This window comes from Ptychodera flava, chromosome 8 (genome assembly GCF_041260155.1).
Source record: "Ptychodera flava strain L36383 chromosome 8, AS_Pfla_20210202, whole genome shotgun sequence".
In the NCBI taxonomy this organism is placed as follows: Eukaryota; Metazoa; Hemichordata; class Enteropneusta; family Ptychoderidae; genus Ptychodera; species Ptychodera flava.
Window position 1 is genome coordinate 2,654,572 of NC_091935.1, and position 72,089 is coordinate 2,726,660.

General features: G+C 38.4%; 3 protein-coding genes across 3 annotated transcripts; all 3 read left to right on the plus strand.

Moving 5' to 3' along the window:
• Positions 1–3,828: 3,828 nt before the first annotated feature.
• On the plus strand, positions 3,829–30,340 carry LOC139138188 (vitellogenin-like). The gene is made up of 29 exons (XM_070706446.1): positions 3,829–3,901; positions 4,423–4,443; positions 5,624–5,775; positions 6,010–6,141; positions 6,819–6,944; positions 8,801–8,956; positions 9,125–9,270; positions 9,703–9,856; positions 12,604–12,764; positions 13,098–13,266; positions 13,843–13,968; positions 14,586–14,998; positions 15,788–15,882; positions 17,833–17,957; positions 18,803–18,961; positions 19,714–19,839; positions 20,294–20,471; positions 21,226–21,586; positions 22,038–22,223; positions 22,754–22,856; positions 23,282–23,429; positions 23,828–24,034; positions 25,178–25,373; positions 26,620–26,882; positions 27,229–27,415; positions 27,978–28,138; positions 28,760–28,933; positions 29,207–29,368; positions 29,945–30,340. Exons 1-29 carry the CDS (start codon positions 3,862–3,864, stop codon positions 30,100–30,102), a joined length of 4,785 nt encoding a protein of 1,594 aa, XP_070562547.1. The 5' UTR covers positions 3,829–3,861; the 3' UTR covers positions 30,103–30,340.
• Positions 30,341–45,524: 15,184 nt separating this feature from the next.
• LOC139139464 (uncharacterized) lies at positions 45,525–47,650 on the plus strand. The gene is made up of 3 exons (XM_070708378.1): positions 45,525–45,539; positions 47,137–47,292; positions 47,468–47,650. The coding sequence occupies exons 1-3, from the start codon at positions 45,525–45,527 to the stop codon at positions 47,648–47,650; spliced, it is 354 nt and encodes a 117-aa protein (XP_070564479.1).
• A 1,843-nt stretch (positions 47,651–49,493) lies between these two features.
• Positions 49,494–57,396, plus strand: LOC139139465 (vitellogenin-like). The gene is made up of 6 exons (XM_070708379.1): positions 49,494–49,537; positions 49,678–49,846; positions 50,373–50,498; positions 51,848–52,266; positions 56,915–57,009; positions 57,347–57,396. The coding sequence occupies exons 1-6, from the start codon at positions 49,494–49,496 to the stop codon at positions 57,394–57,396; spliced, it is 903 nt and encodes a 300-aa protein (XP_070564480.1).
• Positions 57,397–72,089: the final 14,693 nt, after the last annotated feature.

Genomic DNA, 72,089 nt, shown 5'->3' on the forward strand with positions numbered 1-72,089 from the left:
ATGAAATTCGAACAACTTTTTACTCCACACAAAATGTTTGAGTTATACATAATAATACATCAGGACGTTTGATTCTTGTCAACCTGAGTGTGCTATGGTTTTGACCAACGCAAGTGATTTACCCGAATGCTCATTATATGAACCAAACTAGCAATACCATGGGACTAAATACAGTATTGGACAACGGGGTTTGATTAGGCCTGGTAGTTGTTGGGTAATTTTGTTTGACCTAGCAATGTCTTGCTACGTCCTCTGTTTTAGTTTTAATTCAACTGTAGGCATGAGAGACTAACCAATTAATTGGGGATATGTAAAACCGTTTACAGGAGAGTGGAGTTTACATTGTTGGCCTTCGGGATCCACTTCACAGTACAATAAGATTGACATTGTTGACGTTTATGCCCACGTTACTATAGAGTGAAGTTAAGTGACAGACTTAAACTTTTGCCCAACCTTTCCTCAATGAAACTTTCGACCATTCTCTTACCAAAGCAAGAATAAAAATCAGGGGTCACTTGGCAGACTTTGGTACGTAACTAGAGAGACAAATCACCTAGATTTCTGAAAACCTAAGACAGTGACAACTTCTCTTTCATCAAGAGCTTGAAAGTGAGCCTAAAGCAAGTGGTAGATCAGAAGAGAATTGATAAAAAATTCCCTAAGGCGTGTTCTACCTTAAATATTGGCCTTTAGAGTCCACTAACCTCTGCATCAGTAAACCATCTTGATAAGGCATTTAATAGAATGCATCGACTTTTAATCTACATGTGCACATACACTTGCTGGAGCCAAGCCAGATCTAGACGCAGCAATCTGTTATACTCTATTGAATTTATTGAGTCCTAAATTGTTCCGATACACATACGCCTCTGCCATGCAGTTTAGCTGGTTTGTCTTCTAAATGTAAAGTGTTATTGCCAGATCAGCAAAGCCACTTTTGAAGAAAGCCACTCGACAATTCTCCGTCATAAGAATATAATGTTTCGTGCTGCAAACCACGAAAAGCAAAGTTTTAAACCTTTTAAAGTTTCCACAGGAAAACTTTAACCTCAAGGAAAGTTTAAACAGTTGCCCTACACAATCAAGAATATAATCAATGATCACTATGCGAAGTTTTGGATCGGAGAAACGAATGACTTAAATTTACTGATGTATGAACTTTATTCGATTTCCCCCAAAAGCCCAGAACATTCTATTCGCTCAACAGGCTTCAGAATGACTCCACACAAACGACGCATCAACAATACAGTGTACACTACTATAGAGCCCGAATATCTTTCCTCGAGGTGCAGAATGGCCCTGTTGTTAGAGCGTCGGCTCCTATCGCATGGGGTGCGTTGCCAAGCCTTGGCTTGGTATTAAGGCTGTGTCCATGGGCGCGTCTTGTTCTTTACCCAGGATCATGGCTAAGCTACAGGGGGTAAAGAATATACGGGTAATATGGACCGGTTCAAAGATGCCCAACATTATGTCAGGAAAACCTATACTGCTGCTGCTTGTAAATAGCTTGATAAATGAACTTCAATGAGAACCTTTTCTGCTGATTCGAGCACTATATTTTTTCCCGACTGTGTTGGAACCGTAGAATTATATATACTTAGTTTCGCAACTTGTGCAAATTGTGAATTTCTGTACTCTTACCTTCTTTTCCAATTTATCATGAATATTTCTGCCTCTGTAGGTCTGTATCTATCTTTGTCTATATCTGTTTCTGCATCTGTCTCTTTGTCTCTGTCTCCCTCTGTATCCCCGCCCTCTTTCTTCCTCCCTCCCTCCCTCTCTCTCCAGTGTAGATTCATAGAGTGAAAGTCAATCAAAGTCAATCAATGCTATGATATAACGATAAGTCAAGTACACATTATTATCTTTTGTCATGCATGACAAGATTAGATCGTAGCATAAAATATCTAAAAAATAATGACACTTGAACGTTGGAGGCAACAGGTAAATGTATTATATCGTGGAATAACATTACATATACTAGCAGTGGGGCATTACCAAACCGCTAGTAATCAAATCATCAAACAGACTGGCTAATATCTCATGTCATGGTCATTCACGGTAGTGCAGATCACATTGGCATACAGTCGATTACGATGTCAAATAATTTCATTAGACTTAAATGTGACATCGATTAGCTTGTATGAACGTTTATGTCCACATGTAAAACATGTCATTTTTGCCAGTCTCTCTTTATCTTCTTAGAATGGAACATTAATGCCCATAGATTTTTTCATATTTTTTTTCACAAAGAAAAAATGTACAGAAGATACAATTGATTCGTAAACCGGGTAGAAAATTCCAGAACAAGATGAAGGAAAAACAAACAGGGATATACTAAGGCCAGAATACCAATGCAATCGGGGGATTCAGAAGGTACGAGCGCGATTATGTCTTAAAATTTTCACATGAACTATAAAAACACTCAATGATACAGTTGGTATAGAGCTGCGGTGCACTGTTATCGATCCCTAAACGATTGCAAAATATGCATTATGGGAAGTCCGTTGATGAACATTTACATCGTACCAAGCGCACTTAAGAACAATACGCAATTTACTTGAAAGCGGTTCTTTTGATCTGAGTCAAAGGTTATCGCGTGATATGAAAAACCTCGAAAGGTGGCTGACGCCATCAATTTTTACACAATGCAAAACATTGTGCCAAGTTTGGAGTCCTACTTTTCTCATCTACAAGATTACGATGACGCCCTTATGTTGCACGAGTGGAGTGATAACTGACTCTCTCTCTCTCTCTCTCTCTCTCTCTCTCTCTCTCTCTCTCTCTCTCTCTCTCTCTCTCTCTCTCTCTCTCTCTCTCTCTCTCTCTCTCTCCTGTTCCAACACACTTTGCCCCTCTCCTCCGATAACGTGCCAGATCTCCCTTCTACTCTCTCACAAATTCGTTCTTTCATCTCCAGAAGTTCTCTCTACTTACGTCCATCAAGGGCAAAATACAGACGTAACGTAACGCAATTTTGTCTCCCTGCGAATGGGTTTGAAATTTAACGGCAATCACGCATCCATGTGGTGCGCACAAGCCAAAAGACTAGTTCAATCATACAGTGAAACGCGTGCCAGACCTTAAAAGGTGAACGCGATCGTCGGTATAATTTATTTTGATGCTAATGGCATGGTTGCCTGCATGCGAACATTGTAGAGAACACGGTTTTAACACATGGGATAGCCTGTACACATCGAGTCCAATATAGTTCAACGTCCTTTCGAGTGTCCTTTGCAAATATTTTTAAGATGAGTTATCAGTTCGTTCCAATGTTTGGGAGATCAAGTTGTAAATCATCGCAGCGTTTTGGATATCTACCAAGCCGCACAAAGAAAACATACAGAATTTTCAGATACATATGGCAGACTTGAAATAAGAGACTAATAATAAACTGATCTTATTTGACTTGAAATCGTCCGTATTGAATGCTAGTTTTAGCTAAACAATACAATACGCATCTTTGGTGGTGAGATAAGTTTAAGTATGATTTAACATACTTTGTAAGTCGTTTTTCATACCCTAGTCAGCAAAGATTCACGGGTAGATTTCAAAGAGATAAGTGTCGATTAAAATATGCTGAAGGAGCTTTTTTCCAGGGTAAAAAATACAAACGAAGTTATGAATAGAGTTTTCCTTAACTACCAAGAAGTGTTGGCTATATGCCCGACGTGGACCTTATAAGTAAGATTGATTTCACGCTTTCCGTTTGCTCAGAACTGGTTGGTCAAAATAATTGGTAAGTGTCCAAAACACGGTGACTTTTGGCATGTTATTGTTCACCAAAATCTTATAAAAGGGCCCGAATCGTCATCGCAGACTAATACAGTTTTAAGAAACTGTACATTAAAGTCTCCTGTCATGAGGATTCTCCTGTTCCTCGCCTTCGTGGCGATTGCGAGTGAGTACGATCCCTGTGTTATTGATTGATTTCATCAGTATCATATGTATTGACTTTGATGTGGAAAGTTTTCTATTCTAGTGACTAGTTTTACTTTTTTCGGTGATTTTTGCTTCTTCACAAAACAACCTTTATGTCTCTTCTATAGCACAGTTCATCTCACTCAAATAGATCGACGAGAATATGTTTGCTTTTAAGTCGCAAAAAGCAAGTTTAAAAAGACACTTTGTATCATGTATAGACTTCTGTTGAAATGTGCGGTATACGATTAACCATCAGCGTTCGTTTTGGACTGTTACAATACGTGATATGACATATATGGATGATAATTGCCAGTCGTTGAATGAATATGTACATTTTTTAATGTTTTGCATCGTCCGATATTTAGGACATTATGTGCTTCATTTAAGTATATTGTTACTAACATTATGAATTCATCATAAAAATCCTCATAAATAACTGGACTTTTCCCCATTTTCTTTCTTCGCCTCTATCCCGGCCGTTGGTGTTGTCATCGATAGATTGCGCAACAGCCGGACCATGTAAGTACACAGTAATTCAAGGAAAGAATATTAACTGTTTTCGTTGAGCCACATTTATCAGAGATGTTGCAGAAACACTCTGGTTTCCATATTCGGTCTATAAGGACGACTGAGTATGTATCAGAGCGAAAATAGTTTCCATATATATAATGTGTATTGTACAAGAAATTGAAGACTTCGATAGTTTTCCACTAAGAGGATAGCGCTAGTGCAGATTTAAATGGAGTTGTATAATCTGTAGACCAGAATACAAATGCAGGCACACACCGAAATTGTGGAATATCTTGTTTCCTCATGAGGGTTATATTTTGAATTGTTTGAATATTGCCATTTCAATGAAATTTAGCGCAGATCAATGGCAAATAAGTTTATCTAAAGACCCAGCAAAGTCAAATTGTAAGTTAGTTTCATCTTCAGGCAAACGTGATTGAACGATTTAAACCAAAGAAATTGCATAGGTGAAAATTTACGTTTTGGGGACGGGCGGGTGTGTGTGTGTGTGTGTGTGTGGAGGGGGGGGGTAATGGTAATGCAGCTTCATCCATTAGAGAATAGGAATTGTATTCCTTTACCGGCAAGACTTCAAAAATATTGCCCGAGAAACGCTTGGAATCACATAAGCTGAGCAGAAAGGACAAGGTGTCACAACCTTTTAATCTTTGAACTCTCCGTCCGTCACGCAACCGACGGGACCTGATATGTTTGTTCATTCTACTTATGTAGAATGCACCTCGCGGACAGTTATTCGGACCCTCAAAGTTTTCCAATATTTTTCTGATCTACCACTTGTATGCGCTCATTTTGCAGCTCTTGGAGTAAGTAAAAAGTGTCACTGTCTTATTTTATGAACAATTGAAAATTTATTTTTTTTCCATAGAATTCATACCGGGATGGCGGCCATTATGAATTTTCATTTAGCGGTATATTTGGTAATTTGTTTCTCTCATACCAAAATTTGCACGGTGACCCTTGATTTTATTCATGATTTTGATTGATAATGGTTGAAAGTTTGTTTATGAAAATTTTAGGAAAAGTCTGAGTCATTCACCTTCGAGGTGCCCACACCCTTAAATCGGTATCTTGTTCATTTATTACATATATCACTCTCGAGTCGCACACTACAAAGCCGCAGACACCAAATAAAATGTCATGGCGTATTTTCCCATTTTCTGTGTCTCAGATCTGAAGCACCGGGTGGGCACGAAGTACCGTTATGAGTACGAAGGCTATGTGCTCAGTGGTGCCCCACGCACGAGCAGTCTTTACTCTGGCCTGAAGATCCAAGCCAAACCCGAATTCAGCATCTTGGACGATGGACACATCATGATGAAGGTGAGAGCAAAGTTACAGTTTTTGCCTACGCTCTAAATATCCATCCTTCTTTTCTGTGCGGAAGCATGCAAAAAAGCATCCTGCCACTTTTCACTGACGCAAGTTAAAAACAAATTTAAGTGAATTTTATCAAGGCAATCTCGCCTTCCCTTGGCAGTATAATGCAGGTATGCTCAAGATGAAAATTTGAGAAATTTACAGAAACATTTCTTTGATGTTTTTTGATTTGCACAGGTTCGTAGTCCAAAGATTATGACGTTCAACGGTACCTGGCCGGTTCAAGATTTCAAAGATGCTCCACACCTGGAGAGAACACTTGGACCACTCATCGAGACACCGGTGAAATTTGAATACAGCGAAGGTTTGGTAAGTGTCATTGTGCGCACGCGCACAACTCATACTGCATAAAAACCCAATAGTACTTACTGTATTAGCATGGATTATTGCCTGTATTATAGCTGAAGAGTGCATATACAGATAAATACAGTCAAGAATCCATTTCTTATATTCAGCAAGCCCGTATTCATGTGGATTCGTGTGAATTCACGAGTATTGTTCTAAGTTACAGGCAACTGATTAATGTGAATTTATCTGTATTATTGCGTCTATATTGTTCATTCCACTTCGCTGGTAAAATTTAATTTATACATGAATGAAGTTAATCGATATGAACGTTAGGAAAAATTACTTGTCAGGAAAAAGAAGCCTGGCACGACAGTCTACAGACGGTGATGTGGCAAACAAGAATTCTATGGTATTTACGCTCATAAATGAAACGACAAATCAAAATAACAACCCACTAACTTACATCGCAGAAAGAATAGTTTTGACAAAACCGAGAGAAATGAATAGGAAACGGAACAGAATACATGAACTCCATTTCACAAAATCAAAAAACTGAAATTAAATGCCTTAAAATATTCTTTGCTTTTAATCGCCTTTGATGTTATAACAGCTATTGGACATTGATTTTTTTCACCATGATCTGTTGTTGAATTGTATCCCTTTAATTTACATATTTTCCACTTGCACCGTTCCTTTAGGTCGGTGAAATTAAGGCACCTGCTTCTCTGCCGGATAATGTTGTCAACATCCATCGAGGTATAATTAACTTCTTGCAACTCACCACTGACGTGGTAGCGAAAGACTATTACTTCAAACTCCAACAGGTAAGTCGTGAAATACACAAGGCTGGCATGCGCGGAAGCGCAGTTAAATAGTTCAAGAATTCATCCAAAAACGACAAAAGGATTTAAAATTAAAAATGATCCTTCATTAAAAAGTTCCACTAAAGCTAAGTAGCTGCATTTCGGTATGAAGAATGTGTGTGGATACGATATCCAATGAGTTGGACTCCTTTCAAATCGGAATTTTCAGCATGACACCCAAAACGTCTTGACAATGCAGTGGAATTTAATGGCACGATAACATTTACGATCATGTGTCCATTTCGAGGAAACTCAATTAAACTGTTGTGCCTTAACGATCAGAACACTGCAGACTCAGTGCTATTTCTTGATTAGCTAAATTCATGACATTTCTTTCACTACATTGACCAACTCAGTGACCCGGCTACATTGTGTTTTTATAAAACTCGCAAAGGATGACTTAAAACTCCACAAAGAAAAAGCAAAGAGTGATAATGATAATGATGATGATGTTGATACTAACAGCCGCAAAGACCAAAATTTGAGGACAGATAAAATACAGAGTGATGACAAAGATTAAAAACAGTTCAAAATATGAAGCAGAGCACTTGTCGATCATTAGCAGTATAATTTAAGATAATGAAGGTAGTTGTCTACGTGATGAGATATCCACTAAATAGAAAATTTGTTACGAATTCTCGCTGCTCATGGCACAAAAGTATTTCTAAACCTATTTTTGCAGCACCTAATTGAGTGATATCTGGTATCAGACCTCATTTTAGTGAAATTGCTATTCAGTGGATGCATTTTGTCAAAAATATAATCGTTAATTTGTTTTTTATGGATATCATGCACGAGTCGTCAAAAGAAAACCATTATATGAAAAAATAATATTTCATAACTTTATTAATATGTAAGCCACACTAACCAAAGTGCCATTTGCACATAGTACCTGTCTACCAAACCTGACTTGGATCCGTTCAAGCGTTTTTGAGTTATTGTGTGAACAGACAGATAGACAGACAGACAGACAGACACACAGACAGACATCGTACGACATTAGTTCGCGTGTGTGAACACCTGAGCTAAAAATGGTGCGTCTTGAATATTCCTAACAGTTTTGATGACACGATTTATCTGATTTTGATTAGAAGAGGTAATGCTACAGCCTCAACAGGAAATACAATAACAAAGAAAGACTGAACCGTTGATCAGTAAAACTATGAAAATATTCCCTGATACATCAAATCTATGCACCTTGCACCATAGATACATTCTTTGTTGACATTTACGGTTTAACATATTGATATGACAACCCAAGAAACCATGTTTGTCAGAAGCATCCTCAAATATTTATAAATGTTTACTCTTTCATTCCCCTCACCTTTATTGAACGGAGATAAATGGATTTTGTTTTTCCTGAGATCAGTCATTGCTTTTATTAACTTTACATTCAAAAACAAGTTTTTACCATCACACCATTTGAATCAATCTGTTCACTTCTTGCTCGTAAATTGTGTCCTGATCTGCTGTTGTGAGTCCAGTTAAAGCCTTGTCGCCAGCAGCAAAGTTGTAAAGCTTACCATTACTGTTCGAGTACAATGGGATGTATAAATAGTAAATAAAGAAGGGAATATCCACGAGCCTTAAGGAGGGTCGGTATTTGTTAATCGAATATGCGATCGCATGGAATTTACCTTGAAAAGCTACGGTCTCCTATACAAAAAATGTGCAACCCGACGAATTGGTTGTCTATTGAAAGAATGTCATTACTTAACATTTGACGAATTTTCCCCTATCCACTCTTTACCATGTACCAAATTTCCATGTTTTCCTAACGAAGTAACATTAAAGCATTTCAATTCTCTGTGTTTCAGATGGATATCGTCGGCATCTGTGAGACGGCCTACACGGCCTTTGACATCTCGCCTGGCGTTGTCAGAGCCGTGAAAACCAAAAACTACGAGAACTGCATCGAACGTCCAGCGATTTATCAAAACATCTTCCGTGCTAACCAGTACCATACCGATCAGGTAAGCAAGTTACTTTATTGTTTTATCGTCAGAACACGCTGCATGTTAATAAACACCGTCTGTTAAATTCAAATGTACCCGAAACCTATAAATACGATTTACGTCACCGAATGACTTGCGTCGGTTAAAGTGAAATAATATGAACAACATGCTTCATAATCTTTATAGGTCCCAGCCTTGCATTCAGGCGCCGTTTTCACTTACAACTTGACCGAGAAAGGCGATACCATGATTATCCGCGATGCATACTCCCAGGAACATAACGTTTTCAGTCCCTATGCCGAACAGGAGGGCGCTGTTGAATCTATCATCAGGTATACGTCAACAATTTCACTAAAATCCTGGTATATTAAAATCCCGTCCCCTATTGCATCATTCAAAAGTTTAACTTTGTGAGGGACAAACACATACACATTTCGTTTGAAGTTAAACCACTCTTGCGATTCAGTACTGAGTTTAATTGGCCATAGTGGATATGGTAAGAGGAGATTAAGTTATCCGTATAACAAGTAGATTCGTTCGTGACTTTGAAAATACTGAATGCAAAATCGTTTACGTTTAATGGAAGTGGCTCGATCAACATCACAAAGTTATATCTTGAAATGTGCCTCTGTGACCTAGGGTGTACCCTTAGGCGTATGATTTATCCATGACGACTGAAAAGCTTGAGTTGGAGTAGTTACGTTTAGCAAAATAATTTTCAAACGGATGGTAGCCGGACGACATTGTTTAACTTGTAATTGCAGACAAAGACTACAACTTGTTGACCAAACCGCAAAAGCTGACTCATGGGAACCAACATCGGGCAACATCATCGACAGAGGAAGCCTTATGTACAAATTCCCAGAAGACAGCACTGGACAACGCAATGAACATCCTCACGGCATAAGTATTGCAGAGGTAAGGGAGCGTTAGTTATCATGGCCGGGGTGGACCGGTAAATTCCCTGTGTGTCAGTCAGAATAAGTTAATCCCTACCCATTGCACCGAAAAATTGATGATCCCCTTTTAAGATGACAAAAAAGTCATGGACCGCCATTGCTTGAGTAATGCTGCAAACAAACACAAACACCTCTGGAGGGGGGGGGGGAGGCCAATAGAATGAAAAAAAAAAGATTCTCATAATTTTATGAAGTGACCCCCTAAGAAACCCAAAATGAGTTCAAATATCCCCTTCTGACTAGCTATAATTTTGAAATCCCCCTCAAAGGGATTGGACAAAGTACAGGTGGGTCGCACTTTTGAAGGATAAATGAAATTTCACGGATGCCTTTTTTGGGAGGGTCACCAATTTTTGCACAACTCTAAGAAAGCAAAATTTGGCTGATATAGTGCTTCGTCTTATCAAACAATAATACATGGGCGTCTATTGGGCAAACTATTAACATTTTCCCATTTGAAAAATAATCTATATTTGTACATTTATTTATGTTTGATGATTTATGTAGATGTACTTTGCTCGCAGTGACAGTTAAAAGTGCGTGTGTGCACAAACATTTAATATATAGATTTAATTGATAATGATGATGCACTATTCATGGTAGCCTATGAGAAAACCATGTAATTTTTTTCAATACAAAACTAGCAATATCTATGCATTTATAGATGTTTGACAATTAACATAAATGTACTTGATTTTAATAGTGTGGTTACAAGTCGATCGATGTGTGTGCAAGAAAATTGATTTTGGATTTTCACCGAAATGTAGATTCAGTATACATGTTAGTAGTCTATAAGGAAACTATGAATAATTTTTCCAATACAAAACTAGCTAAATCTGAGTATTTACAGACGTTTTATAATTCATTTCCATGTACTTGATTAGACTAGGGTGGTTACAAGTGGATGTGTGTGCAAGATATTTGATTTTGCAATTTCACTGAAATCTTTATCAGTATACAGTGGAGTCGATGAGAAATCTATTAATAGTCGCGCCAGCGGCTTACTGACTACGCATGCGCATATTTATAATATACAGTTGTAATAGCATATTGCATCTTAAAATATTCCTTCTGTATGACGATTTTTGTATCCCGGTGTCTTTCTTCGTGGGTGTCATTGAGATATGGACGACTTGCAGCAATGTCGCGCGTGATGTTGACATATTCGTCGTATACTTTATGAATGAAGCCTGTTCGCATAAACATTCTGATATTTATGCGCAAGGCGTAATAAAGTAAAGCCTCAAAATTTAAGGTGTTTCGTTCTATTAGTAAAAATTCCCTAAAATTATGGGCATGGGTATATGATAAATCGGTTATTAACCAATATCGCCTGTTCCTTGCGTCGTATCAGCATTCGACTTAGTCTCGTGTCTGACGCAGCACAAATGACACTCATGCTGATACGACACAGGAACAGGCGATATTGGGTACTGACCTCTAATTATAAGCCAGTAAGTGTTATTATCCACCTTGTCGCTGATACAAAATATCGTTAATATCATGCATAAAAAATGGAAAAAGGGAGAAAACTGTCGTGCATATGAACGGGGGGGGGGGCAAACGTAAAGAATGCTGGGATTGAATTTTAGAAAAGCGCCTCCTGTGTCAATATCTAGATTTGAAAATTGCCAGTTTTTTGGGGGAACGCTATAGTTTTCAGCTTGCAAGTGGAAGGTGGGCAGTGCGGTTACCATTGCAATGATAATGATGGCATAATATCGAAGGCTGTTAGTAGGCTGTTATCATGGTAAAAATTGCAAATTTTTGTCCAACATTTTTACACAAATCTATACCTGCACTGCTGCAGGGTTTGACGTCGTGTACGTACGTGACGAACTGCTTTCATCAGACGGAAACTGGGCATAGTTGTCATACAAACGTATATGAAGTAACAATTAATTCTATTTTATCACATCAATACAAATAACATTGCCAATCTTAACCTTTGGCGCGACACCAAGAGCTGAGCCCTATATAATATTAATTGTTTACAATACTAATTTGACTAATTCTGACCTTTTATAGGTGTTTAACAATTAATACGAATGAACTTCATTTAAATAGGGTGTTTGAAAGTTAAGAATATGACATAAATAAAGATATTGGAATTTCACCTAAAAGTATTATTTCATTTTTCATGATAGGATACAGGTAACTGTTCAATATTTTCCCTGACAAATTTGCTATATCCCCAATTTGTAAGAAATAAGAATTGTTCATTGCCCTCGTTTGGCTCAATTTACAAGAAAACAAGCCTCAGAGTTACTAAGGCAAGATGTCCATGCGAAAGATAATTATACTTTTATTCAGACTCACAATTAAATGACTTCAGAGAATGAACTCATGCGGCGAATCATTTTCATTTCCCAGAGTATTTTGAACACAGAAACTGCTTTTTGACGGGACGGATACTTATGAAAATTAAGTGACCCCTCTCTGCTGTTTGAAAAATACATGGCTTCCCCTTGCAGTTTTAAAATTTCAAATTTCAAATTTTACCGGCCAAGCCCCGGCCGGAATAACTGAACGCTCCCTAAAATGTCTTAAAGCTTTTCTTTCGTTGATTTGGCTTAGCTTTTCAAACATACTTTACTTACTTTATACGTCTATTAGTAAGTGTAAATTATGAAACCATTATATATTAATCCTACCTGTCCTTACCTCTCTGTCCATCTGTTTCTCCCTCTCCGTATCATATAACAGATCAGCGCTGTCATGGAAACCATCATGGGTGAGATGACCTTCGACTACATCACCTCTTCAGTTGCCGGTCACTGGATACAGATGACCAAATACTTGCGCCAAGCAAACTATGAAGTCTTGATGAAAGTCTGGGAAAATTACTCAGACAAGCCATCTTCCAGGTGCGTTTCCTTTAGTAACTCAATTACTTTGACGATTCTTTATGATAAGGGCAAAGAGATACAAGGCCAAGAAAATTTAAATAAATTCAGAAAATGAGTTTTAGAGTTTTAGCAGCTGTTTTAGAGCTGGAATTGTTGACATACATATTTGACAAAAGTCCGATCTGTATTATCAGCATATTTCTTTACTGCTGATAGGTATTTTGTTTTTAGACTTTTGATATTTCGACGTTCGATCGTTTTACAATTACTTTAGGTATGTATGCAAGTTAACAAATAATTTTTATGATGGAAAAGTCCGTGAATTGCTTTTTGTATTTTTTCTGCTGACAGGAAATTCCTCATTGATACCCTACCTATAGTTGGTACAGAAGCGGCCATTGACGCCCTCCACGACATCATCAAGGCAGAACCAGCAATCATCAGGGAGCACACATCATGCATTTTCACCGGTCTCGCCTTCCCTATCGCACCAACAAAAGAGTACGTTAAGAAAGCCAAAGTAAGTCACAGCATTGGACTGAAATTATGTCACCGGTAAATTGTTGTAAATTGTTGTGAAAAAAGTCTGAAGAAAGACAAGGTTTGACAGAGAGATAACTCAAATATACCGAATATATGGGTCATAAAATGACATTTCCGTGACCTTTTGTAATACTTTCAGCCAGGGTCAAAGTAGTTACATAACACAATTTCATAACACTGTGTCAAGGCAAAGAAGATATTATAATTACCCTGTCAGTTCACGTTCTGTGTTGTACAATGCATAAGAATAAGGCAAAGAGAGCTTCTGACCATAGTTTTGACAGTAAATATTCCATTGCAATAAGTAAGTAAATATAGACTCGATATCAGAGACACATGGTATGGAAGTACTTTTGATATACTAATGCCATGTGAAGTGAGTTGCTACCGAAAAGGTATTTAATATTCTCCCGAAAACATTTGTTAAATAAATTATCATTATTTGTACCGTTCTGGCTCTCTGATGATATATTTCATTTCACACGCAACACACATTGTGGTGAGGCAGTGATCAACGCAATATGTTAACCTGTGTCATTCCGTTGACCGCCAGATTTTGATAGAAGACCCTATCGTGCAAAATTACTATCCAGCAAGGAGAGCTGCACTTTTGGCCTACGGTGGAATCGTTCACAACTATTGTCACAACAAAACAAAGTGCATCCCAGAGCTGTACGACGTAAGTACCGTTTAAAGATAGTTGCGCTTTTACTTCGGTCATGTCATGTAATGAAATGAGCTCGCTAAGTCCAATAAAAACATTGATATATTAAAACTCATATTTTTCAAAGAGTATTTCCATCGCCTAAATAGCCACTGAGAATTCTTTTTATTTTGGATGTGCTAAATAAATTGTCAAATAGCTTAGATATATAGATTGCCGGCTATGTTTTGCCGGGGAGAGTAATTGTCTCGGCACTGAAGAACTGTAGTTGCCAAACTTGAAGTCACTGGGAATCAAACGTTGAAAAGGCGATTTCTTAAGCTGTTCTTGTTCTTCGCTGATCTCGATACCAGTCAGTTACCTCTTTAACGTTTGCAATCCGCATATCTTATTTTAATAAGATTGTTGGCGATATGAGATGAAGGAGATCTCTCAATATTTCTCTTCACATTATAAAAGTAAACGATAACAATTGTACTGGTGAGGAATTCTGTGCAGATCATAGATTTTTTTCTAAAACCATTTAGCGCTAGGAGGTAAATGATTCAAATGCAATGGAGGTTTTGTACCTTGTAGCAATCGCAATTCAATTTGATGTGAAGTTTGCATATTTGTCCGTATTCTTCAAACAGTTTCTTATCGCCAAGTACAATAATGCTCCCAACGACACCGAAAAAGAAATCGTATTAAAGGCCATGGGCAACGCTGGAATGGTTGTCGCTCCGTTTATTCGCAAACTCTTCAAAGAACCAGAGAAGATGAGTATAAGGATTCAGGTGGCTGCACTTCAGGCCCTGAGGAGGCTGGCCCTGACCGATCCCGTCCGGGCGCGTGCCATCTTGTTGCCGATCTATCTGGACCCGTCCTACGACCCAGAAGTGCGTATCACAACCTGCAAACTCTTGTTCGACACGAAGCCCTCCGTGGCAACGTTGACCATACTTGCTCAGCAGTTGAACACTGAACCCAGTAACCAAGTTGTATCCTTCGTTTACAGTCACCTGATTGCCTTGGCCAACAGCACAGCGCCTGCCAATTTACCACTGTAAGTGGAGAAACCACGTAAACATCTTATGATCTCATACACTCCTGTATAGTTGCTGTTCATCAATCTGCCTCTTAAAATGATCATCCTACGAATCTTATAAAAATTATATATAATATATCCTGGGACCATGTTATAACCATGTTATTCTAAAGCATTGCGATAAATTGTGAATCAAAGGCATGACTTGGCATTGTTCAGTTCACTAGGACAGGCAAGTTTTCACTGCTATATGGCCATGCATTGAACAGTCGAGACAACCTCTTCTTCTGTGTGCATAGAACCAACATTTCTCGCAGTATTGCGTTTTAATTGTCTAATGTATTCAGCAATCTGTGTGAATAAAAGAACAGTGATGATCAGTTGCAACCACATAGTCGTAAAATCAATGTCATCTGGAATTTTTTACATATTGTTATTGAAATTCGTGTTTTTCGATGACTTACTTTAGAATATCTCTTAAACAAATCATAATTCTCTTCAAATATTGAAAAGATCCGGTATGTTCTCGAAGTTTAAATATTTCATATTAAATGCCTCAGACTATATGGTGCATCCTTTTCGAACCTTTTGTTGAAATGAGATCAGTCAATGAAACAAAACTTTTATAATAAACACCTTTTGTAATGGAAAGCGAAGAATACGATTGTTATCTTGCATACTTAGAGGGAGGCAACAGTACCCACTGTTATCTTAACATCCCCTTACTTGTTACTGAATGTCACTCAAAATTTGCTGAGATAATATTTGTGAGATGACGTTTTTTCGCTACTTGTTTCTTTATTTCAGCGCCCGTGCCGCCAAGATGGCTCTACATTTCGCCCGTCTTAGATCTGGACTCACGTTACGCTACTCCAAAGCCTACCATGTGTCTGCATACTACGGTAAGCTTTGCATCTTTTTGGTGTGGAAACTCCCTCACAAAATGAAACTGGAGACATATGATAATTCGTTCACCCTGTATCAAACCAGTTTATTGGTCTAGTTATTGTAACATGTTTAAATTCTCAATCATTGGCGTGCCAGCACAACCCATGTACATGTATGGGCGATGGGCATAGATGTTGTTGAAAAATACGAATTCATAAAGAGGCAGCATGAGCATTAATAGTAACGCGCCAGCGACTTACTGACTGGTTCATAATATACTATGCAAGCAACCAGAAGTGTTCCCAACTAAATTCATGGGCGCCGCCATGTTTTTTGGGGCGACTTGCAGCGATTTCGAAGCTGTAATCCTATTGGTTGGCTGAATCTTACCAATATAATTAAAACAATACAAATAAACTCCCTAAGTTGCTGTGAATAGTGACAATCGACCAATCAGATATAACCTTGCAAACACGCTGCGAGTCAGCCGTGTTTTTTGAGAGCTTTTAAAGAAACAAATAGGAAACGTGCAACGTACTATGTGTTCACACGTCATTTATAAAATATATAACTGCCATTAGCTAATAAATATTATTCTCCATATCGTGGTTCAGGATATCGGTATCATTACTCTTTAAAGATAGAAAAAGAGAAAAACCGTCCTTTGTATAAATGAGGACAAAGACTGGGAATGCTGGGAATAAATATTAGAGCCCCCTCTTTGTCATAAATTGCCAGTTTTTAGTTGGGACGCCGGTTTTCAGCTTGGAACTGGAAGCTTGGCAGTACAGTTGCTATTGCAACGAAAAACATGGCACAATACGTCCCTTATCAAACACATTGGGTTGTTAGTTTTGTAAAAATTGCCAATTTATGTCCAACTTTGTGACAGATAAAAACAAAATCTATACCTGCCTGCTAGCGTGTGTGAACTGTTTTCATCAGACTCTGAGGGTAAAATGGGTGTTTGATTTATTGTTTACGCAATGCGTAATGGTTCTTCTAATTTTTACAGCAAACAACAATTAATTATATTTTATTCTTTCTTATCACTTATCGTGAACCGATACTATTATTGACCATGTAAGCGTCGATTGTGCATCGTCAGACGGAAACAAAATTTCTAATCTTACCTCTCAGGAGCGCGACTCAAAGGGCTTAGCGCTATATAATATTATAGAAATAAGGGGCGACGCGCTGACCATTAACGAGCCCGTTAATTTGGCTTTCCTCGAGCCCGCGCCCACAAATAAACGTTAATGGTCAGAGCGGAGTCTGTTATTTCCATTATATTATCAGTGAACCCAAGAAAATCGTCAATATTTCCGAAAATTTCAGGAGCGAACGACAACTGGGCCCCAGAAACTGAGCTATACGCAACGCACTGTCACGCGCTGTAAAAAATTGGCAAATCCGGAGATGTTTTCAGAAAAAAGTATCTCAACTTGACCTACAAGTGCTCCATTTTATTTTGTGATTGATTATGATTTATGTTTGAGCTGTAAAGTTACGATACTTTGTTGTTAGTCTTATTATTCGTATTCACGGGCATGTAACCAAACCATTACTGTGTATTTGTGGTCAGTCACGTAGTTCAGCTCGACCAATCAAAATGCGACGGACAGGGCATGGTAATATAATTAAGTATAATGGATCAACGCTGAGCTGTAGCACATTTCAACAGTATCCTAGGGGGTATATTTGTATATATTCACAAAGTAAGGCAACCTCAAACAAGCACTGACTTGTCCCATAAGGAGAAAGTGGTCCAGTATTCCGCTGTTTCGATGTTCTTCAGAAAGTAGTTTATGATCTTCAACTTTTTCAAGGAAAGAGATGCTGCAAGAAATGCAAATGTTAAGATTTTTAGCGAATGTGTGAAGTACTGATAAAAGCTACCTATTGTCTACATCTCCCAAAAAGTTATTACATGTTAACAAAATTTTTAAAATTTATGTTTTCAGACAACTTAAGAATGGGTGGTTATATGCATTTTGACATGATCAAAAACACAGACAGTTTTGTTCCGAAACAAGTCAACAGCAAAATTAACTTGAACATCCATGGATATTCATTCGACATGATTGACGTAAGTGACTATTTTATTGTGTAAAACATTTAGAGAAAGCTGAATTTTCGTGAAAGTATCGCTTTCCCAAATTTTGGTCATTGAATCTTCCCTGTTGTAAGTAAGCTCACACAGGTATTGGGGCAAGTCTACTTTTTAGCGTTTGATGTAAAGCATACAAAGAACAAAACGCACGTATTACAATCCGCCGTTCTTGATGACTTCTAATGAAGTCGTAACAAAATCGAAAGTGGGAGGACGAGAGAGAGAGAGAGAGAGAGAGAGAGAGAGAGAGAGAGAGAGAGAGAGAGAGAGAGAGAGAAGAGAGAGAGAGAGAGAGAGAGAGAGAGAGAGAGAGAGAGAGGTGGGCATCCGGGCACGAACTGTTCACCGTTTACTCTCCTCCTACTCCCGGAATTTTATCGAATTTACCCACTAAACAATATCATGTAAACTGCATAACTTTTATAATGAAGACCTCACCAGTCCTCGTTCTCAAAAAACCGCAAACGTTGTATTGGCAGTTTGTACTCTTTCTTCCATGTGTCTGTACATTCTCTCATTTTGATTACTTTTCCATTGCCCTCTCTACTACCGTTTCTCTCTACTCGTGTTCGTCGAAAAATCTCAATATAAAAGTTTGACGTCACAACAAAGAGTAGTAGTATGAGAAGAGCGCACACAGCATTGAGGAAGCTTCCTCATGGCTATGTTAGAAATTTGAGTGATGCCCACTCATGTCTGTACTCTCACATCAACATCAAACTGGGTAGGTTTATCGGTGCATATTTTAGGACACACATGTGAATATGTAGGTCGCTTCTCTAAAACATTCCGTTTTTTTGTGTTATCTCCTCCCTCTTTAGATCGGTATTCGTGGTGAGGGCCTGCAGAAACTGATCGAACATATCACCGAACCGCAGAGTATGTTGCGAAGATACACGACCCTCAGCGATTTGATTCAGAAGAGACGCACTCAAAGGCGCGAGGAAGAACCTAGCTACACTGAATCCTATGAGCGCAAGGTGAAGCGTAACATAGATTTTTATCATCACACCCTGAATTTACAAACACATCCCTTTCACTATAGGGAAAAAGTGCGTGACTAGAGCAAGAAACTGACGCTTTCTCGCAATCAGTGAGAATCTGTTCTTATTCTCACCACTGTCGGTGAGAAAATTTTAATCTCCAATATTGGTGAGAAATGCACTCCTTGGCGAGAATCAAGTGTGAGAACAAATTCTCACCGGTGAGAATGGAAATTCTCACTAAGTACAGCGAGAATTGAAATTCATTGGCGAGAATCATCAAGACTCGCCGTTCATTGGCGAGAATCTCACCAATCTCCAGTGGAGATTAAAATTTTCTCACCGTCAGTGGTGAGAATAAGAACAGATTCTCACCGATTGCGAGAAAGCGTCAATTTCTCGCTTTAGTCACGCACTTTTTCCCTATAGTGTTTGGTCCTTCCAACTGATTAACTTAGCCTGTTCCTGAAGCGGTATTGATAACCTCGATAACTGGTAAAGGAGGTTTCCTTTGGAGCCCGGCCCGGGAACCTGGTTACAACAGTTCTTTCAAAATGGAAGACGTTATTGGCTTGGGAATCTAGCTAGAACATCGATCTATTGGGACTCTTTGTCGGGTGGTTTATATCTATAGGGACTGATTTTCAGGAGGTTTAACGTGAGGAAATAATGAATGAATGGGTGGATTTCAACTTTTGACAACTTGACAGCTTTTATGTTTAAAGGAACCATTCACATTTTCATTGTAGCTTTACAAGTACAAACCAATCGAGGAGGAAGATTCCGACTACCTCGGTACCATCTACATCAGAATTTTCGACACCGAATTGTATGTCTTCGATGTTAACAAAACAATGGTGACAGACATTGTGAAGGTCAGTAAATCTCCTAAACGATTCACAGCAATGTTCACAGTGTGACTGCAGCTGTATTAAGGTATAGTGCGAGCCTCGAAGGTGAAGACTTAAACTTTTGCTCAAACGTTTTTCAAATGTCATTTTCAACCATTCTCTTAAAAATCAAGAATGAAAATCGGTTTTTGGTACTAGAGAAATAAATTACCTAACATTTGAAATTCACATGGGCCGCTATTCCTCTTTCAACTCTATGGGAAATTCTTTTATATTTTCACTGCGTCATACGATGAAAATCTTTACACACCCCAAGAAATTCAAGATGAAGCCGCAATTAGCGGTAGATTACAAAAGAATTTAAAAAAACTATAATTATAGAGTCCGAATATCTTTCCCCAAGGTGAATTCAAGAAAAGGTAAACGATGTATCGTCTCTCAAATGTATATTTTGTCTTTTGAAATCCTTTCACTGAAGAGCGGCTCGTTTGGTCTCGATTTGGAGACGATTGAAAGGAAACTAAGCGAAGGGCTGAGTTACAAGTGGTTGAAGGTCATGCCTATGTTCGAGAGTGTTACTGCCATACCAACTATCATTGGTCTCCCAGTGAATCTTAACATTACGTCATCTTGGGTCGGTACTCTGAAGATAGACAGTAAGATGACTTTTCATATGTATACTTACCCTCTTCGCCGCCTTAACACGATGAGCAAATTTTTTCAAAGCATTTTATATATCACTCGGCATAAGCCTATTTTCTCTGAAGATTTGCATGGTTACCCAAAGGTTTTGGCTACTTTGCGAAAACTATAAAGATGTTCTAGACAACCTGAGAATATAGTTTTATTGCTTTGCCGCAAAAAAGAAATTTAGATTTTGTATTTTGAACGTATAATACATTTAGATCGATAGTCGCTCAATAGTTTCATAAAATGATTTTCGCAGGCGCTCTGATGATTAGTTCCTTACCATAAAATAAATTAATGGTTTGACTTGTTTGTAATCATTGCCATTTTGATAAGGAATCTCTTTTGTCCAGTAGCTTGTCTAGGGCCAGAGGCTGCAACGTTGAATTAGTTTTTCACAATTTCTGTTTGTATGTCAATTGCAAGTTCTTGTTCCACTCCCCAAATCATGTCAAAACACCTTATCATTTAGCCTTTCAACACAGCGTCTTTACGACGTGTAAAATGCACTGTTTTTGTTTACATTTCAATTCTTGATTTCACTGGTCAAAAATAAAAATGTAGTTTGTACGTGTACAAATGCGTGGACAAGCTGAATAACATGCATCTCAATATTTTTGGGAGTACAACATGAAACTGTAGATAACATTACAGCAAACAAAATCATCAAAAGTTACCGTAACTGGTCCTTTAAAAGCCACGCATTGTATTCCCTCCTGTCAGCAAACGTAAGGCTTATTCGCAACCCTGATGAGTCGTTTGAAACGAGTGGAGAGGGACACGTCAGAGCTGGCCAGACGTCAGGTGCATACAACTACAACAAATCTCCAGAAAGCAAGGAATCTGGTTCCAAGACAGAAGCCGAGAGCAGCGAAGAGAGTTGGTGGTCGAGGGAAGTTGAAAAATTCAGGCACAGTAAGGAGGTACAATACGAGACCGACCGAAGATATCGCAGTAGTGAAGAGCAAAGCGGGAAGTCTTACAGATCTGAATCCGAATCAAAGGAAAGAAGGATGAGAAGAATGCGTGCCTATTCCTCTGAGCCACTGCGTGGAGTTAAGGCAGAGGCCAAAGTGATCTTAAAGTAGGCAAACAAACGACTTCTACCATTTCGTAAATCCTAAGTCATGTTGCTTAAGTGACTTTGACCAATTTTTTACACCATGTTCGGCTGCGAACATAGTTAAAAGCGTTGTTTAGGTCTAGTTACAATGGTCTGTATTAGAAATATATTAAGGACATAAATATTTGTCTAATAAAGTATCTTTTTATTAGAAATATATTAAGGACATAAATATTTGTCTAATAAAGCATCTTTTTACGAGCAGTTAATGACAAATTTTATTTGTGTAAAAGTTATTGAAACCTCTGCCTCACTGTTCATCACAATCTATACGAGAATAACTCACATCGCTCTTTTATAAACGCAGTTTATTTCTTTTTAAACAAAAATGGTTCAAAGTCAAAATACAGAGGCTTACAAGATGTTCCACAGACATAGCAACGTCTTGGGTCTCTTTCTTTTTTCCAAACAGCAATGCAATGATGGTGCACGTTGCTATGGGTGTTGACGCCATTTTAATCCAGACTGGTGTTGGAATTGCCGTCAAACAACGTAGTATACTCCCGATAGCCGGTGAAGTTGGCGTTGATTTAACACAACGTCAATACTATTTGACAGCCAAGCCCGTGTCCAAACCTTTCGAGGCATTCATTTTGAGGTAGGCACTGTTTTTATTTATTTCCATCCTAGTGTTTTGACATTAAAATGAGATACCTGTAAACCGTGGGCTAGACAGTTATCTATACGAACTAGCCCCTTTTCAAAATATTCTATATACGTTTTTGTGCAGAGAGAGAGAGAGAGAGAGGAGAGAGAGAGAGAGAGAGAGAAAGAGAGAGAATCATTATTAAGTCTAGACATTTTCTTAGTCTTCATAGACATTTTCTTAGTCTTCATGACGTGCATGAAAGCCTTCTTATACGAATATGACTTTTTAAAATTTCCATAAGAACCACTGTTGGAGCGGTCTTTCACAAGTCTTTGGTACTTTTCGGAGACATTCTTATCTGGGAGAATGCAAAGTAACTATCAACGAGAGTTTAAGGTGTCGGATCCAAACTCGTCAATGCACCCTACTTCGAGGAGGGTACAAAGGAGAGAGGCACCCGTAGTTGAATGCATTATGAATCAGATGTGAAACAAAGATTGTTGCTCCAATACTTAACAGTCTACTTTATCTGATTATAGCGCTGATCTCTTCACTTTCTCCAAATCTCCTCGTGAGTTGAACGGAAACACTACAATCATTTCTCCTCCGAGAACTCCAATGACAGACAGTCCTTTCGTCAAGGTAAGCTCGTAATGTTTTGGGCTGATGATTCTTCTACATGTTTAAAGAAAACAAATTGGTGTGCGTTGATTCAAATAATATTTTTAAACCAATCAGCCGCCGGCAAACCATGTGACAAAAAGAAGGCGTAAGTTTTTTTCAATAGTTTGCATTCATTGAATAAAATATTATTGAGAATCAGAGCTTGATTTGGCCTGTCATCCTGAAAGTTAGGTCATCGTAATTGATTGTGATTCAGTGAGTGACAGGCAATGCTTGGAACTGAAAGATCTTCTATATGTGAAGGCACCATCACTTTCGACAATCAACACGAAGTCATTAAATTTTGGTCTGTATGAAGTTCTGTTCTTAAATGTGTATGCATGAATTATTTTAGACAAACCGCTTCCCTTTCTAAATGGTTTACCTACTTTCGTCTCTTGCAGAAGACACAAATGTGTGTGCCTTTCCTGGAGGAAATTGTTGGTGCTGAAATCTGCTGTAACATGGAATATGTGCCACGGGCTGGCTTTGCGAACTCTCCGTACTTACCACTGAATGGACCAATCAGGATTGCGGCTTCCTGGATCCCAGGTAATTTCGTAGTCGACTTTCAGCTTAAAAAGTTACTCACAAACGTATTCCTTGCCAAAGAATCAGTCGAACTATGCTGAGTGAGCTTTAGACACTGATAAAAGTGAGTAAATAAATAATTAACTGTGAAGGATACCTAAATACTTGAAATGCTGTCAAAATTGAAGAGGAAAACAAACTAAAGCATACCAAGTATTTCATGTCGAACTAGTAAAGTTTAAAATCCATCAGCTATCAATATATTCCAAACGCCCGACGAGTCTTAGTACATGGAATAATAAAGGAATAAAAAAGGATGAAATTAAATGTTTAAATTCATTCAAGTTGATGTGTACAACCGAATGAATTAAAATTCATAGTCTAATCAACTAATTTGATTTTGTCCAATTTTCCAACAGAGGCGGTTCCTCCACAGAAAGTAAAGATCTCTCTGACCAACAGAGAACCATTCTCATGGGAATCTATCAAACGTGGAAAACTGGATTCAATTTTAGAAATTCAAACCATCGGTGGTCAGCGCCAATCTGACGTCGAGGTCACCCTCACTTACAACGACCAAGCTGGAAAGAAGGTCATTGAACTTTCAGCTGACGTAAAGCAGGAAGGTATGTTTATGTCGTCATCATGTTAACAGCGCTTTTGAAGCATTTAGTTACATTTTCACTGAAGACAAGTATGTGTCATGTGGGCTCCCTTCTTTGGTGCCGAGCACAAGAAGAAGTACTCAAACGAGATACCCGCCATAGAAATATATTGCACAGTGAGGCAAGTTGAGATACTGGCTATTTTCGTTGCAAATGCAATATCGATAAACTGAAATCGAAGCTGTCGCTGGTTGCTGTGGACATAACGAAATGAACGGCAACATGGCGTAGAAAACAATACGTGCTAAGGGTTCTCAAGTTATTGCTACCACACACAATATTTATAAACGTAATATCATGCGAAAAGTAATATTATCCAGGTTTCAAGTTCAAAATTTCTCCGGCCATTGATTCATATCATGCAAAGAATTGTATGATATAGTTTTCGACCTTTCATGTCCTTTATTTAGCTTTACAATACGAAAAAGCGTATAGGTAATTGCCCGATGTAAAAGTCACTTTGAAAGAGAGGCAAGGTGTTAGAGATAAGCTTACCGTAATTGATATCTTCTTTAAGTTAGTACACGCCACAAAACTGAAAGTTTTAAACCTTTGCTCAAATTTACCCTAAGAAACTAAAACGGACGATTTTCACAAAAGAAACCAGATGTTTAAAATGTCACTTACTCCAACAAGCCTCAAAATGAGTCCATCGCAAACAAGATTGCATCACATTTTACCTCACTCATCAAAAGCTAGGATGAGAGCAAGAACATATGCGTAATTCGTATTAAGGTAGAGTTATTTGCCTCAAAAGTGAAAGACTTAAACTTCGGCTTGATGAAACTTTCAATCATTCCCTTACAAATCAAGGAAAAAATTCAAGGGGCGCTATAGAAACATATTACCTAACATTTGCCGATATATGAAATATAAAATGACCGCCATCCTGTGTTAACTCTATGGGATTAATGAAATTTTCGATTGTCGAAAAATTATGACAGTCAAAATATTGTTCACTCCAAGAGCTTTAAAACGAGCCACTATGAGTGGTAAATCAGAAAAGGACTGTAAAAAAATGACAGTCAAAATATTTGTCGACGAGGCGTATTCTACCGTAAGGTACGTAAAAACAGTGACACAGTTACTCATTTAACTTTGCAGAGAGACAGAAGATGCGTCTTACGTACACTTCCCAGGATGTCTACAGGCAGGCCGAGCTGCTGGTTGCCATGGGACGTAACTACGAAGAATACACCATGAAGAACACGTATCTGGTCGAGAAAACACCTCAGATCAAACTCAACATTAAATCAACTATCAACTCTATCCCAGAGAGACTGGTGCCAGCCCTTGAAATGTAAGCATCACGTCAACTCTATGCGCATCTTGACATTTTAAAGGGACAAAGTCGCCTATTTTTAACGAATTTTGTTTAATACAAGATACTACTTATACTGTTTGACATGTTTAAAGACATTGAATGAATGGGTGACCATGCATATATTCGACCCAGTTTTAGACACATTTAATGAAACAAGCGCAAAAATGAAGTAATGGTCATGACCATTAATTCATTTTCGCGATGGTTTCATGTATCGTGTCTAAAACTGGGTTTGAATATATGCATGGTCACCCATTCATTCAGTATCTTTCAACATGTCAAACAATATTAGAAGTATCTCGTATCAAACAAAATTCATGAAAAATGAGCGACTTTGTCTCTTTAACGTTGAAAATTTCGTTAGCCAAGATTGGCGGCATACCAAATAGCACTTTCAGAGTTTTTATTTTTTTCTCAGTTATTGAAATCCCAAACTAAAATAAAGTATATACTTTCTGAAACTACTGAGATTGGGAAATCTGACCGTGCACAGTATATAGTCATTATTTGCATAATAGTCTCGTGACAAGCGTTTTGCTGAACCTTCCAAAAATTGAATTTTCCTCCCTTTAGTGAACATGGTGCAAGATACCCGGTTTAAATTTGTGTATTGACAAGCTTTGGCAATACCCTTCAAATCCGTGTTTGGGACTTCTTTCATATGCCTGTTTTATGCACTGTTTAAGGTGTTAGACTAAGGTGCTTTTCAAGGAATTGTAATTGTCGTACCATATAATTTGACTGGAGACTCGAAGAATAAATCGCAGACAGGGGTTTAAAGGGTATTGCTACCGCTTGCCAATGCATAAATTTCAACCGGAAATCTTGCAGCATGTTCGCTATAGGGAGGAAAAAAAGCGATGTTTGGAAGGTTTAGCAAAGGCTTGTCACGTGACTATTATGCAAATAATGACTGTGTACTGTGCACGGTCAGATCTCCAATATCATTGCTTGCAGAAAATATCTACTTTATTGGGTTTGGGACTTCTATAAGAATGAGAAAAGAATAAAAATCTGAAAGTGTCTATTTAATATGTCGTTACCTTCAAAGGACGGTAGCTGTGGCTCTTGTGATTGACGTTCAAATCAAAAGCAGTGAAAAATCATCAAAAATTAAAGTTTACTGATCCTTTAATTACAAATTTTGGGGGACAACAAACATTCTACTCCTGACTTTTCGTCGATGACTCAATAAATTAGTGTATTTTCGTCATTTTCACAGGATCAAAATGTACCTTGAGACCTACGTGTATCTGTATGACATTGCCGAGGTATCTATGGAGAGTAATGCTGCAAGGACACTCGAAACTAACTTAATCTTGAGAAGCCCAGATATTCTTGACGTTCAAGTCAAGTTACCAGGAGTGACGATGATTAGACGAAGAATGCGTTTGCCAGTTCCAATCACGGAAGTCCCTGGCCCTCAAACTCACATCATGAGAAACGTTGTTGACACCATGAAGAATGTTATCCAAAGTCAATACGGTGAGACTGAAATACTCAACACCAATAAGATTTCACGTTAGCACGTAACTACATGTGTTATGGTTTTGTATAATAGAACAGATCTATACATTTTCTGGGCGGCACGTTGTCGCAAACAGAACGTGCACTCTCATTGATCACTTCAATGTGGAATAGTTTTTCCCTTGCTGTAACGTCGATATAAACGCCCAAGATATGCAAAATCTAGTACTCGAAATAGTATTTTATCTTCTCCAAGCAACAATTTGTACACATTTTCACATACTTCCAGCGATCATATCTTCGTGACAAAAATAGCCTTGCTAAACTAACAAAATTTTATTTTTGTTTTTCTTTGCTCACATAGCGACTTGCAAGGTACTAAACAACCAATATGTGACGTATGACAACGTCGCGTACCATTATCAACCACCTGGTGACTGCTACCACGTTTTGACAAAAGATGGCGCCGAGCGCGGGAAATTCATGGTTCTTATGAGCAGATACGAAAAAGACCCAACAAGGAAAATCATCAAAATCCACGTCGGAAACAAGTAAGTCTATTGTCATGTATATACACCAGCTTACAAGTTGTTTTGGACGTACTCACACTGGCAAGGCTAACTTTCTTGGTGTGCTTAGCGCGCAACTTTGTAGAAACTGAAATTAAGCATAATGATCGTTGCGGATTTTGTGAAAGCGATATAAAACAATAAACATAAGTTCCATTAAAAACACTAATCAATAGTGCAATAGTGCAATTTACGAGATTTCGGATGACTGTGATGGTTCCAAGTACGTATCGAAAGTCAGAGCCACAGCCGGTAGGTATGGCGGAAAAGCTTTCTATCACTCATCAATTGGCAGCCCAAATTGGCATCCAACTAAAGCAAATAGGACAACAAATGCAAAACTATAACGAGGTCTCGCAAAAATGGAAAAAGATCAGAAGCCCAAACATTACAACGAGGTATGGCTTCACTTTCTACCAGTCAGACCAAGCTTTGTAGTTTCATATTTGCTACAGCTATAACAAAACGGCGCATATGCCTGACTGTACAAAAGAACGTAAATCGTTTAAAAATACAATCGCCTGCTCACATTATTGCTCCCCAGAAACGTGAAACTGCTGCCTGATATGACCGTCGAGGTGAACGATAGGAAGGTCAACGTACATGAAAATCAGAAATATGAGAGTGAACGCGAGTTCTCGATCTATAAATATCCACAAAACATCACATTTGAGGCCTATATCGGCCTGCACATCGTCTATACTGGTAGGTATTGTTTCATATATTTGTCCCTCATCCTGCAATATTAGATACATCCAAGCCAAAACACTTACATATTCTAGGATAGCCTACGAAACCTCCGTCATTAGTTGTCAGAAATGTCAAAAACAGCCAGACTGGAAAATACTGGAACCAGAATATGCTGTAGTACAATACAATATCGGGAACGTTTTCATTTGTATGTCATTCGAGGACCCCTTAACGGTAGGCCCTGATTGATGCAATGAGGATGCAGCTCATTGTAATTCTTCAGGTGTGATCTGAATCACCTTATAATTGTTAACTTCAGGGACAGTCCAGTCTAAATTGAATCAACATATATAATATATAACATATATATATATATATATATATATATATATATATATATATATATATATATATATAACATATATATATATATATACAGACGAACAGACATTATATACATATATATATATATATATATATATATATATATATATATATATATATATGTATATAATGTCTGTTCGTCTGTCTGTGTACATATACATACCTGTATCTGTTTGTGTCTTTGTCTTTGACTGTGTCTGTGTGTCTGTCTGTTTACATGTAATTAGAGAAAATGTTTGTTTTTTGTTTCAGGTGAGAACATTTTCATCAGTGTCCAACCAATCTACCACGCCAGAACAGTTGGTCTTTGTGGCAACGATGATGATGAACAAATTGATGAATTCGTTTTACCTGACCATTCAGTCGTCTCTGATCCCACCGTTTTTGCCCACTCTTGGATTATCAAAGGAGAAAGTTGTTCTGATGGTGAGTGGTAGCGGTAGTCTGGTGCAGTGTGTGGAATATTTGCATGTAATGTGTCAAGATGAACTTCTCTCAAGATCAGCGAGCTACGAACGGTTCGCCTCTACATTGTTCGAGTATAATTAAGGAAAACATTGTTTTCCAAACACTTTGTTTGGACATTGCTTTACTAGAGTTGTTACTATTGACACTTTCCTCACATTCTCGTATGAATTGACTGATTTTGTTGCCTTGACTTGTTTTAATGCAAAATCTCGTTTTCTTATCATTCTGTAGTCAAAGCTTGTAAGTTGGCACCTAAATACAAAATTATCAGCGAATACGTAAACGATGAATATCAGAAATGTTTCAGCACCGTACCAGTGAGTCACTGCCTGAGGGGATGCGAACCAAGAGAGACCAACACAGTGACGGTTGGATTCCACTGTGTGCCTGCTGGTAAGCGCTACAAAGTCTTGGTTCTCATTTCGCACACATAAACTGCAGTGGGACTTTTTCGGCAGCCTTCTGGGAAGGCATCAACAGGGAGGTTTTTTCTTGAAAGTTTCAGTGTACGCAGTGTACACGGAGAAACATTTTTTTTAATCTTACGAGAAAGAAATGCAATAAAACACTGTTCATACAGATAAGAATATCATTTACTATCAAGTTTCCTGGTCTTTCGGAAAACATGACTGCAAATCACAATATTTCCTGTCCTATATGGTACGAAACCATACTTTGATCGAACGCTTTGCTTCAGCCAATCAACTCACCGCATTCTGTGTCGAATCGCAAATGTAATTTCTTTGAGCAAATATATGACTATTTGCGTCAAAGTGTTGAAGTTTGAATGGTAAAGATCACACAAAATACCAGGATGTAAAGTTATCAAGGAACGATGGAATGGCGAACTACCGATGATTGAAATGTATGCTTTAAATCTATGCTGTCATTCAGTTACAACATAAATCATGATGTGAGTGAAATTAAATGTTTCGATTAAGAAACCATGGTGTTCTGTTTTCTCAACAGAGTACTCAAGCGTCAGTGACACTGAGCAAATGATCATGTCCGGCCAAACCGAACATCTGAACCTGGCAAGCAAGAGTATTGACATCTACAGAATGGTGGAGGCTGACGTTGCATGTGACTGCGATCGCTGTCCCAATCTGCCAAGGCCATACTACTAGTGACGTCACCAAAGCTGTGTGACCTTTGCCACCGACGTAGCTTGATTAATGTGATAGGTGTGGTGTTCTTACGGTTTTCGTCATTTAAACCACCCAAGTCACCAAAGTCACATTTATTGCAGTAATAAATCGAAAATTCTTTAATTTTTTCAAAACCTTCAACACCATTTAATTTGTATTAGACATTACTGTTTTACTTTATCCATTTTGGAGTTTGATTAAAAAGGCATTCATGGCATGAGTAGTCACAACTGTTTTATTTGTGTACGTTTAATAGCTTGGGTTCAGATTTTCACATATTCGTGATTTAAATTTGATATTTTGTCGTTCATCACCACGTTTGAAGCTATAACTTTCGTGTCCAAGCCAAAAGAACACACAAAAGGGAATCCATTGAATGCTTTGGTAGCTTTATCTTCAGACGAGGTTTTGACTGTCAGTTTGAAGATAGTAGTGGTGGTAGTAGTAGTAGTAGTAATAGTTTTTCATCTATCTTTATTTCACACAGGTCCCTACATACTAAAACTGTAAAATGAAATTTTTACATTGCCAGGAACCAAAGGAAATATAAGATACAAATAAAAGGAAATCAATTCAAAGTGACGGGCGGCATTGTACAGAAAACGTCATAAATGATAAAATTAAATATCAACAAGAAAGACATATCTTAAACCCATCACTTAATAATTCAAAAAGGTGACAAAACCTACCGATAGACAAAAACAGGGAAGTTTTTTAAATGTGAAAATTGAGTTGACCATCATGAGTGTCACAAAGAATATCATCAAAAGCCAAAATAATATTAAAAGAATGTAAATTTTCATGTATACGATGATACTCAAATTCAAGTCTCAATCTGCAGAAAATCTTGGTTTTAAAAATGTCCAAAGGATCAACACAACCTTGGTACCTAAACACATTTCCTCTTGCTAAATGAATAGACAACTTAGTCACTGTAGAAATGTAAACAATCAGAGACATTGCACGTCTATGAATAAATACAGAGTTTGTAACAGGAGGATTAATGAAAGACCGTGCAATGTTTATAGTTTGCCCAGGTAAAACTAAACGAGTCGTTATGGTGGAAATAACATCTAGAAGCGGTTGAATGTTTGGACACTCAAGGAAATTATGTATGGTGAATCGCAGAGAGAACAGTTGGCATCTGAACGAAAACCTGCACGGAACAGAAAAGAACTAGTTTGATAGGCTCCGTGTATAATGCGCCACTGTAAATCCCCTTCTTTCTTTATGATAGGATCACAATAACATGAAGGAAAGTTTGGTTTGATGGAATGAGGAATGCTCAAAATGTCCCTCCAGATAGTCTGTCTGGTAAATATACATGATGATGAACCATTATCAAGAACTTGTAAATTGCACCTTTCTCTATTTTACACAAAATTTTAATGTGCTCTGTTGCAGCTGAAAAGAATACACAGTATCGGGCGCATTGTTTGGATTCTTGTTTCAAAAATGATTTTCAATGTCGGATTTTAAACGAAAAGGAATAGCCTTGCAAATATATTGTAAAGAAAAAGAAATACTACACTGTGTATGAATTGCAACTCTATCACACAAATCTGAAGAAGTTAACCGACGACTTCCCACAGTATTGAAAAGATCACCTATAGTTGTAACTTTAACATTGACAAAGGCTGGTACAGTAAAAGGAGACTTATAAATGGGATGCATAATGAGTGGATTTTGAAAAAGAGGCTCTTTTAGAATGTCAGGAACACTCAGTGGGATTCCTTTAAGAATTTTCTCCACAGAATTCCAACGATGCAGGAATAACAGCATCACAAAAATCAATGCCAGTCGTGAGAAGTAACTGTTTGTCATAATTGAGACCACCAACTCTTCTAAAATACAAATCTGTGAAATAATACGACTGATGATGAACATCCTGATACAAATACTTTTGAATATAACTAAGACGTAAAGAAATACAACGAGCTTTAAGATGAATAAGGCCTTGGCCACCTTGAATGAGAGGTAAGTACAGTGTTTCCGAAGGAATCCAACGACGTCCTTGCTAGAAAAATATCAGAAAAAGGGTTTGAAGGTAAGAAATTGTTTGATCATCGGGAGTTGTACAAGGCAATCTATGAAGAAATTTTGATGCTAACAGGTGATTAATAACCAAAGCAAGACGTCTGTAAGACATGCCAGGAGCAAATGACGACCAATACTTCACCTTGTTTTCGGTGATGTTCACTGATTCAGACCAATTTTTCTGACAATAATTATTTGAATTACCAACATACACACCCAGCAGTTTTAACCCTGTTGAGTTCCATTTGATATTTAACGGCATGTCAATACGATTTCGCCAACAACCAGACCAGAGACCTTCATATTTCTTAAGGTTAACTTTTGCATTAGACGCATTTTCATATAACTCAAGAGTGGACTTTAAGTTACCAAATCTTCATTTCTGGTAATGAAAACTTCAACATCATCGGCATACGCAGAAAGGCAGGTATTAGAACTAGGAACTTCTGGTATTATCAATCCCCTTATGTTAATGTTATTCCTAATTTTATCTAAAAGTGGTTCTAGGGCAATCACATAAAGTTGACCAGAGAAAGTGAGTAACCTTGACGAATCCCACGAATAATGGAAATTGGAGCAGTAATGGAACTACTTATTTTTAACACTGACTGGATATCTGTACAGAGTGCTTTAGTGTAATTAATAAAACGGGGGCCGAAACCAAAAGAGCTCAGAGCTTTAAAACAGTAATCATGACTGACACGGTCAAAAGCCTTTTCCTGGTCTTGAGCAACGATACCCAAAGGTGATTTCGTGTCATTGGCAAAGAAAATACTGTCCTTTAATAAATGCACGTTATCAAATATGTGGCGCTTTGGACTAGAGCAGGTCTGATCAACATGAATTATTTTGGAAAGAACATTGCGTAAACAATTTGAGAGAGCTTTCGTGACAATTTTATAATCACTACATAACAAGCTAATGGGTCTCCAGTTCTTGACTAAAGTGTTGTCTCCAACAAGAAACAGGAAGCTGGTCATTACAGAAACACTCAATGAACACTTTATGAAGGTCTTAACCAATAACAGGCCAGAATGTTTTGTAAAAATCATTAGGCAAACCATCCATCCCTGGAGTACGGTCAGTTGAAAGTTGTTTAACAGAAAAGGACATTTCATTACGAGTAATTTTACTTTTACCATCAAGATAATCACTATCTTTCTCATTTAATTACACCAAATTGTCGAGAATTGCAGATTAGGCATCAACGTCAAAATTTTCAGCAGAATAAAGATCCTTGTAGGAATTGTAAAAAATATCACGAATTTCATCAGGATTTTCCGTTATTGAGCCGTCAGCACGTTTCATAGGAATAATGGGCTTTGACCTTCTCCTCTGTCGTTCAAGGGAAAAGAAGAAACTGTTCTAAACATCACTGTGGGTAAGTAATTGGTGACGAGATCGTACAGCTGCACCTCTGCTTTCCAGGTCTACCAATTGAGCTAGGGAACTTTTCTTTTGTTGCTATTCATCAAAGAGACTTTCATCTTCATGTCAACTTTTCTCAAGTTCTTGAATATCCTTTTCTAATCGTTATTTATCCCATTTCAGGTTGAACTGGTTCGAAGCACAATACTGCTGAGTTAAAAGTTTGATTTTCCCTTTTCCAATCTCCCACCATGTCAGCAAATCACAATATTGATTCTGTCGCTGTCTCCAGTCTAACCAAAAATGCATAATATTTCTTTATACATTTCGTGCCTTAAAATGCTTGTATTGAGACACCATATAGGTTGCGATGTTTGACTTCTTTCTGAGTTACTCTTAACTGTACCATTGAATAATAAGAAAACATGAACGCAGAATGATGAATTGAAGCACCCTTGATGGGTGACTTCATCTTCTTGTTGATGTAAATCCTGTCAAGACGAGCCTTTTTATCATTTTTGTACCAGGTGTAATTACGACTGTCCCCATGATAGTGACGCCAACTGTCAACAAGCCTGTACTTGTGAATTAAATTATTAAAATAGCGAACTGCACACATGTCAGATTCCTTACAATTGATTCAGTTCAATTCTTCATTCAGAGTACAATTAAAGTCTCCACCAAGTATAACTACACTGTCAATATCTAAACTTGATAGCAGATCATTCAGCTTGGTAAAACATGCTATGATAACCGATCAATGAAAGTTGTATGTCCATACACATTAATAATGTTGACTAGGCTGCCATTAACCTTTGCTAGCGTGTGCAGTAAATGTCCAGGAATTGGTTCTGATGTACAAATGATATCAATTGTAGAGGAGGGCGAAAACAACATAGCAACACCTGCACTGTTTGTTGAACCATGCGACAAAATACAACGTCCTCTCCTAATTAAAGGCCATACTTTTTCATCACTGGGTATGTTGTGAGTTTCTTGTGAAAAGGTAACAGGAAGCCGGGTTGGTATGCTTGAGAAAATCGAAAACTTGAAAGGCGTTACACAGAGCCATGCCCATAGATAGAATTGTGAGAAGAAGCTTCCACATTACGAAAGTTAATTAAAGTGAATACTCAGTAGCAGTTGACCTACCGGTAGTTCTGACATAGTTTTTGATTTTTCGAGCCAGTTTGTAGATGCGAGCTCTCGTTGCACTGTTCACAGGCTGTGAAGAGCGATATCCCAGCAACATTTTCGCAAGCTCTTTCAAAATTGGATAAAAGTCAAAACAATCCTGAATAAATTTCTTTGAATGCTTTGTATTTTCCAAGACATCTGCAATCGATTGAGTCGATACATCATGGCAAAACGAAGAATCTGAAATGTCCGACAGCACAGATTCATTGTCATTAGTTTCTCTTTGCGATGAATCTTCCAAACTGTTTTTTATTGACTGGCTTGCTATGTGTTAAGAAGAAAGCAGTGAGAATGAAATGCTCTTAGAATCACTTGCAGACATATCCATGTCCATCGATGCATTGGTCTTGTCTGCAATGTCTTGAGAATCAGGAACAAAATCAGAAAGAAGACGGTTCACGTTGAACAATGTCAGTTTCGTTATCACAAACTATACTTTTCTGTTCATCATTACCATGGCCATCACTGTTCTGTTGCGAGCTACAGTGTGTATCAATAACCTTTATATCAGAAAAGTCTGCAACATTATGACTATCGACATTATCAGCCATCGTTGTGTTTTCATTTTCACGTCGCTCGAACTAAGCATTCACACTGCTTTATGTCTGCGTCGCCGAGAAATAGCGCCTCCATCGGACGTTGTAAATGTCTACTGCTCAGTTCTCCGTGTTCGCACACTTTCTATCTAATGTTCCTGTTGGCACTATTTCCGGAACACGCACGTGTTTACAACCCAGAAGGCAGCGATCTCAATACATTTTGTCAATCCAAGGAGGAACGGAGTGTTTTCGTGTAATACCATTCGATATGGTGGTCTCGAAACCATAGCGGACACTGATCACGTAGGAATCAATATTTAATGCGTGTAGAAATGTCATTGTTCATTATGTGCTATACGGAAGTGTTTAACATGGTGTGAAATAAAACGGCATCACCAATAAATTGTATTTTCATTTCAGTAATATTTTGTTGCTTTTCAAAATATCAGTAATAACCTGTTTTACAATTATATGCTTGTATTCGGACGTGTTGCTCAGTTCACGTGCCACGATATTGTTTAAGCTTAAATTGTAGACTTCTAAATTGCCCTATGACGGCGTACTACGAAAGAAAAATTACATCCGTACATCTAGTACAGACTTTTTGATCGCTAACCTAGATGGTTCTGCTAGGCTAGGCAAGGCTCAACTATAGGCCTGGGTTTTGGATTTGCCCTGCATAGATGATAATTACGCCTGGCAGTAGTTGAAACTTCTCGATTTAGACAGTATGTCTTGTTCCAGTATTTTCAATGGTTCAACGCAAACCACTGTAAGTCACCAATGTCTTTGTACAGATATAGGAAGAGTGAGATACAATTAATTAACCATGTAGTGCGATTACAGGTACCTTAATTCAAAGGTAAAGATGAAATGTCCCTTTGCTTATAAAACGCATTTTCAACGAACCTTGCAAGTTATCTTACAGGCCCAGTAAAAAGGTAGTGAAGTTTTTCTTCATTTGAGTTATCCTGGACAGCTTGAGAATAGGACCAAGATACTGTTGTCGTAAATCAAAATATAACCAAACGATTGACCTGAACGTCATTTAAAGGCATGCGTTGGCACCAGATTGTCTCATCAGAAAATTTACCCACCAGATTACAATTTCAATGGAAAACAAAAGGCTATCACACCTCCATAATCCTCTTACAGACTAGAACAAAGGCGATCCCAGGGATCGCGAGCAATGGCTTTAAGCTGCCCGTACCTATCAGTTTCCATTGTCAGGGGGTCTAATAAAAGTCAACACAAGAACTCTTTTGTAACTGATAACACCAGCTTATCTAGACGTTTGCTGTCAAAAGAGTCAACAGGAAACAAGTTAGTTGACGCTACACGCAAATCTAGTTGGAAACAAGTTTAATGTTTGCAAGCAAAAACTGCGAAATAAAAGTGAGAATCGTGAAAAATTACACACGAATCATCTATGGCACTCGGACCTGAATACTGACATTGCACTAGTTACTTTATAAAGAGGCATCACATGAAAAACTACAGCTGTTTTCTCTAATGGGTTTAGCTTTAGCGCCAACTGGACTTCTATCTTGCAGATTGTGGTCAATTCCCAGATGTGATCTTGACGTCTGTGTTGCCTTTCACAAAATTCCGTGTGATCACATTTAAGAGGTAACAGGCTAAATTCGAGCTAAAATGGTCCCTTTGTTCTGGAGTAGAAGACTATTGAACATAATTTCGAAGTAATTAGAGTTTTTATACAGGTACTAATATGTCCAGCAAAACGCTAAACCAATCCAAATGACTTTTGCAAACATTATTCATATTAATAAAGTTGAGCCTCATGTCCACTAGTTCTGAATCAGAAGATTTTCGGAGATGGAAAGTATTTGCTCTGCAGTGTTCGAGGAAAAGTCATTTGAAGATTTTCATAAAATCCAATATGGCTGTCAGGTTATGTGAAATCGAAATTTAAATGTATACTCATTGACCCTAAAAGCCCTGCAATTTTTAGAAGTTTATGTTGATCAGCTTTTGTGTTCTAGATCGACTAAATGTGGCGGAAGAAAATTGGGAAGAAGATTAAAGCTTCAAACAGCAATATTGGGGCCTTAGCGTGACGATAAATTGCAAACACCAGTTTTAGGCGAATTTGTAATAGATAAGATTTCTTTTGTCCCAAACTGCACCTTATGAAAGCAGAACAAGTTGTCCAGCCCTATTTGTAACCTTAAACTAGGTATAAACTTGATTACTGAGTCGTACTTGTTCTGAAGGTGATAAGGTCAGGTAGGTACCTTATCTGTTGATAACATGAGCTTTGTCTCTTTCGAACAAAGTCCAAGTGTACTCAACGTGCGATTGGCTCGCAAAGGGGTAGAAATTACACAGCAAAATGAAGTATCAACAAACAGAGATTCCAAAGCCAGAAAGCGATACAATAGCATAAAATAAGACAGGAGGAGATATGAATGTTATCCGATTTGAAAATTCTAGGTATTCTTTCACATAAAGTTCCGACGAATATCTTAAACTGTTCACACTAAACATGTAAACACATATAGAATACTGTTCGGATACGGTTTTTGGTAGAGCAGCGGTGTGTTGTTCCATAGCAAACAGTTGTAAAAATGGACCATTGGAAGGTCACTTGATTAACTCACCCATATATTACAACATTTATGTCATCCACAGTGCATACTTTACTAACAATGTGCAATTTAGTTGACAGCTGTTCTACTGATTTGAGTCACAGATTATCGGGTGATATAGAAAGGTTGCTGATGTGACCGACTTTACACATTGCAAATCATTGTGCCTGACGTCGAATTTTAAAGTTTTCAGCTTTATTAGACAATCATAGTAAATCACAATGAGCTGACTGGTCTCTCTCATCGCAAACTCTCTCTTGTTAATACTACTAAATATTTCTCTAACGTCTGCCACCACATTTATTCCCTCTATCATAATACGGATTCCCTCCTATCGACTCATTCCACAAATCCCATTTTCATCTTGACTCGTCAAGAACTAGTGTCAACGTATGTCTTTGAAGGGTAATATACAGAGATTATACCAAGCGCATTTCGTATCCTTATGTTCTTTTTATAGTATTGTATACATTAAGGTGCAAGTGCGGGGATTGAAAGTCGGAAGAAGTCATTTTGCCTCCCTGTGAATGGATCTGAATTTGAAAGGTAATCAAGCATTCATGTGCAGACAAACAAAAAAAGATGGTCTGGATTACACAGAGAAACGTGTGCCAGACCTTCAAAGGTGTACGCGATCCACGGTGTAATTTAGTTCGATGCTGATGGCATTGCTATCAACATCTTCTCCGAACGTAAATGTTGTTCTCAATCAAGGGAACATTATCCCAACACAGGATACTAGCATAAATCTAGTAAAACCATTTGAACGGCTTTAGCGTGTCCTTGAAAGTTATCTCAATTTGAGTTATCAGTTCCCATTTTTGCGTGCTCAAGTTGTAAATCATTGCAACGTTTTGCATGTCTACCAAGCCGCAAAACCAAAGTTTTTATAGATTTGTTGAGATTCAAATGACAGACGTGGAGTAAAGGACATACGACCTGATCGCACTTAACTAGAAATTGTACATCTTGTCTGTGACATTCCTTTCGCAAACTCATGTTCTACAACCCCCTGGAATAGCTGAGAGCAATTAAAATGCACGGCTCTGGTGAGCAAACCAATGTACAACGATTAGACATATATTGAATGCTAGTTTGAGTTACACAATACGCATCTTTGGTGGTGAGGAAAGTCTTAGTATAATTTTACACATTTTAATAACAAGTCATTTTTCATACTCGGGTCAACAAAGATTCACGGGTAGATTTCAAAGAGATATGCACTGATAATAATTTGCTGAGGCATTTATTTTTTCAGGTTAAATATAGCAAAACGAAGTCATGAATATAGTTTTCCTTAACTACCAAGAAGTGGTGGCTATATATCCGACGTGGACTGTATAAGTAAGATTGATCTTACTCATTGCGTTTGCTCAGAACTGGTTGGTCAAAGATAAAACATGGTGACCCTTGACACATTATTGTTCACCAAAATCCTATAAATGGCCCAATTCGTCGTCGCATGCTGATAAAGTTTTTGGCAAACTGTACATAAATGTCTCCTATCATAAGGACTCTCCTGTTCCTCTCCTTCTTGGCGATTACGTGTGAGTATGATCCCTGTGTTATTGATTGATTGAATACGTCCCTTGTCTGCTGACTTTGATGTGGAAAGTTTCTATTTCGGGTGTCGGTTTTGCGTTTTTCTTCACAAAAGATGTGCTGTCCGCGCCGTAGCATAGTTTATCTCACGGTAATTACATCAACGAGAACATTTTGGTTTTTAAGTCGCAAATACGAAGGTATATACACCTGGTACAATGTTTAGACTTCTGTTGAAATGTGCGGTATACGATTAACCATCAGCGTTCGTTGTGGATTGTTACAGTACTTGATATGATATGCATGGATGATAGTTGCCAGTAGTTGAATATTTACATTTTAATGTTTTGCATCGTCCACCAATTTAGGACGTTTCTCTGCTTCATTAAAGTATATTTGTTACTAACATCAACAATTCCTCATAACAATCCTCTTAAATAACTGGACTTTCCCCGTTGTCTTTCTTCGCCTCTATCCTGTACGTTGGTGTTGTCATCGATAGATTGCGCTTTTTCCGGACCATGTAAGTACTATATAGTAATTCAAGGAGAGAAAGAAAACTTTTTCGTTGAGCCACGTTTATCAGTGATGCTGCTGAAACACTTTGGTTTCCATATTGGGTTTATGAAGACGACTGCGCATGTTTAAGAGCAAAAATAGTTTTTATAAGTACATAGCCTGTATTTTACATGAAATTGAAACCTGCGATGGTTTTATATTGAGATGATACCGAAGATTTAAAAGGAGTTGTGAATCGGGCGCACTCCAAAACCGTCGAATTTCTTGTTTGTTCGCGAGGTTTAAAGTGCGAATTGTTTCAACACTTACTTCACTTATTGTCATTTTGATGAAATTTAACGCAGATCAATGGCAAAGGTATTTATCAAATGACCCAGCAAAGTCTTATTGTAAATCAGTTTTATTTTCAGACAAACGTGGCTGAACGATTGAAACCAAAGAAATCACACTGTTGAAAAGTGGTTGATTTATGATAATTGTAATACGTTGTTTGGGCTGGAGCAGGGAATGCATCTTCATCAGTAGAGACAATGTACTAAATTACTTTTCTGGCAAGACTTCAAAATGTTGCCCGAGAAACGCCTTGAATCACACAGACTGAGCAGAAAGGACAAACTACCCTTGAACTCTCTTGGTAATTCATCAGACAGGATATTTTTGTTCATTTTGAGCAAAAAATACAGCTTACAATATAGGATGCGTTTGGGCGGGTAGAATGCTCCTCAGAGACAGAATTTCAAACTTTTCAAAAGCTTTTCTGATCTACCACTTGTGTGGGTTCATTTTGAAGCTCTTGGACAAGGTAAAATTGAAATTTTCTTATTTTTTTTAACTTATTCATATAGAGTTAACACAGAGATGACGGCCATTTTGAATTGAATTTATCTTAAAATATTGGGTAATTTGTTTATCTGGTACCACACTGTGCATGGTAATCCCTAATTTTTGTTCACGATTTTGAAAGATTATGGTTAAAGTTTCCTCATTAAAGTTTCAGGAAAAGTTCAGGTCTTTTACTTTTGAGGTGCATGCTATCTTAAATCGGTGAATGGTGCAGTTATCACACAAATCACTCGGGAGTCGCTCACTAAAAAGCCGCAGTCAGAAAATCAAATGTCACAGTGTGTTTTCAACTTTTCCTGTGTCCCAGATCTGGTGTACCGGGTTGGCAATAAGTACCGTTATGAGTATGAAGGTTATGTGCTCACTGGTGCCCCACGCACGAGCAGTTTTTACTCTGGCCTGAAGATCCAAGCCAAACCCGAATTCAGCATTTTGGACGATGGACACATCATGATGAAGGTTAGAGCAAAGTTATAGTTTTTGCCTACGCTCTAAATATGCATAATACCTTTCAATAGCGCACGTTCGTAAAAAAGCATCATGACGCTTTTCGATGACGAAAGATTAATATTTGAAGCGAACTTTATTACATAATCTACAGAAAAAAATCTTTGATATTTTTTTCGTAAAGGTTCGTAGTCCAAAGATTATGATTTTCAATGGTTCCTGGCCGGTTCAGGATTTCAAAGATGCTCCACACCTGGAGAGAACCCTTGGACCACTCATCGAGACACCGGTGAAATTTGAATACAGCGAAGGTTTGGTAAGTGTTACTGTGCACACGCGCACGACTTGGCCGTTATTGTTCATTCCACTTCGCCTGGTTATACCACTCATGGTCATGTGACACATTGTTCTCACCGTACGTTTATTATCGCTACACCAATTGTTCTTATGCAAATAAGTAAACCATTACTATTAATTGATATGGAAATTAGTAAACCTTACAGTTTAATGAATAGACTCATTATCATATGAATACAGACGTAAGGTTTACTACTTTCCATATCAATGTACGCGTAAAGGTTTACTTATCTACATACAAACGAAAATCAAACATCTGGCAGATTGTACACATGGCAACTTTTAATGAACTTTTAATGAAATTACATTTCAATGACAACTTATCACCATGTAGCTGCAAAATTGTAACACTACGGTGAAGCGGTCGGTGATTTGTGGTTTTGCGACTTCGCTCACCAGTAGCGCTACAATGCCGATGGCCATGTAGAGGTGAAAATAAGCGCACCCCACTGGACCAGGCGCGTTGATGTGAAATGCTACATATTTACTGCATTTGGTCGTACCGATTTATCGCTGCTGAAGACTAAACAGTATACTGCACTAATCTTGTCGTTTATGGGGTTTGAAATTTGTTCAAACACGACGATCGCGATCTGAAAACATTGAGCGTGGGGCGTCGGTGTTTGTGGGAGCCGCCATTACCGGAAGTTGGTATGACGGTTCCCAGAAATGTTTCGGAACGCGATCGTCGTGTTTGAACAAATTTCAAACCCCATAAATGACAAAGTTAGTCCTGTATACTGTTTAGTCTTCAGTAGCGATAAATCGGTACGACCAAATGCAGTAAATATGTAGCATTTCACATCAACGCGCCTGGTCCAGAGGGGTGCGCTTATTTTCACCTCTACAGGGCCATCGGCATTGTAGCGCTACTGGTAAGCGAAGTCGCAAAAACCAAAATTCACCGACCGCCTCACCGTAGCGCTACAATTTTGCAGCTAATCACCATGTTGATTTTGAATGAAAATATGGCCTGATGAACTTGTGCACGAGGGTATTAAACGTAGTGGTATCTGACAAGTAGCACGGAGAATGGTACTCTTCAACTTTTACATCAACTTTTGTCACAGGTTGTGGGGATTGTAAAGCGTTACACACGGTTTTCTGCAGGAAATTGCTGATACGCAGTGTACGTTCGAAATGCTTCATCAGGACGATGACCAGTGCATTCTTTAAATAGTTGTTCATCGAAGCCCTTATTCATACAAGGAAGTTGCTGCAGCAAGCTGAATTTAATGAAAATCATCAATAATTGAAAAATATTGCCGTCGAAAAGGAATGACATTTGAGCGGAAAGTAATGGAATCCCACACTTGAAACTCTGTTCAAATGACAACACTCAGCGGGCGGGGTAGACCCACTACATCAAACGTTTCAAATATTATCATGTCATATTAAACTGGCCTTTCAAAAAATAATATGATGGAAGAAACAATAACGATAACGGTCACGCCGGGAAAATGTGAGAAAATAATTGAAACTAACCTGCCCGAATGGCCGGTATGATATTCAGATATTCCACATATCCACAAATGAATATTTCGCTGCTTTTAACTGGAGTTGTTTTTAAGTTTCTCGCTTCGGGTACGTTCCCATGTACGCGAAATCCTTGTATTTCAGTCAATTGTGCACTGTTCACGGCAGCAGGAAATCTTTCACTTTCATGTTTGCCGTTAGGTAAAATCCTCTCTGTCATCCATTGGTATAGCGCTATCAAACTGCGAGCAAAACCGTTCCAGTTAGCTTGATTACATTGTGTCGGAGATATACAAGTATGCGTCCATACTGGTGGCATGGCCGATGCAAAGTGACATGCACATGCATCATACCACGTGGCAAATTGATATGCACCTGGATCAGTGCAGTCACTTTGTTAGCAAATGAGAAAGCTGTATTAAACTACCTATTGTGTCAGAATCTCAATCCCTAATGACACCAGGTGTTTAAGGCGCAATGCAAATTGATCATTCTGATAGCACCGCACAACTAGGTCATGATATTTTTCAAATTTCCTCTTTTTTCGTTGTATGAGTAGGTAATTGTACAGGTTCTCGTGTGTTCACAATTCTAAACCTCACGGCTTTAGCTGGCAAGTTGTAAACCGCACTTGGCCGAAGGCGAAGGCCAAGTGCGGTTTACAACATGCCGGCTGAAGCTATACTAATACAGCTATTTGCATTTCAATGTATCGAACAGCTGATAAGAACACCAGTAAAATCGATGTGGTAAATTTTTTAATTACAGACTAAAAAGACTAAAGACTGCATCACATTACACTGTCAGGAAGGTGGTAATATGGCTCGATCATAGAGGATTCAACTCCCTCTCAAAAGTTGAAACATTGTTTGGCAGGAGGTCAGACATAGTCAAAACTATGTCACTCGATCCACACATACCGGCACCGGCATCAGACGGAGACGGAGTTTATTCTTTTATGATAGCCTTGTATTACTGTCAAGCTGATAATAACACCTGATAATGTAATGTGATTTGTCAAAACAATGTCACTCGATCCACACATACCGGCACCGGCGTCTGACGGAGACGGAGTTGATTCTTTTATGATGGCCTTGTATTACCGCCAAGCTGATAATAACACCTGACAATGTAATGTGATATAGTCTTTCCTCATAAAATGGTAATGGAAAATCATTGACCTCGTCTATTTACTATTGTACCACATCAGTTTTACTGTTGTTCTTATCAGTTTTTCGATACACTGAAATGCTAATGGTTATATTGAATTATAGCATGAATGAAGTTTATCGATGTGAACGTCAGGACAAAAGTATACTTGTCAGGAAAATGAAGCCTGGCACAACAGTCTACAGGTTCTACAGACAGTGACGTGGCAAAAACAACGAATTTCATATCATCTACGCACATAAATGCATGAAAACGACAACCAACTAACTTACATCGCAGAGAGAATACTTTTGACAAAACCGAAAGAAATAGGAAGCGGGACAGAATACGCGAACTCCATTTCACAAAATTAAAAAAAATGAAATTAAATGCCTTAAAATATTTTTTATTTTAATCGTCTTTGCTGTTATAACAGCTATTGCACATTAATTTTTTCATCATGTACTTTGTTGAATTTTATCCCTTTAATTTACATATTTTCCACTTGCACCGTTCCTTTAGGTCGGTGAAATTAAGGCACCTCATCATCTGCCGGATAATGTTGTCAACATCCATCGAGGCATAATTAACTTCTTGCAACTCACCACGGACGTGATAGCGAAAGACAATTACTTCAAACTCCAACAGGTAAGTCGTGAAATACACAAGACCGACATGCGCAGAAGCGTTTAGATTTAATACTCAAATATTTCAAGAATTCATCCAAAATGAGGCGAAAGGATATTCATCTCCACAGGTACCCCTCATTCAAATGTTCCACTTAAAGTTCCATTAGCTGTATCTTCTGGTGATTTTTCCGTTAGTTTTGATTGAAATGATTACTGGCTCATGTTGAATAGCCTGTCAAATAACAGAGAATCGCATATTATTCGGAAACATTACGTGCCCTACAACTAAATAACATGTGATTTTACACAAACTCTGTTGACACGCGGATTGCAACGTAGGCATTCTTCTGCACCTGCGCGAGCCATTTACAGCAATTTCAAAATAAACATTCATTACTTATGTCCGGTACTTACGTCGTAGTCCTTTGTCCGAGCACCTTGCGTAGTGGCAATCCACGACGCAATGTTGTTTTGATCCCGCAATAAACGTGAACTTGTACATCTCGCGTGATCGCGGCGTCACCATATCTGCGTTCTCCCCAGCACGCCGAGCATGCCAGACGTCAACAAACGAGCTCGGAAGGGCAACACGTTTGAACAAAAATTAGCAGTTTTATGTGGCTATAACATCACTAATCATGTTTGTTCCTTCGTAAAAAAACATTTTGCAACAAATATGAGCCTCCAACATGGAATTTTCCGAGGTAAAAATGGTCAAAAGTTACAAATAATAGCCCTTTAAGTTTAGTCACTGCATTTAGATAGGAAGGACATGCCTACATTAGATATCAGGAGCATTCGACTCCTTTCCAGTCGGAATCCGCAGTATTACACCCAAACCTCTGGAAACCCAGTGAAATTTAATAGAAAAATAAAATTTATGACCACTTGCTTAGTTTTGAGGCAAACTCTATTAAACTTTTGTGACTTCAGAGGAAAAAAACACAACGATCAGAACACTTCTGATTTAGCTCTTTTCAGCTAATTCCATTCCATTTTATTTCATTTACCAAGACAGTGGCGGCTATATTGTGATCTTATAAAACTCGCAAAGGATGACTAAAACTCAACAAGGCAAAAATAATGAGATGATGACGATGATGATGATGATGATGATGATGATGATGATCCTGTTATTAATGCAACATAAAATGGAAGTGTATAGTGGTGTGTGCAGGCTTATGGCCAGAACTTTCAGGATAGATAAAATACAAGGTGATCACAAAGATCACGCAGAGTTCGAAATATGAAACACAGCACTTGTCGATCAATATCAGTACAATTTACAATTACGACGGTAGTTGTCCCCGTTATGAGATATTCACTTAATAGAAAATTGGATAAAAATTCTCACTGCAGAGGGCGCAAAAGTATTTCGAAAACTGTTTGTGTAGCACCTATTTGAGTGATATCTGGTAATTGAACTCATTTTAGTTAAATTACTATTCAGTGGATGTGTTTTATTAGACGATTGTGGATTTGTTTTTTACGGATTTAATGTATATAGAAGTCGTCGAAACAAGAAAATGGTGCGTCTAGAAAGTTCCTAGAAGCTTGATGGCACGATTTTTCTGATTTTGATAAGAAAAAGTAATACTACCGCCCCAACAAGAAATGAAATAAGAAATGTTAGATTCAACAATTGATCTGTTAAACAGAATATTCCGTGATACATCAAATCTATGCACCTTACGCCTAAAATACATGTTTTGTTGGCATTTACGGTTTAACATACATGTATTGATATGATCACCCAACAAACTATGTTTGTAAGAAGCATCCCAATATATTTATAACTGTTTATCCTTTCAACTTCCTAAACCTTGACTATTAATGAAGGTGGACTTATTTTGTCTTTTCTGAAGTTAATCATAGTTTCCTTTGCTTTCTTTACATTCAAACACAAGTTATTACAATCACATCATGCAACCAATCTTTTCAATTCTTGCTCGTAAACTGTGTACTGCTGTACTGTATTACATGTAAGCCCTGCTAAGAGTCTCGTTGTCATCAAATTTGTAAAGCTTATCATCACTGCCCGAAGGTATAGGACTACAATCAGATGTAAAAATGGTCAATTAAGAGGATGATATCACCGAGTCTTGAGGAAAGCATGTATTTTCGTATATTCGATCTCACCGAATTTTTTTGACAAACTGTGGTCTCCTAAGCAAAAAATTGCAACCAGACGAATTAGTTGTCCGTTGAAAGAATGCCATTACTTTGAACTTTACCAATGTTACCCTGCAAACTCTTTACCATGTACCATATTTCGATGTTTTGATGTTCTCTGTGTTGCAGATGGATATCGTCGGTATATGTGAGACGGCCTACACGGTATTTGACGTCATGCCTGGCTTTGTCAGAGCCATGAAAACCAAAAACTACGACAACTGCATCGAACGCAAAGCGGTTTACCAAAACATATTCCGTGCTAACCAGTACCAGACCGAGCAGGTAAGCAAGTTGCTTTATTGTTTCATCGTCGACAAATAAAGTTCAGAGAACAGATGCTGCATGTCCATCTTGTAAATATAATTGGGTCCCCGAAACCTGACACGATTTGCGTAAGTGCATGACTTACTTCAGTCACTGTCGAATATTCTAAACATGCTTCCTAAAATCTTTATAGGTCCCAGCGTTGCGTTCAATCGCCGTTTTCGACTACAACTTTACCGAAACCAGCGATGCTATGATCATCCGCGATGCATACTCCGAGGGACATCACATCTTCAGTCCCTATGCCGAACAGGAGGGCGCTGTTGAATCTGTCATCAGGTATACATCAACTCAGGATAAAATCAGGATATTTTAAATCCCGTCCCCGAGTGCACTATTCAGAAGTTTAACTTTGTGCAGGGAGAAACACATACGCATTTTGCTGGAGTTAAATCATTCTTGCGATTCAGTGCTGAGTTTAGTGGATATGACCAGCTGTGACTAAGTTATCTGTCGTACAAGTGGATCAAATCAGTGGCTTTAAACATACTGAATATAATGTCATGTACGTGTAATGGAAGTGGCTCAATCACCATCCGCAAGATATTGATAGGAATGAACCTCTGTGACTTAGGGTTTAACCTCGACGTATGTCTTCTCCATGACGATTCAGGGAGCGTTCAGATTAGGGAGCGTTCGGATAGGGAGGCAGCAAAATCATAAGTCACTTTTTTGGAGTACAAAAAGGGGGTTATCTTCCTTTTTGAAGCACTAACGGGCTCCAGGTATTTTAAAAATATAACAGTTGAACATAAATGGTTTTCTGTGTCGTGATTCATGGCCAGACCACGTCTCAATATCAGACACACGACGCTCATCCAAGATTGTTTATGCTGAATCATTAATGTAGTGACAGACAGACTTGCTTTAATGTGTTTCGGGTTCATGTTTTGACTAGTCAAACAGACTGCAAATCAGAAAGACACTGTGTAAAAGCTGAGCCTGTCCTATCGATAATTTCATTTTACTAAGATTGTATTTTCATCGCATAAGAACTACATAAATGGTTTCTTTTCAATGCAAATTTTACTTTATAGCACATATGAAAGAAGTATGCAATTGAAATTGAAATTGAAACAGTGCATACAGTGTACACACGATCTTGACGGCGAGCAGGCTCTTGGAAACAAATCTTTCTTCAGTGAACTCATGGCCACAGATATAGAGGACTATTCAACATTACAATCGTATTGACTGTAACTGTGATTGTTTTGTTTGTACTTCACGGACATATTTTATTAATCTCAATTTTGTTTATATAAAGTTAGTTCATGATTTATTTGTAGTATTCCGTTCATAGTTGTTTTATTTTTTCTTGAGGGGTCATCATATTTTTAGCCTGTCAAAGGGGTCACCATTTTTGCCCTGGATGAAGGGGGATCTATTTACTTTGGAAAATCATTGGTATGAACTTGCCCTCTCCCCCGTTCGTAAAAAATGGAAGGTCCCCTAAAAGCTTGAGTTTGGTACCTACGGTCAGCAATAATAATTTTCAAACAGATGGTTGCCGGACTTGACATTGTTTAACTTGACATTACAGACAAAGACTGCAACTTGTTGACGAAACAGCAACAGCTGACTCATGGGAACCATCACCGTTCTTTATCATTGACCGAGGAAACCTCATGTACAAATTCCCACACGAAAGCACTCTACCACCAATTGGACGTCCTCACAGCACCAGTATTGAAGAGGTAAAATGTGTTCGAGCTATTCTTTCGTTTAATTTGCTTTTCAAACATACTTTACATAATTTATGTCCAGTGTAAATCATGAAACCATACTGAAATAACCCTACCCCTCTCTATCTCTTTCTCCCCTTTGTATCTTCCTCTCCGTATCATATAAAAGATCAGCGTTGTCATGGAAACTATCATAGGTGAGACGAGCTTCGATTATATCACCTCTGCAGTTGCCGGTCGCTGGCAACAGATGACAAAGTACTTGCGCCAAGCAAACCATGAAGTCTTGATAAAAGTCTGGGAAAAGTACTCCAACAAGCTACCTTCCAGGTGCGTTGCCTGCTGGGAACTATTTCTTTACATAACGCCTTTTTTACGACTAGATCAAAGTGATACGAGGCAAGGAAAACTAAAATTGAATTCAGAAAACGTGGTTTATGGTTGCTTTGAGGGATTGTTGAATTACACATTCGATACATGTCTGATGTGTGTTATCAGTGTATTTCCTTTACTGCTGATAGGTATTTTGTTTTCAGAATTTTGATATTTTGATGTTCGATCGTTTTACAATTACGTTGGGTATCTATAAAAGTCTACCAAATACATTTTACGATGGCAAAGTCTGTGAATTGCCTTACGTTGTATTCTTTTCTGCTAACAGGAAACTCCTCATTGATACCCTACCTGTAGTTGGTACAGAAGCGGCCATTGACGCCCTCCACGACATCATAAAAGCAGAACCAGCAATCATCAGGGAGTACACTTCATACATTTTCACCGGTCTCGCCTTCCCCATCGCGCCAACAAAAGAGTACGTTAGGAGAGCCAAAGTAAGTCACAGCGTTGATCTGAAATTATTTCACAAGTAAATTGTTGTGAAAAAATTCTACAAAGGAGAAAGACAAGGTTTGACAGAGAGATAACGATTGTAATACTTTCAGCCAGGGTCAAAGTAGTTACATTACACAATTTCATAACACTGTGTCAAGAGAAAGAAGATATTATAAGCAGTCAGTCAGTTCACGTTCTAAGATTTACAATGCACAAGAAAGCGGCAAAGGGATAAGTCGAGACTTCTGGCCATAGTTTTTTGAAATTTTCCATTGCAATAAGTACCTATATACACTCGATATCAGAGACATATAAAAAGTATTTTGATATACTAATACCTTGTGAAGTGAGTTGCTACCGAAATGGTATTTAATATTCCCCCGAAAACATTTATTACATAAACTACATCCTTAATTGTACCGTTCCGGCTCTCTGGTGATATATTTCATTTCACACGCAACGCTCATTGAGGCGAGGTAGTAATCAACGCGATATGTTCTTGTGCGTCATTCTGTTGATCATCAGATTTTGATGGAAGACCCCATCGTGCAAAATTACTATCCAGCAAGGAGAGCTGCACTTCTGGCCTACGGTGGAATTGTTCATAACTATTGTCACAACAAAACAAAATGCAGCCCAGAGCTGAACGAGGTTAGTAGGATTAAAAGATAGTTACCCTCTCACTTCAGTCATTCCGTGCCATGAACTTCTTCCGCAAAGTCCAATAAACATCTTTCAGAGAGCATTTCCATCCTGCTAATCATTTGAACAGCCACTGAGCATTTTTGAACTTGATTTCAGGTGCTATATAAATAAACAAATAGATAGATAGTTTTCCGCTATGTTTTGCTGGTGAGTCCGGAGAAAGTCATTTTCTTTGCAATGAAGAACTGAAGTTACCAGATAATGAAATAGGTTAAGTTTATTTTTTACACAAATTTACACTCACTCCACCACCACCACCACCACACCCCCCCACACACACACGCACACCCCCCCATTTATATATATATATATATATATATATATATATATATATATATATATATATATATATATATATATATATATATATAGGTAAATTTCAATTCCTAACAAATTTTTAACAATTTCATTTTCACCGCGAACCATTTTCAGCTTCGATATGGAGAATAGATTTACGCTCTTCATGTTATATTTTCAGTTTTTTTAAACAAATAATGGTTACTATTGCCAAGTTGAAGGAGTTGCAAATCGTGACATCGCTCTCTTGTTTCACGATGTTTCGTCTTTCCTTCGCACTGATCATGATACGATGGTGCGATCAGCAGCACAGTGACGACGTGCTCGCGACCGCCATAGGCTATAGGAGGGCGCCACATACGGCAAGGATTAATATGGAGGGATATGGTGCCCATCGAGCGTGTGAGGCCGTGCAGCGATTTGTAAATTATGCAAAAACCTGTTGAGGGAATGAAATCGACACCGAGCGATCTCAAACAATTTTGAAAATTACTCAAACGAATGCTTTAAGGAGTGATACGACCCAGCTAGCGCTGGTAATTGTACGCAACACCTGTAATCGGGCAAATATATATAGCTCTATAAGCTGTATCTTTTGTTCAGAACTTTTGTTTTTTGGTTTTCCTACACTTTATTCATTGAATCCCTTAACTGTTATTTAATGCCAAGTATTTAGCATATCAACACAACCTATATGAGTATAATCTACGTGTTAGTGTTGAAAATGTATTCAAGGCCGGACTAGAATTCAATTGACATTGATCACAACACACATACAAGGTGTGCTGACAAAAAGAATACTCGAAATTCCAGCATGATAAACGGATTAGGGTCAGACACGGTAGTTGATGTACAGAAGCAGAATACTAAAAAAACTTGCAACAATTTACAGCTTATGTCCCTTTAAATGATTCAAATGCAATTAAGGTTTGTAACATGTAGCAAGTACAATTCAATTAGATGTAAATTTTGCCTATTTGTTCTTATCCATCAAACAGTTTCTGATTGTCAAGTACAATAATGCTCCCAACGACACCGAAAGAGAATTCGTATTGAAGGCCATGGGTAACGCTGGAATGGGTGTCGACGTCGCTCAATTTATTCGCAAACTCTTCAAGCAACCTGAGAAGATGAGTATAAGGATTCAGGTGGCTGCACTTCAGGCCCTGAGGAGGCTGGCCCTGACCGATCCCGTCCGTTTGCGTGCCATCTTGTTGCCGATCTATCTGGACCCGTACTACGACCCGGAAGTTCGTATCACAACCTGCAAACTCTTGTTCGACACGAATCCCTCCGTGGTAACGTTGACCATGCTTGCTCAGCAGTTAAACACTGAGTCCAGTAACCAAGTTGTATCCTTCGTTTACAGTCACTTGAGTGCCTTGGCCAACAGCACAGCGCCTGTCAATTTACCACTGTAAGTAAAGAAACCACATGAACATCTCATACATTCCTGTATAGTCGCTGTTCACCCATCTGCCTCTTAAAATGATCATCCCACGAATCGTATAAATACTATATACATTATCACCTGGAACTATTAACCATATTGTTGTAAAGCATTGCGATAAATTATGAATCAAAGGCATGACTTGGCATTCAGTTCACTAGGACAGGCAAAGTTTTCAGAACTATATGGCCATGCATTGAACAGTCGAGACCACTGAACGGCGCCATACAGTGGAACATTAAGGCAATCTCTTGGATACTTGTATAGAACAGATATGTTTCTCCTTCGTGTGTGTGCATAGAACCAACCCCTAATTGTCTAGAGTATTCAGCTTTTTGTTTTAACAAAATAACAGTGATAGTCTGTTGGATTTTTTAACATTCTGCTATTGCAAATCGTGTTTTTCGATAATTTACTGTTTAATATCACTTGAGCAAACCATAATTTCTTTAAAATATTGAAAAATTTCCAGTATGTTCTATAAATTTCAAGACTTCACTGATTGTATTGTGCATCTGTCTTGAACCTTTGTTGAAATGTGGTTTTTGTTATTATTATTATTATTATTATTATTATTATTATTATTATTATTATTATTGTACTTGGGCCTCAGCCCAAGTACATTTGTTTTCATTCCGTGGGAAAAAACTCTGTAAGGTATAACCATTTCTGGCTGAGACCAGGGAGGGCAAAATGTCTGGGCTTCATCTTTCTTGGCATAATAAATGGCGTAATGATGTTAACTGAATGGAAGTGATGCTCTCAGCCAGTCTTGAATAAGTGAGATGTCAATATTAATGCTTCTCTATCTGAGTTTTTGCCACAAAATCTTCTGAATATAATCAAAATGTGCATCGAAATGCAACAATTAATGCACCCTCCGTTTCCTAGGCGATGGCACGACCCTTGCTACACCCACTGGACGAGCCAAAGTGGGAGGGGTAATTTCAGTTTGGTTGAACAGGAGGGCTCGAGACCAGAATTTAACATTTAAACTTTAAACATGTTTAATCGCTGACAAGATGTGGACTAGTCTTAATCCAAGTAAAAGTGTGAAAAGGAAAGGTTTTATATCCCGGACACAATGAAAAACATTATGACTGGAAACTGTACCCCCAGTTGAGAATAGTAATGCCCACAGCGATGGAGAACACTTATCCTTGAGCTGAGAAAACCAGACCATCCTTTCGAAATAGAGCTGCAGATTCGAGAAGCTCGTTCAAAATAGCTAGGTACACCCCATAAAGGGGTGGTTTCGAGTTTTGAGGGCAAATTTCGCCTCCTTCATATAGAAATCGTACATTTGTTTTTCCAGGAGAACACACCATTTGACACAAAATTTGCATGTAAAGGGGTCGCCAGTAAGCACGTGGTCAAATTTGGCATAAGAAACAATATGAAATGTTGGGTAAAGCCAGTCCAAAATAAACTGATTTGAACTTTTGTGTTTTGTAATTTATACCACTGCAGTAACATTACCTTTTTTTGACAACATCACACAATGTAATACGTTTTGAAACTGAATACTCCGACGTATTCTGTGTCTCCTTTGCTAAAAAATACGGTATGCCGATTACCATGTAAGGAGATAATGACGTCAAGACAGATTTGCAGTGCGTTTGGTCCTGGATGGTGCACGAAGTTTAGTCAAGGTGGCTTGTGTATTTATTTCCTAAATGGGAGAGATTAGGGTCGATCTAAACGAAGGCCGAAGAATGTTATGATACTCTAAGCGAGCTGAACTCTAACGCAAATGGTTGGATAATTTGGAGGATGTCTAGAATGATCTCGTCTCATTAAGATTATTTGGCGGTCAGTATTGAATTTCAACTGCGCCACAAGTTTGCGAAATGAGTATTCCGTCGAACGAACGCGCGAACGGTCAACGAACGATATTTTAGAAATCTGGAGACATGGCACATCGCATTTTTATTTTAGTATTTTATATTTTACAAAAGATTTAAGAAGCAATGATTTTGTCGAAAATTCTGAAAAAAATATATGAAAATTTGATCGCGAACACATTTTCACGTTGGGGTCAACTAGCCCTGCGTACGATGCTGTGTGTTCCGCTACAGCTAATCGCCCCGCTCACCACAGCCCTGCAAAGACCCGTACGTAGGGTCGGTGACTTCAAATCCATTTTGGGACTTGACGTAAAAAGCCAAATTACTGCCGAAATTCAGCGTTCTTGGGCCCAAGTCGTATCCCAGCCTACCTCAGCTACTCGATCGCTTCCAAAAATGACAGTCTTTTATTCACTTCTCGTAAATAACCGTCGATGTCGGCAACTCTCTCGCTAGCCCTGCGTACGATGCTGTGTGTTAGCTGTAGCACATAGCATAGTACGCAGGGCTAGGGGTCAACATGGGGTCGCAGCCATGTTGCCTCAAAACTTATTTCTGTCTGCACTCAAAACTCAAAAATGTCGGATATGAACCTGTAAAATCGATGCAATTTTGTCAAACTTCGGCGAAATTCATTTAGGTAAGGTAAATTTACTGAAATTTGATCGACAAATAATCCTGAGCTTGAACGTGACAGCTCGCCTTCTCCGGGAAGTCAAGCATCCAGCTAGCTGCACATACACAGTTGCCCATATGGCCAGGTTTATGAGATTGTTTTCAAGCGACGGCGGCAGACCGTACGGGGCTCTGGATATGAACCTACCGCCAGTGTAGCTGTAATAACTGTTGCGTTGTTTTTAGTGCCCACGGACGAAGTCCTGGGGGAGTTATAGGTTTGGTCATGTCAGTCCGTCGGCCGTCCGTCCGTCCGTTCACGCAGATATCTCAGACATGCCCTGGTCAATGTCTTTCAAACTTTGCACAAGAAGTACCCAACCCCATACAGATGCACGTCGATTTGTTTCACAATGCGATCGAATTTGGCCGTGTTAGAGGACTTTTTAGTTTACACCTCCATAGACTCCCATGTATAAGGCCAAGAAAAATAAAAATTTAGTTTCTCATCGTATTCATATTGCCTAAAGGATGCAGTGACACAGTTTTTTGTCCCCATGGATAAAGTCCAGGGGGCTTATAGATTGGGTCATATCCGTCCGTGAGTCCATCAGTGAGTCCATCGGTTCATGCAGATATCTCAGACATTTTGACAAAATATCATGTGACCTTGGTGACCTTTGACCTCAAATATACATTATTGTCCATAACTCAGTAACCACAAGTGCTAAACCTTTCATATTTGGTATGATGGGACACCTTATGACGCCACATATTGTACTCAATTAATTATGCGCATATCTTATTTTGAGCGAGCCAATAGAGCTAGAGGTCTGATTTTTGGTATCTAGGGATAACTTAGCAATATAATTTGTTTGACAAAACGTCACGTGACCTCAATGACATATTTGTCCACAACTCAGTAACCACAAGTGCTACACCCTTCATATTTGGTATGATAGGACACCTTATGACACCATATATTGTACCTCATTAATTATGCGCATATCTTATTTTGAGCGAGCCAATAGAGCTAGAGGTCTGATTTTTGGTATATAGGAATAACTTAGCAATACAATTATTATGACAAAATGTGACGTGACCTCAATGACCTTTGACCTCAAATATATATATTTGTCCACAACTCAGTAACCACAAGTGCTACACCCTTCATATTTGGTATGATAAGACATCTTATGACACCACATATTGTACCTCATCAATTATGCGCATATCTAATTTTGAGCGAGCCAATAGAGCTAGAGGTCTGATTTTTGGTATATAGGAATAACTTAGCAATACAATTATTATGACAAAATGTCACGTGACCTCAATGACCTTTGACCTCAAATATATATATTTGTCCACAACTCAGTAACCACAAGTGCTACACCCTTCATATTTGGTATGATGGGACACCTTATGACACCACATATTGTACCTCATTAATTATGCGCATATCTAATTCTGAGCAAGCCAATAGAGCTGGATGTCCGATTTTTGGTATATAGGGATAACTATAGGGTAGAAATCTAAATATGCCCATCTAAATATTAGACATCTACCATCGAGAACAAAAGAAATTTGCTGTAATTTGAATATTGAAGGAGTTTAAGCAATTTCCACTATAAATAAAGAACCCCTGCCTCAAACTCCACAAAAGTTGCTAGACATATTTTGCCGTTGTCATGCCATTGCTTCGTTTAATAACCAGTTAATCAAATGCCTAATTGACAGGAGGAAATTCAAGACCATATTTGAATAGTAGTATATATTGTCCTCAAAATTACTCTATCACGGCCCAAGTACTCATTGCCTTCAGCAATACTGCCTTGTTATTATTATTATTGTTATTTCGGACTTAATATCTTTCCATATAAATTACAGAAGAGAAGAAAAGATATAATCACAGGCTTTATGGGTAATGTCATTAACTTAATCGCTGATGAGATCTGATGAGATCACTCAATGAAACAAAACTGTTATATGAACACCTTCTGGTATACTGAAAGCGAAGAGTCCCGTAGTAATGGAAGCTTATAGTACCAACTGTTATTTTAACGTCCGTTTTCTTGTAATTGAATGTCACTCAAAATTTTCGGAGCAAATATTTATAATATCACGGATTTGCTCTACTTGTTTCTCTATTTTAGCGCCCGTGCCGCCAAAATGGCTCTACATTTCGCCCGTCTTAGACCTGGACTCACGTACCGCTATTCTAAGGCCTACCACGTGTCTGCATACTACGGTAAGCTATTGCATCATTTTTGGTGTCGAAACTCCCTCATAACCTGCAACTGGAGACATTTTGGCATGCGTACACCCTGTATCAAGCAGTTTTTGGTCTAGTTACTGTCGCATGTTTAAATACCCATCATTTGGCGTGTCAAAACAACCTGTGTACGTGTATCTGTGATGGGCATATATATCATTGAAAAATACAAATTCACAAAGAAGGGACAATACTGTAAGATAATGAGTCAACGCTGAGCTTTAGCACACTTCAACAGTATCCTTAGGATATATTTGTATTAAATTCACAACGTAAGGCAACCTCAGACAAAACAAATTCCTACCATGAGCAGAATGTGGTCCAGTAAGTCGACGTGCTCAGGAAGTTGTTCAACATCTTTAACTTGTACAAGGAACTGGGATGCTGAAAGACGTGGAAATTTAAGTATTTCGAGAATATGTCAAGTACAGCTACCTATGCTCTCTACACCCGCTTCAACATGTGGTCCCCCGCATAAATTACTTACATGTTCACAAAACGTTCAAAAGGGTTGTTTTATATTCTTTATTTCAGACAAGCTGAGAATGGGTGGTTATATGCATTTTGACATGATGAAGAACACAAACAGTTTTGTTCCGAAACAAGTCAACAGCAAAATTAACTTAAACATGAATGGATATTCACTCGACATGATTGATGTAAGTTGGCTTTTATTGTGGAAAATATTTCGAGAAAATTGAATTTATGTGAAAATATCGCTGTTCCAAACTTTGTCACATGTACCGGCCCAAATCTCCAGCTGTGTGACGTACAACAGGACGTATAAAAAATCTGAATTACCCCTGTTAGCCGGGTAATTTAAGAAAGTAGACGGGTGGACTGCAAGGAAGCGAAGCGAGCGAGCGGCGAGTGAGCGTAGCAAAAGAGGGGAGAGGGGGTGTCCCCCTCTGGCAAGGCGAAAAATGAAATTTCGGAGTGGAAATGGTGTTCTCTGGTGACATCTGAGGTGACATTTAGCTGAGACTGAAACAGTACTTTTGTTGTGTGTCTCAGACATGGCTCACAAACAACAAAACAAACAAACATGATTTTGTTTTGTTGTATTATTTATGACACACTTATGGTTTTATTTGCAGTGAAGATTTAACATATAATCTTAAATCACCCGCTGTCTGCTCATTTCATTGCTCATTTCCCATTCTTCATTACCACATAGTAGTTTCCCAAAAACCATCAAACTCATTCTATTCTAATCAAAACACATTCGCTTTTCTTAAGAACAACATCGGTAAGATAATTCACTGTAACAGTGTTCGCATTTACGAAAAAATGCGTATATAGAAAACTCACAACAATGAAAAAATGCGTAGAGAGTCGATCGCATTGGATTGAGTCTCTACGCATTTTTTCATTGTTATGAGTTTTACGCAAACGGTTGCGAAAGCACTCTCCGCGACTGAGCTTAGGCGACAACAAGACGAGATGAGTGCCCGCTTAACATTAAATTTTTTGCAACATTTCTGTCAATCACTCATTTTATGTGGAAAGTTTCAGATTCTCTGAGTGTAGTCTGAAAAATCGGCAGCGTCGAGTCAGAGGCACGTTAGTTGTCAATTGCTAATTTTCAGGCTAGCGATAGTTTCTGAAACTTATGACACAAAGTGAGTGATTGACAGAAATGTTGCAACAAATTAAATGCAAACTGCGCACGATCATCGCGTCTCGCTGTCCCCAAATTTGATCAAAGCAGATATGCAGCAAGGCGTCGGAAGGAAACAACTCTATTTTCTTTCAAATTTGCTCCACGATTCCGTGAAAACAATGATTCAGAGGGTCCATCGAAAGACACTATCGGGCAACCCAACATGGAGAAGCTCAGTGAAATTGAACCCATGCCGGAATCCACGACGTATTGTCCAGGGGATCAGCGCCAAGGTGAAGCCGTGAGCCGTGACGCGTCGATGATGCGCCGGTCGGCAACACACATGCCTGTCACCGTGGATTCTATTACTTTAAAATAATCAATGAAAAAAATACCAATTCAAATAAACAGTTGCTTCTAAAAAAATCAGTTCTAGCTCATTCTTTTAAATCGGTATTGCTCAGAGAATTGATCATGTACTCGTAGTGACCGTGACGTTGGCAGCCAGCGCGGCGGCGGAAAACTAGCTGCAGTCTCATGAACTTCGAATCGTCGATCAAAATCACATCTTTTCGGCGCTTTTTTCTCACAAATTCAGCGAAATTGAAGTTTTTTCATACGTAAACTAAATATATTTTTGGAATCAAGTATACCTTTCGAACGGGCTTTCTTCGGGTAAAATATTCCATTGGCAAGGTGCCAGTGGCCGACGCCACATTTCTTTTTGACGCCATGGTTAAAAACTATGACCTTAGATGACCTTCATACTAATCAAACCAATTACACTGCTCGTAACAAAGACAACACCATAGGCGCGTCCGTCAGCCAATCACACTATTTAACAAATAAAAGATCGGACTCAAAAAGTCACAAACGGGTATTTAGAAACTGTTTTATGTTTGTGCAGTTCCATGCGGGTAAAGAGGTCGCGAATCTATTAATCGTACGTGTGCCGTCTATGAAATAGCTTGCAGTGCAATCCCGAAATTACAGGTCTATAAAATAATCTAATGACGTTAAAAGTAGCCGGGAAAAAAATGCAAAACAGCCGGGTTATTTACCCGGCACCCGGCTTCTAAGGACAACACTGCATACGTATGTACATACATACATACATACATACATACATACATACATACATACATACATACATACATACGTACATACATACATACACATACATACATACGTACATACGTACATACGTACATACATACATACATACATACATACATACATACATACATACATACATACATACATACATCCATCCATCCATCCATCCATCCATCCATCCATCCATCCATCCATCCATCCATCCATCCATCCATCCATACATACATACATACATACATACATACAACCGACATAGATAACGTCATAATAATAATAACAAAGAATAGTAGTATAAGAAAATACTCATACAGCGGGAGCCCCCTCCGGTGCATATTTTAGGACACATATGTAAAATGTTGGTCGCTTCACTAAAACATTCCAATTTTCTGTGTTATCCCCTCTTCAGATTGGTATTCGTGCTGATGGTCTGCAGAAACTCATTGAAAATATCACCGAACCGCAGAGCATGTTGCGAAGATCCAAGACCCTCAGCGAGTTGTTACAGAAGAGACGCACCCAGAGACGCGAGGAAGAACGCAGCAACACGGAATCATACGAACGCAAGGTGAAATGTAACATAAATGTTTATCATCACACCCCGGATTTTCTATACCCGGTCCAGTACCTCGGCAGTGTACATATTAGTGTCAAACACAAGGTCACAGCCATACTGTTAATAAAATAAACGTTAACTTTCATTTCACCAAATTCTGGCAATTTTCTCTGAAAACACCTATATGTCGAAGTTACCCTTGCAGTCCGACCTAGGTACCTTGTTACAACAGCTCTGGGAAGACGTACGCTTGTGAACCTGGCTATAACAGCAATCTGTAGGGACTGTTTGTCAGGTGGTTTCACGTGAGGAAATACTGTTAATGAATGAATGGTGGATTTCAACTTTTGACAACTTGACAGCTGTTATGTTTAAAGGATTCATTCACATTTTCATTGTAGCTTTACAAGTACAAACCAATTGAGGAGGAAGATTCTGACTACCTCGGTACCATCTACATCAGAATTTTCGGCACCGAATTGTATGTCTTTGATGTCAACAAAACAATGGTGACAAACATTGTCAAGGTTAGTAGCTTTAGTGGTAGATGTCGTATTTTGTTGCCGTAAAGCCTTGCTAAACGAGGATTGGAATGACAAAAAATTCTTTTTGAATGACATTGGTGTAACACAATTTCAATATATATTTCTGCTTCATCTTATCAAGGAAGTACGACGCTTCACACCTTACTCGTATTAAGGTTGTACTACTTTGAAATTAAACTCTTTCAAACAACATTTTCAGCCATTCTCTTTAAAAAATTCCAGAATAAAAATTGGTTTTAGGTCGTAGACAAACAAATTACCGAAAATTTACGACATTTGAAATGCAAACTGGCCGCCATCCCTTTTTTGACTATTTGGGCAAAATCTTTTGGTTATTGTCACCAAAACCTTTTCTTACTCCAAGAAATTCAAGATGAATCCCAAATCAGTATAAAATCAGAAACGAATTGTAAGAACTTTATGAGTCCGAATATCTTTCTCAAAACTGTATTCAAGACAACACACACGACGTTATGTAAGATGTATAGTCTCATTGAATGTAATGAATAGGTCTCTTGTTGTGCAAGTTAATGGTTCTCCTACACTATATCGTGTCTCAAAAATTATGACCTAAATGCATATATCTGTTTTTAATATCCTTCCACTCAAGAGCGGCTCGTTTGGTCTCGATTTGGAGACGATCGAAAGGAAACTGAGCGAAGGACTGAGTTACAATTGGTTGAAAGCCATGCCTATGTTCGAGAGTGTTACTGTGATACCAACTATCATTGGTCTCCCAGTGAATCTGAACATTACGTCATCTTGGGTCGGTACTCTGAAGACAGACAGTAAGATGACTTTTCATATGTAACATTATACTTGCCCTCTGCTCCTTAACAAGATAAGTAGGACGTTTAAAATTGTCTCGGATAAAATGCGGCATTATCCTGTTTTATCTGAAGCTTTATCTTGAAACTCTCCGTAGTTTTGGCATGTTACCTAAAGATTTTGGTTATTTTACAAAAAACTACGAAGATGTGCTAGACAATCTGAGGAACGCTTTGCGCAAATAAGGAAATTAGCTTCAATATTTATAATGTGTAACATATTTAGATCGATAGTCACCCAATAGTTACTATATTGATTGCCGCAGATGCTCCGTTGATTTGTTCCTTGCCTTAAAATAATTTAATCGTTTGACTTGTTTTTTTATCATTCCGAACATTCCGAACATGACTAATTGTATTCAAGGTTGTGACGTCGTGAAGGACAGTGACGTTGAGAATGTTCTAGATTAATTAAACTCTGCTCATGAGTGTGGGGGAACTGACCTACATAACACTCTTTAGTACAGTAGCTTGCCTAGGGCCAAAAACTGTAATTTTTTGTGAGTTTTCCACTTATTTTGCTTTGCATGTCAATTGCAAGTTGTTGTTTCGCTCCCCACATCATAATGAAACATCTGCTATCATTTGGCCTGTCAACACATCGTCTATAGGATGTTTAAAATGTACTGTTATCGTTTACATTAGAATTTTGACTCGTCAACAATAATAATGTATTTTACACTTATACATACAAACCTGGTGGACAGGCTAAACACTACATATCTAAATTTGTTTTTGGGAGTACATCAAGAAACTGAAGTGACATGATAACCTAAAGTCATCAACAGTTACTGCTACTGCATGGCTCAAAGTGTTTGTGATCCTTTCTTTCAGCAAACGTAAGGTTTATTCGCAATCCCGACGAATCGTTTGAAACGAGTGCGGAGGAATACGTCAGAGCTAGCCAGAAGTCAGGTGCAAACAACTACAACGATTCCCCAAGAAGCGAGGAATCTGGCTCCAAAACAGAAACCAAATCCGAGAGCAGCGAAGATAGTTGGTGGTCGAAGGAAGCTACAAAGTTCATTCACAGTGAGGAGGCACGCTACGAGACTGGCAGAAAATATCACAGCAGTCAAGAGCAAAGCCAGAAGTCTTCCAGCGAATCTGAACGTAGCGAGGAAAGCTTGGAAATCAGTGAAACCAAATCAGAGTCTGAATCAAAGGAAAGAAGGATGAGGAATGTGCGTCCCAATGCCTCCGACCCACTGCGCGGAGTCAAGGCAGACGCCAGAGTAATCTTCAAGTATGCTTAATAAGTTTTGAATAATCAAACAAAAGACTTCTACAATTTCGTAAATTCCAAGCCATTTTTCAGAGGGAGCCTTCATATATTACATGGGGGCTGATGAATGAGATTAGGCCACATTTTACAATATTGCCATATGGGCGGGCCACATTTTACAAAGTTAACCTGAGGGAAGGGTGACACTCTACATTGCTAATTGTATGATGGATGCAAAGCCTAAATGAGTTGTGTTAAAGAAAACTTTACAGAAATACTGCCATGTAAAGTGAATCAATATTTTCGGTGAAATTCCCAATTCTTGTAAACATATTAATTGTTTTCTTTGGCTGTAAAAAGTATTCAAAGTTCAAAACTTTCTGCCTCACTGTTCATTACAAAGTATACGAGAATAATTCGTATTGTTCTTTTAACAACCCAATTGATTTCTTTAAAAAAAAAAACGGTTCGAATGATGAGACTCGCGGGATGTTCCACAGACACAATAACGCCTTTTTTTCCAAACAGCAATGCAATGATGGTGCATGCTGTTATGGGTGTTGACGCCATTTTAATCCAGACTGGTGTTGGAATTGCCGTCAAACAACGTAGTATACTCCCGATAGCCGGTGAAGTTAGCATTGATTTAACACAACGTCAGTACTATTTGACAGCCAAGCCCGTGTCCAAACCTTTTGAGGCATTCATTTTGAGGTAGGCACTCTTTGTATTTATTTGCATCGACATTCCTAATGTTTTGATGTTAAAGTGGAATATTAAACCATGGACTCGTCAGTTCACTAGATGAACTATTTGCTTCGCAAATATACTCTACTTAAATCTTTGTGGAGAGAGAAGGTGAGTGAGAGAGAGGGACAGACAGACACACAGACACACAGACAGACAGTGTTAAATGCTATAAAAATTACGTTATCTTCATGACGTACACAAACGTTTGCAGATGTGACTTGTTTAGGGACTGGACACAAATTACAGGGGGGTGGGCCGGTGTTTTTTGGGGGTGGTCGCCATTTTTCGCGCAAGCATTTTTGAAGGGTCATAAAATTTTGTGTATGCCTATGGGGGAGGGTCACCTTTTTTATGCATCAAAGCTGAACTTGCATGTGCACGTATTGAAGAATATGGAATACTGAAGAATACCTCCTGGCACTTTCATTTTCTGCCATTTCCATTTTCGGCGCGCCCTTCGGGCGCAATTTTAAGGGTATAATAAACAATGTATTGATGATCCAAGCAGCTACATTGATTGAAGTTGTCATGATTTCTACTTATCCAACTCCTCTATTGTGCATAACTGTCCCCTATTATGACTCTTTCAATAACAATTTGTGAGATCACTTATTTGATATCATTCTCCCATTGGCAGTACATTAGGTATAGGTCGGTGTCAAATGTTCATGTCGCCGTATGTACATTTTTTATTTTTTGAGGACATTGAAAGAATACAAACTATTCAGAATTGTGCAAAATGTCATCAATAACAACTGGAAGTTTCAGGTCGAGCAACTTTTGAATAACAATTTAGGATCAGATAACCTATGAGTTATTTGTAGTGTCCTCATAGCCTACAATGTATAGTGAATCAACATTTCAATGAAATTCCAAAATCAAATTTCTTGCACAACCATGGACTTGAAACCACTCTAGTCTAATCATTAACATTAATACTAATATTTAAGTGTACAGAAATGCACAGATTTACTTAGTTTTGTATTGGAAAAAAAATATTCATAGTTTTGTCATAGACTGCTATATGCATACCGTAGTGAATCGACATTTCAGTGAAATTCCAAAATCAAATTTCTTGCACAACCATGGACTTGAAACCACTCTGGTCTAATCATTAACATTAATACTAATAATTAGGTGTACATAAATGCACAGATTTACTTAATTTTGTATTGTAAAAAAAATATTCATAGTTTTGTCATAGACTGCTATGCATACCGTAGTGAATCGACATTTCAGTGAAATTCCAAAAACAAATTTCTTGCACAACCATGGACTTGAAACCACTCTGGTCTAATCATTAACATTAATACTAATACTTAGGTGTACAAAAATGCACAGATTTACTTAGTTTTGTATTGGAAAAAAAATATTCATAGTCTTGTCATAGACTGCTATGCATTGTGAATCGACATTTCAGTGAAATTCCAAAATCAAATTTCTTGCACAACCATGGACTTGAAACCACTCTGGTCTAATCATTAACATTAATACTAATAATTAGGTGTACAGAAATAGGCAGATTTGCCAAGTTTTGTATTTTAAAACAATTATTCTTACTTTTGTCATAGACTTCAATGTATGATGGATGAACTTTTTATGCAAAATTCCAAAAACAAAGTTCTTGTACACAGATGCACGTGTTACCACCCTCTTCTAATCAAGTACAATTATGTCAATTATTCAGGGTCCATCTATGCAGAAAAAGTGCATATTATTAATTGTGAAAGAATTTTTTTACAGTCTTGTCATAGACTCCCATGTATAGTGAATCAACATTATAGATGAAATCTAAAAATTACAAATTGTTTGTACACGCATGCACTTTTTACCTGCCACTTCAAGCAAAGTACATTTACATGAATTATCACACACATATGATTTGAAATTTTTTGGACAAAGCGTTATATCAGCCACATTTTTCCTTCATTTTGGGAAGGGGGATTACAAAAGTATAGCAAGTCAGAAGGGGGGTCTTGAACACATTGCGGTTTTGTTGGGGGGTATTGAGTAACAGGGGAGGGTCATTTATTTTCATGCACGGATAAGGGGGAGGGTCACTAATTTTTTGTGCATGAACTTTTGAAGGGTCACTATTTTTGACGCAGCGGTGTTTCGAAAAACACCGGCCCACCCCCCCCCCTGTAATTTGTGTCCAGTCTGTTATATATGACTACTGCTGTTGTAGAAGAGAAATGCACACTTCTGTAACAAGCATTGTTAGAGCGTTCTTTCACAAGTCTTTGAGGGCATTGCGATTCTGTGTTGAGACATTTTAATCTGAGCGAATGCATAGAGACTATCAATGAGAGTTAGGGTGTCAGATCCCGACTCTATAATGTACCCTTCTTAGAGGAAAGTGCAAAGGATAGAGGCATCCGTGGTTGAATCATTATGAATCTGAATCTGATGAATCTAATGTTAAACAAATAAACATTGTTGCTCCAATACGTAAAAACCCACTTTATATTTATGTTCTTTTCCTCGTTCTGATTGCAGCGCTGATCTCTTCACTTTCTCCGAATCTCCCGATGAGCGATACCCAAATATTACTATCATTTCTCCCCCGGAAACCCCCTTGGTAAACGATCCTTACGTCAAGGTAAGGTAGTAAGTTTAACATGCAGTATTATATCATACCTATATATATATATATATATATATATATATATATATATATATATATATATATATATATATATATATATATATATATATATATATATATATATATATATATATTTACATAGTTCATGGAGCAACCAAGGCATTCAAATGGATTCCCTTGTATTGTGTTCCTTTGGCTTGGACAAGACGGTTATAGTTTGTAACGCGATACCGGACGACAGAATATCAACATTTTAAATCATGGATAAGTGAAAATTTGCACCCCAGTAGGGGGCCGCTTTTATGTACGGCCTTGGGGTTAGTCGGAGGAATTTCATCGGAAACTCTGCAATTTCGAGTAACCCCCTGGCAACCATGAATTTGAGTGACCCCCTCTCTAACATAGAAATTTTGACTAACCCCACTTAAATTAGTCTAATATCATTACATGTATTTTAAATTTACAAAAAATAGCAATAGGTAAATACCTGTCAAATCCTGGTGTATCATGCTAGACTATCATCGGTTTAATATCTCATGATGGTTGAAATTGGTGAAATCAAGAAAATTAAATTCAAAGTGGCAACAAATGAAGATGTAAAAGCTCACGCTACAGCAAATATTCAACCATATAGTATTGTTTACTCGGGATGGTGTCATGACAGGGTTTCACTAAGATATCTGACTGGGTAGAATTTGAAAGTACAGGAGTAGTAAAGAAAGGGTGGTCAACTGGGATTAATAAGAATTTTACACCCCATTTTATTCATTTATCTACATGGAGCGAAGGAAAAATTAACCATCCATGTAACTAAAGTGTGACCCTGACCTATATATGAACTCACGCACGCGCAACAGCTGGCGCAGCAGTGCATTGTCCTGAACTAAGCGGGGAAATTCCCTGCTGAGCATGTATAAACATGTACGGGAAATTCCGTGTGAGTCATCACCATCAAACTAGCCTATATAAAGGAGCCCCGTTGTCAGTCCGGCCGGCCGGTCGCGGAGTCTAGCTGATGTTGAACACGAAGTTCCTATCGGTGCGAACTTGTTCACCTGATAGATAAAATTTTAGTAATTTCCTCTGAACTTAAAATGTGACGGAAGACCATTACTTCAAATAATATGAGACGTTTCAGATGAATGGTACTGATATCTAAAGTGTTCACTCTTTTATCTCTACGTACAAATGTAGTTCCTAAGTCGTTCTCTATTCTATTCCTTATTCTTTCCACCAACAAAACATTCAATACTCATTTCCCCTCCCCGATCTTTATCAATACTTATGATAATATCACAAGTTGTTCTGTTATCTGTTTTCATAGCATAATATCCAACCAAATCGTCAAATTCATCTCCAGTAGCTAACTTTACACATCTAATGAGAACTGTACCATGTTGAAGTATTTTCATATTATCAGTCATCTGTTGATTTACTGTCTGTAAAGTGAGAACAGCTGCCTCATCACCGACGCTTTTCAGACCCAGTTTCTTTAAAGTTGTGTCCCAAAATAATCTAACTGGAACTCCGCTAGCTGTATACGAGCAATAATTCTCCCCCTCGTTTATCCACCTTCTTAGTGTATTATCTGCCTTCATTATTGTATTAAGAGGACTAATTTAAGGTGAATCGGTATACCAAGAAGTGCAATGTATGGATTGTAGGAGTAAGCCAACTACGAAAATCTAACAATTTATATTTGTTTACATTGCTATCAAAATAAATCACATTCGGAGTTCCTGGTGGTTCAGCAACACCTCCTGCAATTTCACTATCCAATATATCTAAGATGTTACGCGGCACATTATAAGGCATGAATTTCTGACTATCCCCATCCCATGTCAGAGCAAAAGGAGTAGAGATCATTCGAAGCCTTTGTGGCGTCAATTACAGTTTCATCAATGTCTTTAAGTTCGGAAAATTCTACAGCATGTTCGTGGGGTGGCGCCGCGGCATTGGCTAAAACGAAATATTTTTCGCGGTCTTTATAACGAAGGACGTAATCCTTATTATGATTAGCAGCCATTTAGTATTATTGTTAACTTTAACATCACTCAGATCTTCAAGCTCAAGATTTTGCATACGAATTGTACCTAGACCGAAGCCACTTGGATCAGACATACTCCGTAGGGACCTATATACAGTGAAAATTAAAATAATACCTTGTAATATACACAACCATGGCTTCAGCTATAGGAATGACAGTTCTCGGTGCTGTATTAAATGCAACGGCATTCACAGGAGGAAATATTATCGGACAAAAGCTTTCTGGAATGGTGACGCTCTTATTGAAGAGAAGGTCCGACATGATAAAGCATTAGAAAATTTGAACATGATCGCAACGTCTGGTCAGAAAAAGATTACTACAGGCTGACTGGGAAAGAGAAAATCAAGCAAAGGATGCGCATGCTGCGGCAGAATTAAGAGATACAGATGCAGAAATCCTGGAAGAAGCAGAAGCGGTGCAAAGCAACTCTACGTCAAGTCCAGTTCAATTCTCAGATTATTATCAACCCAGCCCTGAGCAAAAGAAATATGAGATGATCTATATTGCTGGAGGATTAGTCGTGGGATGGTTTATGTTACACCGGTAGGGGGCTCCTTCGGAACGCTTCAGAACGACTACAGCAATTCAATACAAAAGCTAATTGGCCAGTTATTGAAATCGATCATGTTCCCATCCTGATCTGTTATCCAGATACGATTGAATTCATGTAATCTCCCCCTTTTCTCAATGGCATAGAAATTGCTCCGTTTTTAAAATCGTAAGTAACCTTTTCACTTATTTCTCTCGTATCCCGGATGGGAAGTATTTGTAAACAGTTCGATACTTTCCCCTGTATGTATCCTCCGGAGGCACCCGAACCAAATGAAACATAATTTCCAGTAACATCGACTACATCTGAATGAACTATATATTTAGTACTGTTAAGAAATCCACTTTCTTCGGACTCATAGTACTTTTTATAACTGGGTTGTTCTCAGGTTTATCTGAAAAGCCGACGACGTTGGCGAAGCTACCTGTGGCATTGAAATAGACTTTAATATCTTTAGCCAAAGTTAGATAAACATGGTTTGTCGGCAGATGTTTTTCAAAATTAATTTTTTGCTTCAACCGATTGCTTTGTTTAACGTATCGATATTGTAGTTACCTGGACGTATTGATTAGTCTTCTTCGGTTGGTCACCTTCTTGATATTTTATTACATTATTCGTCGATGTTATGTTATGCCATGAATTATATAGTCCGCACTCTAGCAGTCTTATCTTCGTAAACTGTGTCGTGTCAATACAAGGGTAAAAATTAACAGTGAACTGGTTCACCTGTTTTGCTTTCAATCCAAATGATCATCGTTGTACGTTGTATGTATATATTACTAAGTATAAATGTTCGATGAATAATATTCCGAAGGTGCCCATTACGAAGTTAAGGTTCTGCAGGAATAATATTTTTCTGTTCAAGGAGATCTTTGGTCGCAACCGCGGCAGCAGTCGCACCACCTAATTTTGCCAAGCGAGTTAAATTTGGTCGACTTGGATCGCCAACCTCTATTTTCAGAAATTTGCTGGAGATCATAAGATATCCCATCGCAAGTCCTGCGATTACAATACCATCGTACATTGTGTTTACAACTGTTTTAATATCCATGATTGCTGACTAGTATATAAAATAAAAAATAAAAATAAAAAATATGGGGAGTTAATCCATCTCATACAATGTAGAGGAGCTGGGTCCCCCTCCCCTCCCCCCTCCCCCTCCCCTCCTCTCGAACCCTGTCGGAACTGTTCCGGATGGAGCTGCTACGTGCTCTGTTTTTTTCGCTTTCTGTGGAGGATCTTTCCGGACGGAACAATAATGTCGAGCACGCCCCCAATATAGCCCTAATGCAGTCAATGAAACTCCCACAATTCCTAAAACAAGATAACATTTATTATACCAGCGTGAATTATTATCACACTGTTCTTTCATTGTAGGCGGTAGGTCTGCTACCGCATCGCTCCCCTCCCCCCCTCCCCCTCCATTGCTTTTAGTTTCTTCTCCTTGTTTTGCCTGTTCCATTCCGCTAATTTCTTGCCCGCAGCAACTCTCCCTGGATGCTTCGGCGGTAACGTCACTTTCTCTATGTTGCGCTGTGGCGTAGGGAAGGTCGTCGTTTCCGTTTGCGGTGTGGGCCCCGTCGGCGGGGCTTCTGACGGAGTCCCTGGCGGAGCCGTTTGCTGAGTCGGCGAAGTTGAATCCATTTATTTCAGGTACTATATTAAACCCGATTTTTTTAAAATTTAAATGTTTACCCGTAATTAAACCGGTGGAAATTAGAGCAATCACGGGCCCCCACGTGTACGCTATCCGTCCTGATAATCGTTTTATTTCACTGTTTAGAATAAAATCCTTTTTAAGATCAGTGGCATAGTTATCTCGATCATCGATTGGAACTACCTGACTGATTGCACGGGCTCCTAGATCTATGAAACTTTGAGTGATGGTATCACTTATAAGAGAACTGTATTTCGCTTCGTACATTTTGAAGGCTTTAACCACCGTTTCATCTTTCCATTTTTCTACGTCAGCAACTGAAATCTCCTTACCAAAAAATAACTTACTTTGACCACTTGCGATGACACAGAGTATTTTTTCACGTTTTGTCTCTATTATGGATTGATTATTGTCCGAAGGCGCCGAAGGTGCCGAAGCCCCTTCGGAATGCGCTGTCATATTTGCCGCTGCCGATGACTTTATTAAATTCTCCATTGTTTGCAGTATGTTATCTATTCTTAGTAAAAATAAAAAATTCGTTTAAACCTGAATCCGAAATAAAGTATTAACATAGTCTGGAATGTTAGTACCCCTAACGTTCCGACAGGGATTCCGGGAAAATTCTCCTCCATTTAAATCTATATGTATATAGAAACACGAATAATGAGTACAGACTTATTCCCAGTTGCTTTTCAATTGAATAAGACGAGCGTACCGACAGTACAGCATGCTGATATTCCTTCCAAACCGGACGGGGGAATAAAACCTATTCTCATGGACTTAGAAATATATGTAACGCCGACAGATAAATTTACTTTTCATCCACGGGATGTGTTCAAAGATAATGTAATCACTCATAGAACAGCAAAAGAAAGTAATGTCTGGCTGGGCAGCCCAAAGATGAAATACTGGGACCAGCAACTGAATTTCGCTGTATGGTGTAGCACTACTGGTTGTGGTATATCATTCGCCCATCTCTTCGATAAGAAATTTCCGCCCCAAATACGATCATTCTGCCGTTTCCATGTATACTTTACAATACGTCGGATCCTTCACGAAATGGGCGTTGCACTTCCAGACGATACCCCCACCTTCAAAGCGGGCGACAATCCGTACAATCTCGTCCAATATGAACTTCTATGTACAGAATTTGGAAATATAAGTCCAACGAAGTCCGACTTTCGTTATCGAAAAGGTCAAAATAAAGGTCTTGGTTATGGATATGAATATTACACTAATCGTGGGCCTGTTCGACAGCCAAAAGCGATATACAACGGTCGGGACTTTTTCCTCTCCGCCGACGGAGGCGTTTTCTATACACATACCATTTTTGGAAAGAAAAAACATGTACTGCCCGACAAAGACAGACCACACTATTATTTCTTCCGAAATGATGGATCGGAGGGACAATACAATAGTTTCATTCTCTGAAGGGAGACTCGGGACTAACAAAGGCCGGTCTCGCCCGCCTCAATGAAAGCCTTGAAGCCTACGTATATTGCATACTTGGCGCACAAGCAAATTTCGTAGTACCATAGTGGGTGATACTGGCAGTGCACAGCAAGTCCGAAAAGA

Bases quoted from the DNA above. Each gene is read 5' to 3' on its own strand.
- LOC139138188 (XM_070706446.1), top strand. From the start codon at position 3,862: ATGAGGATTCTCCTGTTCCTCGCCTTCGTGGCGATTGCGA. The intron at 6,945-8,800 runs GTAAGTCGTGAA...TCTGTGTTTCAG, and splicing joins ATTACTTCAAACTCCAACAG to ATGGATATCGTCGGCATCTG. The intron at 13,969-14,585 runs GTAAGTACCGTT...TTCTTCAAACAG, and splicing joins GCATCCCAGAGCTGTACGAC to TTTCTTATCGCCAAGTACAA.
- LOC139139464 (XM_070708378.1), top strand. The intron at 47,293-47,467 runs GTAAGCAAGTTG...AAATCTTTATAG, and splicing joins ACCAGTACCAGACCGAGCAG to GTCCCAGCGTTGCGTTCAAT.
- LOC139139465 (XM_070708379.1), top strand. From the start codon at position 49,494: ATGTCTGATGTGTGTTATCAGTGTATTTCCTTTACTGCTGATAG. The intron at 52,267-56,914 runs GTAAGTAAAGAA...TCTCTATTTTAG, and splicing joins GCGCCTGTCAATTTACCACT to CGCCCGTGCCGCCAAAATGG. The intron at 57,010-57,346 runs GTAAGCTATTGC...TACCATGAGCAG, and splicing joins CCACGTGTCTGCATACTACG to AATGTGGTCCAGTAAGTCGA.